At 37.2% G+C, this 61,925-nt stretch overlaps 4 protein-coding genes, 3 long non-coding RNA genes and 2 pseudogenes across 10 annotated transcripts; 5 read left to right on the forward strand and 4 right to left on the reverse strand.

The window, feature by feature from the left end:
* The first annotated feature begins 579 nt into the window (after positions 1-579).
* Positions 580-2,445, forward strand: LOC147477122 (uncharacterized). 2 transcript variants are annotated; one of them, XM_086584061.1, is made up of 5 exons: positions 590-838; positions 948-1,035; positions 1,446-1,511; positions 2,081-2,190; positions 2,356-2,432. In XM_086584061.1, exons 1-5 carry the CDS (start codon positions 658-660, stop codon positions 2,358-2,360), a joined length of 450 nt encoding a protein of 149 aa, XP_086440187.1. In that variant the 5' UTR covers positions 590-657; the 3' UTR covers positions 2,361-2,432. The 2 variants fall into 2 exon arrangements, 1 of the variants encoding a protein (XP_086440187.1); XR_015208737.1 differs by having other exon boundaries at positions 580-838; positions 948-1,511; positions 2,116-2,190; positions 2,356-2,445.
* Positions 2,446-9,844: 7,399 nt separating this feature from the next.
* On the reverse strand, positions 9,845-13,125 carry LOC147477123 (uncharacterized). Of its 2 annotated transcripts, none has more exons than XR_015209478.1 (5): positions 13,070-13,125; positions 11,173-11,649; positions 10,942-11,041; positions 10,534-10,837; positions 9,845-10,442 (listed from the first exon to the last, which is right to left on the reverse strand). It is a non-coding gene; the product is annotated as an uncharacterized LOC147477123 (long non-coding RNA). The 2 variants fall into 2 exon arrangements; XR_015209479.1 differs by lacking the exon at positions 13,070-13,125 and adding an exon at positions 12,517-13,013.
* A 1,307-nt stretch (positions 13,126-14,432) lies between these two features.
* Positions 14,433-16,957, reverse strand: LOC147477124 (uncharacterized). Its single transcript, XR_015209480.1, has 3 exons — positions 16,824-16,957; positions 16,355-16,397; positions 14,433-15,452 (listed from the first exon to the last, which is right to left on the reverse strand). It is a non-coding gene; the product is annotated as an uncharacterized LOC147477124 (long non-coding RNA).
* Positions 16,958-19,149: 2,192 nt separating this feature from the next.
* On the forward strand, positions 19,150-27,242 carry LOC147477125 (Transducin/WD40 repeat-like superfamily protein). 2 transcript variants are annotated; one of them, XM_086582694.1, is made up of 14 exons: positions 19,150-19,493; positions 19,572-19,634; positions 19,719-19,756; positions 19,852-19,932; positions 20,038-20,111; positions 20,507-20,589; positions 21,051-21,157; positions 22,121-22,263; positions 22,350-22,397; positions 23,089-23,141; positions 25,268-25,352; positions 25,518-25,584; positions 25,723-25,833; positions 26,792-27,242. In XM_086582694.1, exons 1-14 carry the CDS (start codon positions 19,303-19,305, stop codon positions 26,914-26,916), a joined length of 1,269 nt encoding a protein of 422 aa, XP_086438820.1. In that variant the 5' UTR covers positions 19,150-19,302; the 3' UTR covers positions 26,917-27,242. The 2 variants fall into 2 exon arrangements, with proteins under 2 accessions (XP_086438820.1, XP_086438819.1); XM_086582693.1 differs by having other exon boundaries at positions 19,164-19,493; positions 25,268-25,367.
* Positions 27,243-28,966: 1,724 nt separating this feature from the next.
* On the forward strand, positions 28,967-30,679 carry LOC147477126 (protein FAR1-RELATED SEQUENCE 5-like; annotated as a pseudogene).
* Positions 30,680-32,643: 1,964 nt separating this feature from the next.
* Positions 32,644-34,510, reverse strand: LOC147477127 (uncharacterized). The gene is made up of 2 exons (XR_015208309.1): positions 34,222-34,510; positions 32,644-33,053 (listed from the first exon to the last, which is right to left on the reverse strand). It is a non-coding gene; the product is annotated as an uncharacterized LOC147477127 (long non-coding RNA).
* A 2,668-nt stretch (positions 34,511-37,178) lies between these two features.
* Positions 37,179-39,305, forward strand: LOC147477128 (putative FBD-associated F-box protein At1g61330). Its single transcript, XM_086585054.1, has 3 exons — positions 37,179-38,161; positions 38,350-38,487; positions 38,564-39,305. The coding sequence occupies exons 1-3, from the start codon at positions 37,481-37,483 to the stop codon at positions 38,951-38,953; spliced, it is 1,209 nt and encodes a 402-aa protein (XP_086441180.1). The 5' UTR covers positions 37,179-37,480; the 3' UTR covers positions 38,954-39,305.
* A 10,599-nt stretch (positions 39,306-49,904) lies between these two features.
* On the forward strand, positions 49,905-50,694 carry LOC147477129 (putative inorganic phosphate transporter 1-7; annotated as a pseudogene).
* A 5,361-nt stretch (positions 50,695-56,055) lies between these two features.
* On the reverse strand, positions 56,056-57,000 carry LOC147477130 (uncharacterized). The gene has a single exon (XM_086585925.1). The coding sequence runs from the start codon at positions 56,998-57,000 to the stop codon at positions 56,056-56,058; it is 945 nt and encodes a 314-aa protein (XP_086442051.1).
* Between the last annotated feature and the right edge of the window lie 4,925 nt (positions 57,001-61,925).

Below are 61,925 nucleotides of genomic sequence, written 5' to 3' on the forward strand. Positions count from 1 at the left end.
TGCTACTTCTGATTATGCGCAACATACTGGTACATACTATCCTTCTATCTGTTTTTCTTTTTATTATTATTTTGGCTTTTCTAGTATATGAAACTAATGAAAGCAGTATGTAACTAGTACATACCCTCCTGCTGGTTTCGGTATCGCGAGATCAAGACCACGCAATCAGCCTGAAGTTTGATGAACCGTAATTAGGAACGATAGTAAGTGATGCATTAGTGACTTAGTGAATAGTGAGTACCAGACTACCAGTAAGGCGCAGTAACCATATCTGGAGATGATTATAATCTTTAAATGAATGGAACCACCAACTTATAGGAGACTTTCTATGTCAGTTTTGTTGTGCATGGTATATTGCTATACGATTAGTTCTCCAAATTTCCAAAGACAGCTATATACCCCTTCAATTTATGGAGAAAATGTCTTCAGAACTAGAAAATTGGTGCACACAATAAACATGGGACCCCATCACCTTTATACTTAAAGAACTCCTGTTTTTATTAACTCCTTAACCACTTCTGTGTTTATATAAATATGATCTAAAGGACTAAAGAAGTTGTATCAGAAAGAAGCCAATTACTTGTAACCTTCTTTAGCTCTTGAGCTTGTCTCTAGTTCTCTTATTAGTTATTAGTAACACAACATTGGCTTTTCGCAATGTGGGCTCTTCTCTTCAGTAGGAGAGCTTTATTTGGCTTCTCATTTACATTTACATTATTTGACCCTGGGAAATATGTTAGCGCATTGCTTCTCTCATTATCAATCATGTTACATCTTGAACTCCCTCACATAAATGTCTTGTCTAAGATCGATCTCATTGAGAGTTTTGGGAAGCTAGGTGTGGTAAAGCACTTCTAATTAGTTAAATATTAGTGACAAATTAAAGCGCCGTTCATTCTTTTAAGTACTGCATCTCTCTGTTAATTCTTTTGTTCGTTATGTTTCAGCTTTTAACCTCGACTACTATACCGATGTCCAAGATTTATCTTACCTCCAATACCACCTTGATCAAGATCCTCACTCTGCTAAATATAGGTGATGCTTAGTTAATGAGTTAATATTCACTTTATATGGAACAAATCGTTGCTTTCTGTGATAATTATACAGTTGTGAAATGCAGGAAATTATATGTTATTTGTAGATAAATCTAGTTAAGGTCTACTGTGAAAGTGTGTCATGGTCTACTGGTCGAGACTTGGGAGTTTGGGTTCCTTTCCCACCTTCACAGGGAAATGGGGAATTTAAGGGATTAGAGAATAAAGTTGAAACTATCCAAAAAAAAAGAAAAACTAGATAAGGTTTAATTTCTCTCCTAAACTTAAATCTCAATATCTAGGCCATGATGGAATGGATGTTGCCAAATGGATAGGTTTGATTCCGTTATTCAGTATATCATAAAACCTTATTGCGAAGCCGAATGTGATTCTGTAGAATTGAATATGCAGGAGGTTTTCGAGTTGCAGATTGCTGCTGAGGGAGAAGTGGTATCGTTGCTGGAACAGTTTGCAAAGGTCGTCTCATAATAGTCATAGAAATGTTCCTTCCTCGATACTTAATACATTGATCTATCAAAGGTATCTATGTTTTTGTGGTTTGATTGATTTTGTTTAGTTTTTATTTGTTGCAATTAGACACGGAAAAAATATATAATGTTGATACATAAGGCAAAATTCTTTGTTAGTTCATGCACTATGACATCGAAGAAACAAACTTTTCAACCTTACAACTATATACTTGCATTGAAATTTAAACAAGTTAATGAGGAGAATGGAATCAAAAGCGAACATGTTTGTTGTGGAGGGTTTTCTTAGAAAGAGCGATGGAAGGAGCCGGGAGGTTCGTGCATTTGCAAGACAGGGGATATCCTTAACCACGTAAGTATAGTACAAAATGCCAAGATATATCGTGATACCGGTTAAAAGAAATCTGGCATTCATTGGTTGAATGAAGGAATGGTGGATAGTGTTTATTTAATGGGAGACCTAGTTTTGTTTTCATCAAGGAACCCAAAAGCCGAGGAAAATCTAGTGTGGCAATTGTTTACTTATTCCCTGAAGTATCTTTGTTATTTTCTTTGAAGGCAGTATGGTACTCAAGGTGCTCTTACTGGTGTAGGGTTGTCCATGGGCTTGTTGTTATATCTTCTTCTCCTGGAACCCCTGCAAGTAGGGCTGGCATTGCAAAGATCTGGTAAGCTTAATGATATATTCCTTAGAAACAAATCTTAGCTTCCATGCATGTGTTGTGTATGTATACATGAACTTTAACAGACAGTGTCTTAGAACCATAGTTTTTTTTTTTTTCATATTCATATTCATTTTCTTGTACTTTTCCATTTTTGTTTTACAAATTCAGGTTAAAGAAAGGAGTCATTGTGTATATCTGTGATAGTCGTGGTGTTCGAGATATATATGAAGCAGATGGCAGTGATGCAATTGCAACATCCCCGAACCTCTAGCGCCTGGTATGTTTTCTTATAGAGATCTTGCTATTGCATTCTCCAATATTAGGAAGTTCATCTTGCTTGGGAATTGCTTTGTCTCGATCCTCCTCCAAACCGACTCCCCCCCCAAGCTTCACATGGTCCGATCCCTTGCCCGTTTTAAGTAGTTCATGCTTCTTTCCAGTTCATGGTAAGAGTTGGACATCTTAATTATAGATTCTTTTACTTGCTTAGAGCTCACATTTAGTCTCGACTTTATGTCTCAGTGACCATGTTGTGCCTGCATTTTAGACCCATGTGGACACGGGGATGGGAGTGTGTTAGGTTCTTGTAGGTCGGAAGATGCATGTCGGGCGTTGTAAAAGTTGGACACTTGGATCGAGGTTGTGTCATGTTTATGTTTATATTGTTTATGAGTCATTTCTCCATAGTTCAGTTTGAATTAAATCAAGTAGTTACCACCTTGTGGATATGTATGTGAGAGTTTGTCATATCCTAGTACTTGACTCTTATATGTTCTTCTAAAATCGTGCAGAAATGAACAATGCATGTAATTTATTGATCTCTAAGTGTCCAGGAACTGTTTTTCTTTGAGTAGAAATGAATAGTTCACGACTTATATTTCATATATGCAGCCTACAACTTTGTAATTAAATATAAATTGCATCTTACTCTTCAGATATACCACACATATAACTGAATACTTTTGGAATTTAAGTATGGACATTCTATTGACAATATTTGACAGATTAGGACAACTATTATCGTAAAAACTGTAGTCAAGTTGGCAGATAACAAGAGGATTCAAGAAGAGAAAAAGGAACAACAAGGGAATGATTGACTGAATATTCTTGGAGGGATTCATTATTTGAAGATGAGAAGTTGTTTGTCTCCTAAAATACTATGATGCAAGAAGTTGTATAGGATTTGCTCTATATATATACACTTCTAAGGGTTTCGTAGTTTTTTTTTTTTTTTTTTTTTTTTTTTTTTTAAATTATTAAGGTCAGGAGGTTAGGGGTGGCTATGGCCTATGGCACTAGTGACATCCAAATCAGAAATCAGAATAGTTTGGTAGAATTCCTCAACACCTAAATGGGAGATAGGTGTTAACCAACTAAATCAAAGACCAATGTGCTTTGTTCTACCTTAAAAAAAAAAGACCAATGCTTTTGTGGCTCATTATTCTTGATACTGACATAAGCTTTTGTGGTGTGACAGTTTATTGGTGCATCTCTGCAACCATATATGCTAATAGTCACGGATCTGATGAAAGGTGGTTCACTTAAAAAGTATCTGTGGGACATCGTCCAAGCCCGTCCATTTGCCCCTCTCTAAACTTTGCATTAGATATTGCTCGAAAGTGATGGAATGCTTACATTCTAATGGCATCATTCACCGTGAACTGAAGCCCCGTAAAGTTCTTTCCTCGATTTTCTTGAGGTTAACAAATTTAAAACTTTCATAGTTTATCCGTGTATTGCTCGTCTTCTATTTCGACTTGAATTTTAAATATAATAATCAAATATGGCTCAAGTTTATGCAAGTGAGTAATTCTCTTTGCTAAAATGATTGTTGTTTTTTACGTAATGTCTTTGTTAATGTAAGACCAAACAAAGGTTAAAATTTGGCCGCCCCCGAGGTATGTCTCATGAAGCAATGTCTCTTGAGATTGGTACTTTACGGATGGATGGCCCCCGAGGTATCTCCTCCTCTGCCGACTACTTGTTTGCTTTTGAAAATTGAAATAAATATCTTTGTCATAAAGCATATTATGCTCAACCTTCTCTATTTTAATCAGTTGTGTAGCACAACCCCACTTCTACGTGGAGAGAAGAAACACTATGATCATAAGGTTGACATCTACAACTTCTCCATAGTTTTGAGGGAACTGCTCACTAATCTTACACCGCTCAAGGGATGACCAAAGATTCAAGCTGCATATCTTTGTAGCTTCTAGGGTATGCACTTTTGTCTTGTTTCCGTGAGAAACTCATTGCAAGAGATATGGGAAATGATTTATTGAGTTACAGATCTGTTGTCATTGTAAGAGATCTTTATGAAAATGTGAGAGAGTAACAAGTATATGATGATGAGTATGGCTGGAAATGGAGGAATGAATGGCGCAATATTGGGAATGTTAGAAATGGAGGGCGGCTTCAATTAGTGCGCGGCCTACATCGCTATTGACCATACTAGATTTCCTCGCCGAAGAGAATGGGTAATTGTTTTATGTTTGCATTCTGTTAAATGTTTTGTGTTTACTTAGATCTAGTAGAGAATGGAGAGTAATGAGGTTGGTATTTATAATAATTTTAATAGTGAAGGTTATAATGTTAAAGGGTGAGCTGAAATTCAGATGACTTTGAGCTTTTCAGATCTATGTAGAATTCGGAAGAAGCGTCGATGGCAAAGGAGAGGGTCCAATAATCAATTTGCTTCTCCATAGTCTCCTGACTTAGTCCATTCACGTCTACCACTCTTGAAGGCTTTGGGAGCTCCTTTTTCTGCCCAGCCTTGGTGAAAATTTTGTACTCATCATATCATTGCATGTAAATATGAGAAGTCAGTCACATAGTTCTGTTTCTACTCATCTGACATTATTTGACCAAATTTGTATTGGATATTATTTGACCAAATTTGTATTTGATATTATTTGACCCAGAATTTTTTTTTTTAGTGGCTCCAATTTACTAACGGATATATCCGTTACAAACAATAGTTAGTAAACAAGTGACCACATACATTACTAACGGTTATATCCGTGACAAACAAATTATTTTCCCGCTAGAAATTGAAACGCGCCAACTTGACTAACACTTATATCCGTTACAAATGCCAAATTTATCGGACCATGGGTTGTTGGCTATCTGTTACAAATAATTTTAGTAACGGATATAACCGTTACTATATTATTATTATCGAATGGTTATATCCGTTACAAAAGTTGGCCTAACTGAGAGTGACGCCCCAGAACTAACGGATATAACCGTTAGTAAAAATATTAGTAACGGATATAACCGTTAGTAAACGTCTTTTCTGGTGTAGTGTGCCACTGTAGAGAGGGCATTTTCTGCTATGAATATCATAAAGAATCGTCTGCGCAATCGGATGGCTGATGAGTGGTTGAATGATTGTTTAATAACATACATTGAAAAAGAAGTTTTTGATAGCATTAATACTTGAATTGATCTTACAACGCCTTCCGAGATGAAGAAGGATGACCGAAAAGAAGGCCGCCGAGGACAACTATGAACAAGTATTTGTTTAGATTTGATTTTTTTTTTCTAATACATTAGTATATATAATATATGTTTTTTTATTTTATTTTTTTTGTATGCTTGGTTTTTGTTTGGCTGGCTCACCCTCACTTACTTTCTTAGCTCCGCCACTGGATATGACAATTACTACTACTATTTTTTTGAGAAACATGTTTATAGTATTTCTGCCTGACCAAGTACTACATTGAGTTCCTGTTTCCATCCAATTCCCCAAATTAGAATTGTTTGTCCTAGATGCTCTTATATCAATTAACATTAATAGTAAAGAAAATTAGGGTGGAGAAAATCAAAGGAATGAACGCATGTAAATTAGAGTAGTAAATTAAAAACTTCAATAAGAAAAAAAAATGGTGAACTAGTGTTACCCCCTACTAGATGAGCCAATTAGGATTCCCCCCCCCACTAGATGGGAAATTAGGGTCTCCCCCCTAAATACACACAAAAAAAAAAGTCAACCCACTTTGACTTTTTTTTTTGTGTGTATTTAGGGGGGAGACCCTAATTTCCCATCTAGTAATAATACTAGTTAACCCAAAAAAAAAACACTTCAATACGCTAGGTGTATTCTTTGTTCGATTTGATTTTTTATGCTCTGTCATGTTGCGAACAAATATATTTGAAGAGGTATTTAACCGCCTGTAATTTAATCAATATATAATTATTAGTGCATATGCCACAAACTAATTTAACATAAAAATAGGTACTGGGAAAAATGCTAGTGTTCTTCATAAAAAAAAATTGTTAGACTGGTATTAAAAACTCTAATATTGATTAAATTAGAATAGTAATATATTACATTTGTTTGAATCTAGTTGCATCGCTGAATTACATTTGTTTAACCCAATTGACAATTTGACACTCCCAATTGATTGTCTCCAAATAGGTTTACTTGTTGCAGTCCTAGCCATTGTGTATTGTTCATGTATAGATAGATTTATGTATAGCCTTTTGGGCAAGCTCGTTTGAACGTGAACTGGTGAGGTGGTTTTGAATAATTGCTTCTATTTGACTGAGGACGTTGGCTCTGGTATTTCGCAACATCGATCTGTTGACATGATGACATGTGATGGAGAACGTAGAGATAACAAAAAATTTGATAATTTAAACAAAATCTTCCTTGTGTATCTCAAATACATGGCAGCAAATCAAAGAAAATGGCAATCATTGTCAGTAGAAGTTCAACTTTATTGTTGATGTATTGGTGTGTATTTGCGCTAGAAAGCGAGAGAAGAGAGACAGAGCGGCATCATTGTGTTTCATTTGTACTATAAATCTTATTATAGAAAAGTAATACATACCAATTACATTAAGACATGTCTTGGATCTTGATCAATCATGAACTACTTCCATTAATAGTCGCAGTTTTTTATCCTGGATTAGGAGCATTGAAGGCAAAAGCTCCAAGTTAAATAGATACTGCTGGACTAAGGATGAGCCTGAATTAACCAGTACCACACAACACCTTCAATCAGGAAAAAAATAACTAAATTGGCACACCTATCTGATCTACCCCCCCCCCCCCCCCCGAACCTCTTGGACATACACTATCTTGAGCGATAAAAAAATACAATCGTCATTCATCGGTTACTTTCCGGATCCACCCACTACCGATAGGCCTTGCCTTTGCCTTTTCTTGTAGAACACCTATTAACCGTGGTGGAAGTGCTTGCATTATGCCTTTGAAATCCCCCGTCGGGCGATGTCCCAAGCCAAAGATGTTGTGAACTTCGTATCGGCCATCCCGACCGGCCTATAATTGCTTTGGGAACAACAGATGAGTTCTGGGAATTCGGAAGGTACACCTTGAAGATTCAAATCATTAGCAATATAAATTTTCAAACACATTACACACTTGAGAGCTTTGTTCAAAGATATCATTGTAATACTGAAATTTTATATTACACGAAGGACATCCATCGAAGGTTGGTCGGTCGGTCTTGTCCAGTGCGGGCCTATTCCATCCTCTCCGTATCCACTTCAATGTCGTCTAGATCCAAAAACTCGTCTATTTTATCAGAAGTGATGTCCAAAACCAGCACTGCAACCAAGTAGCTCAAGGGCTCCAACATCAAGTCTTTTGGACAATGCTTCACTTTGATCATTGAAGACATTAAGAGACCCACTTTCCCTTGACTTGTTTCGAGTGACCACATATTCATCATCATCCAAAACTCCCCTATAGCAATATGAGTTCGATTCTGTGAAGAATTAAGCCTTATTGCTACCTCAATTGGTGCAGATCGAGTATCAAGCTCTTCAGGTATTTTCTGCTTTGCTTATCTGAGATGGAGGGCTTTTAGCTGTTTTGGTGGTACAGGTGCTTCAGTCCCATTTGTTTGGCTGTGAGAAGAATTACACTTTGTGATAAAATCAGTTGATGGTAACCGAAAGCATCAAGTTCTTCCCGTATTTTTCTCGAGTGGCTTCTTTATGATGGAGCGTGTTCAATCTTGAGAAAGTACAAAGCGTTGCTTCATTTTAAGACGTTTCATTATGTAGAGATGCAAAGGATTTTAATAGAAATTCATTCAGTATTCTTAGCTCTAGATTCAAAATTTGTTTTTCTTACTTTGCTTGGAATCTCGGAGTGTTAAGAAGCTCCATTTCCAACGAGGAGATTCTCTTCTTCTAGCGGTTCAACTCATTGTTGAGTCCATTCTATTTCATCTCATGTTTTCCAAAGAGATGCGGGGAATGTCGAGAAATTAATCAATGGACTTCAATATAGCTTATTAGCAAAATACAAATGTACCGCTATTTTTGTTTTCGGGCCGGATTCGGGTCCTTGCGATGGTTAATAGGAGTTGCCATCATATCCTATCTAAATTGAATGTGAGTCGAACTATGCCAAACACCTGCGAATTAGTCCAACTATCGACCGACCTTGAAAGCGTAATGCTTGGGGTACTTGCAAGGTGTAGTCTAAGAGGCTCGAGATAGAGCAAAGACATGAAGATATTGCATCCTCGTCAAGAGCACGAAAGTGTCGGTCACATTTTATTCTAAGAACTCAGTAACGGTTGTAGTTGACTCCAGCTAGACTGCAAGCACACAATTTACGTGTCATGAGAATTTGACGGCCATTGGAATGCATTGTCAATAGCATAAAAAATAACCTATTCAATGGATACATTAGGAAGGCTCGCATGCACCAAATCCATTTGTTATTGCTTAAAAAGAAAAGGATAGCATGTAAAGAGGCCTTACTCTATGTTTTATCTTTGGACAACAAAGAACATAAAGGGATAATCATGTATAGAGTATATATGTAGGAGGTTAATAACACCATGCTTTAGCAAAGAAACAACAAGAAAAAATGCAACCAAACCATGGTCCCTGCTTTGCCCAGGAGAATCAAGCACTGCCTGAACAAAACAAATAATATAATGGTTAAATAGCTCTCCACATCTTAGAGGACGAAAAAAACTCAGTTCAGTAATAAAACGCAAAATGTGTTCAAATTCTCGTTGTTAACTATTTTCTCATTTCAGATTAAAGCATAAATTATAAGTAGTGCACATTAATCCCAAACGGGAAAAAAACATGAGTAGTCAGTACAGATAGCGATAAAAGAATTTGGAAATGAAGAATGTGTAGTATATCATACCTCTGCGTTTAAAACGGAAATTTGTGGGGTGCAGTAACTGAAAACAAATTCAGTTATAATTAAATTGCTCAAGCATCAAATGTAATTCTTGAAATGGAAAAAGTTTGAAACGTAAGTAAGTCACAGCTGGATAGTCAGCACTTCCTAAGAAAAGTTCAAGTGCCTGACATGCTATGTTAAAAGTCCCAACTGTAGTTATTAGGACTAAGCATTACTATGAGCACAGAACATCAAAATATTTTTATTTTCCCTCCTCCTTTATCTGGGCTAGGGACCAGCAATGCACGAGCGTAGAATGCATTGGCGGAGTTAAATTTTTTGTTGGCCAGTCGTGGATACCCTCCCCTTTAACAGTTGCTAATCTTATTATCGGGCCATTTGCTTTGTTTACAGTAAGAGTCTAAAAAAAAAAGGCACTCGTGTATTGTACAAACAAAAGACAAGCTTAACAGAACTTGTTTACGACAGAAAAAGTTTAAGCGCTGGGGAATGGTTAACTTTGCGGGTATTCCATTTTTTTTGGTTTTAGGAAGTGGGGAGGGTTGTGGAAGAGGTATCCCTAACTGCAACGATTTATTGTGGGTGGGTATCCCAAACTAACCATATTGTTTATTTGAACGGCGATAGACAACTAATCATATTATAAAGGTAATGCAGTTATACACAACAACTTATTGCATAGGCGAAAATCAGGAAGAGAGGGAAAAAAAAACAAACAAACAACGATTCATTGAATGATAGCATAATAATGACATGAAAAAAAGTTTAATGTAAATCATCCATAGCATCATCATTGTCTGAAAGCAACACGTCCCGATATACTATATTTCTAGTGTAAGTTCCACTATGTTTGGTTAAGGTTCCGTTTTTAACTAAAAGTTGTATGTTATTTCTTGAGACGCATCTCGACAATGCCACGTATAGCTGGCCATGGGTGAAAACATGATCATGAAGGTATATACCAATGACTAAATACCTATACCACATATCACGAGTCAGTTATGGCACTATGAGCATAAAAACTTTCATCAAGTAACTTGTCCAACGACAGTGGTGTGTTTGAGGAAAATCACCAGTTCTGGAGTTAACTTTGAAACCGACTTTGTTAGCGCTGAAAAGCAACATGCAATGAGTGAATAAACAGAAAGACAGCTGGTAAAAAATTCAACGGAAATTCGAATGACGTGATTAAGAAGGTATACGTGAGTGGAAGTTCCATCTGAAATTCCCATGCTCCTTGAAGAGCTGCTCAAAGTGAGGCTTGTACAGAACTCCCTACAGTGAAGAATAGTTGCTCAGTTGAAAAAAAGAAACAAATTTGTATTAGTATATCTCGTAGTATGATATAATTACTAACATTCAAGTTTCCAGTATTGCTGAACTTTAATACTTAAATAACTTTATTTTCTCTGGTTGGTTGACAGCGCCACCTTCTGCTCCACGCATTTAAGCCATGATAATTGTTTTGGTGAGTCCTTGTCACCTAATGCCACTGTCCCTCAAACACTGTCATAAACACTGATGTTTACTGGTTTCCACTCAAACGCAAAAGTTCAGGATATAAAAAAATTCTAAAAATAATGGTTGCCCTTGGGGATGATCGAGTGTACCTAGAAAGGAAAATGATCTGGCCCACGAGCGGGTGCAGAGTTTATCTGAACTGTTTCGGTCACCATTGCATCACTGATTAAGATAGCTTTATTGAAACCTCTTGTAAAAACACAGCCATGCATGTTTTATAATCAGCTTAGAATAGAGGAAATAAGATTTTCTGACCTTCCTATTAAATGTCATAGATTAACACCTTACGTTTAGGGGAATGAATTTGTAGAAAATAATACCTCTTATTTTGCTCTGCGAAGAATAAACCATTCCCATCTGTTTCGTGCCTACACGCAGGTTCCCATCTTTTTTCATTCTGCGAAGAATTACACCTTGTGATAACATCAGTTGATGGTAACTGAGGATGAAGTTCTTCTCGTATTTTCTGAGTTGCTTCTTTATGATGGAATATGTTCTGCTCTTGAGAAAGTACAGGCGTCGCTTCAGTTTAATCTGTTTCATTCTTCCCGTAGATTCAAAATTTATTTTGCTCACTTTGTTTGGAATCTCGAAGTGTTCAGAAGGTCCATTTGAAGAAATAAATTTTTGAGGAATGCTTGTTGGCGGAGATTGATCATAAATCCCCTTCACAATTTGATGTGGTGGTTCTGAAAGATGGACGGTCTTATGCGGTTTCAATGATTTTGCTATACCACCGAGGAACTTTTCTTCTTCTGGCGGGTCAACTGCTGTTGGAGTCCCTTCTCTTCCATCTGCTGTTTTCAAAAAAATGCAGTGTATGTTAGAGTAATAAATCAATGCAATTGAATATAGCGTATTAGCAAAATACAAATGCAATGCTCTTTTGTTTTCAGGCCCGGATTCTGGCTCCTAGCAGTGATTAATACCAGTTGTCATCAGATCCTTTCTAAAGTGAAAGCAAATCAGAACAATGTTAAACGCCAGCTGAATTTAGTGGACATCTACAATGAGTAAGTTCCCCTTGGAGCTAAACCGGGCTGTCTTGCGATGAACCGAGGGGCGCAACTATCTGACCAACCTGGAACAAAAAGCTTTGTGTATTTGGAGATCAACTTTAGTGACGTCCATATTTGATCGTTTATAAAACTTACTTCCATTCTATAACCATCGAATTTATAAAATTCTAGATCAGGGACGTCACCAGGCTAAAAAATTTGGGTCTTCTTGTGATCAAGCGGGGATTTTTCAACACTGTGTTCCAAGTTTGTTTTTTCTTTGAAACTTTTCTTAAATATCTCCTCTCTATCATTTATTTTCACCGACGGTGTGTTTTTCATTATGCTAAACCAGCTGGCTAAGGATGTGCACTACATTAATCTTGGCAGTCCTTTAATTGGTGAATATCATTTCAAGGGATTAGGCTAGTGCCAAACCTCCAAGAGCAAGGTCTATTGGAACCTAAACCACATCAATACCTTGTATTTTGCTTTCATTGTATACTCACACTTCATAGCTCGTTTGCGCCTGATTTCCTGCCCTAAAGTCATAATATTGAGATCTTTTCTATACCAAAATGACTTTTCAAAGCTCCTAACTTTTCTTTTCTTAAAACACTATGTATCCCATTTCTATCTTTCTTGATTTCTTGCCACATAACTCACCCTCTATTGATTTCTTGCCCTCAATTCATAGATACTGAGTTTTGCCCTGTAGTAAAATGACCTTCTGAAGCTTCTAACTTTTCCTTTTCTTCTCGGAAAAATTCGAAACCTCTTCATATGGCTAAACATGCGCACCAGTTAGATATATCAGAGGGTTGCTAAATGGTAAACATTAGATATATCAAGCGCAAGTCATAACTGCGTAGCTTGCTCCTGGTGTGAGGCGCTAACCTGGCAAGAGAAAGCACCGAGGTATCTTTCTTTACACACCAAAGTCGAGAAATTTTTAAACCGTCTCTCGTAATGAACATTTTGATAGAAATAAAAGTATGCTGGATGAAATGAGGCCACAAAAGACCACAAATGACTATAAGAGAAACAATATAGTGATACACTACTACCAAGTAAGAGTGCAAACAGAAATTATCTCCATTCTCCACAATATAAATATATATATTCCACTGCAGATAATTAGATCATTTTTGAGTTATGGAGCTCCGCAATGAAAATATTATTAAGACAACAGCTGTAAGAAAATGCAAGAAGTCTATACCGGATTTTTTGCGCTTTCAAAATCACAAAGCTTTACGTCATGGGTATGAGGATCAAGCTGCTCGAAAAGAAGAAAACTTAAACAATACATCTCATAACACTTTAATTGAATATTAAACATAGAGAGTAATTACCAGTAGATTTTGTGGCTTCACATCCCGATGGCAAACTCGAGGTACAATGTGAATATATGCTAGCCCTCTAAAGATCTGAAAAAAATTCATCAATTACATAGTGTCCTATCAAAGTGCTATGATAAAAAAAAACATATATGAAAAAGAAGAGAACAACATACTTGGTATGTATAGAGTTTCACATAGAGGAGTGGCATCCTCTGATTCATGTTCGAGTAGTGCTTAAGAACTCGGTAGACAGTTTCAGGGACATATTCCATTACCAAGTTGAGATAAAGTTCATTTCTATTGGTGGTAGAAAAAAAAACAGTGCTTTATGAAACAACGTTTGGGTGATCCATTGAACACATCAACTGAAGCTCACGATTCTTATATCGTCTGTCCTGTCAAAACCTTCTTTATAGCCACAGTCTCTCCAGATTATAAGTGTTTAACCCGGCATGAAAGAGGGCGGAAAGCATGATATCAAAGAGAACGGTCTATAAATCAAAATATTAACAGAATTCCCATGTTACTCATGCTATGTGTACCTGAAAGACAACTCCAAAAGATCCATTTCCAACAACCCGCTCTGCCATGTAGCTAATGGTGAGCAAGATGAAGGACAAACAACAGTAAAATCCAAATCGCTAGAGAATAGTTAATCGCCAGAGGATAGAGGCCCCCCAGGTTACTTATGCAACTTTGATATTGTTCCCTTCATAGCTTTAATTAACGGCAAAACCTGTAAGTCTTTAAAATAAATATGTAGAGATATTTTTAGCGAAAGGCAGCCTTGACAGAGTTCCCCAAGCATTAGAAGCAAAATCAAAGAGCTGGTCCAACATCGATATAGGCAAACAACGACATATTATGGTTTTGGAGACCCCAACATATTAATTTCCCCTTCCTCTTCTGCGAACCAAAACTGGTTAAATTGCCTAAAGAAGATTCCATCTATTATTCTGCAATTTATTCTAAAACATTTAAAGAAAATCTAGTACCTTGCATTTATATATGTTAGCATTGCTTGCAGTGATCACATAGTCGTGGAACTCTAAAGGAATTATCGACTTTAACCTTTTGAGTTCATCGGGGAGTGGCACAATGATCTGTTCCAATTGAGAAGGTTCCATGGATTCATATAAGATATAACAAAGACGACAAAATATTGTGAGAAATTATTCATAGAAAGAAGTAATAAGTGCACCAACCTGACATCCTCTTACGCGATTGCTAAAAAGCTACATAACATGTTTTGGTAATATGCCCAGCCATGAAAACTTGTGTGGCTTCTTCACGAATAGTATTTGACATAACTATTTTCAATATTCAGTTTATTTAGAAACACCTTGTCCTCAAGGTTGAAAGAGTGGAAATCGGTCTTTAAGCTTTTCCCAAACCTCCCATGTTGCATCTTCAACTGGAGCATTTTCCCATTGAACTAAAACCTCTGTAACAGCACGAGTACCCTTATTTACCATCCTCCATTAAAGTACAACATGTGGCTAAATTTGCCAAACACCGTCATTGGTAATGTTTGGGAGTTCAGATACTTTGAACCACATGAGTTCCCAACTTCTTCTTTAGTAGGGAAACATGAAAGGCAGGGTAAATTTTGGCTGAAGCAGGTAAGGACAGCCGGTAAGCAACCTTTCCAATCTTGTCGAGAACTTGAAATGGTCCATAAAATCGGGGAGAGAGTTTCATTGAAGCTCGCACCACAACTGAACTTTGTCTAATGAAACAGTACTGTAACTACCTTCCATTTCAAAGGGAGGAAACCATTAATGAGTTCTATCAAGCCCACAATTTGCCTTAAGCACCTCAGGCCAACTGGTATGCATTTCCCACAACAAAAACAACCAGCTAATCAAAGGTTCCATGGAGTGCTCACATGAAATCAAATAATTTGGAAAACTCCAAGTAAAAAGAAACTTAATAAATGCCTATCTACTTAAAAAAAAAAATGTTTTAGCACATTGTGTAAATTGGAGTTTCCAACCATCAGCAAGGCGTTCCTTCTTTACGCTAGGTAACAAAAATATATAGAGGTTTACACCCAATCATAGTTAGAGAGTAGATACATTCCATTAACCTATTAGAGAAAGTGCATGTTCATTAGACCTCAAGCCCGCAGAATATTCATGTGTGTGATATTTCGTGTATATGTAGGAGATTAAGAATAACACACTGCTCTAGCAGCATCCTCAAGAGTATAAAATGAAACAAAACAATAGGCACTGCTCTACCCATGATATCAAGCATCACCTGAACAAAAATAAAGAATAAAGTGGTTTAATACTGCATTCTCTACATCTAAGAAACAAAGGGACCATCTAATTTAAAAAGGTTTTAGCTATACGTATATGATTAAAAATATTGACTATAGCGTGCAAATTTAATATTATTTTCCGATAAATGTATTTAATCTAATTTAAAAAACTGGTCTAGATCTAAATGTCTCCCACAGTCATTTTCGCATTGAGCATCAATCCAAACTTTTTTCATTAGAATAATCATTGATGTTGCAACTTGAATTTACACGACAAAGGAGGAGAACTTGCACACACGGAGAGAGGAATATTTGAGAGCGGTGGATCCTTGGTTAACCCACATTCTTCAATTCATCCCTTGTGTAATCCCTTTGGCCAACAACGGAAAAACCAAATGAGGCATGGTGGCCATCTCGAAGTAACTTGTTTAGATTATATACATGAGCAAATTGGAATTAAGTACAAAGAAACACAATTCAATCCAAAGGCAGAGTTATCCCAAAAACTAATGTCCCACAATCTACTTGATGCAATCTATGAAGTGAAACAATGAAAAATTTAATATAATGACCAAAATCATAACATTTTTTTTTTGCTAACTGGTTTTGTGTTTACTACAACACTACCATCCTAGTTCAGTTTCCACACGCATTCTAAACCCCTATCCATGGCACTTTGAAATTCAATTCTGCGATATTGTTTTTTTTTTTTTTTTTTTTGTTAATTTCCTCTTCTTACTTGTGCAGAAATAAAATGATGACCAACTCAAGTTACAATAATGACAAATAATAAAATGCCACTTTTGCATGATTATTTGTACTGAGGTCTAAACTCGAAAAACAATGAATTGAAATAATTATGTTTTTAACAGAATCGAAACGAAGGGGAAAAACATACCTCTCCAAGTTTGCAGGATGGAGTCCATATATATGTCTAATGCCTACTCGAAAGAAAATACAGAAAGTGCTTATTAAAAACAAAGCGTAAAACATACCAGTAAATTCAGTAATAGGAAAAAAATTGTTCAGATATAGGAACTCCAATCAGAAAATACAAAGGGAAGGTAGTACGTAATGGGAACTTCAATTCGTTGCTATATGGTATTGACAAACTTCTGATCGAGATATGGTATTGAATCATAAAAAAAAAATGAATTTGTCTTCTCAGAGTTAGAAAGTAGAGAAATGATGGAGCGTGGGTGTTTGACGCAACGAAATGATGGATAAATGAGAGTAGTTCGATATAGAAAGAGATTAGTTATTTTGGTAGAGAATATTGTGGTTAAAGTGCTCGAAGCGGTGCCGAAGGGTAAAGTGCAGACTTATATTACAGGATTAAAGAAAACGAAAATGAAGGAAAGTATTACCTTTGATTCTTAAAATGGAAAACAGGATAAGTGGATGGACATTGTGATTTGGAAAATGAAAACAGGGTTTAAATTTATGTTTCATTGGTTGGCAAAGTGTTTGGGAATATCAAAAACGGAGAAGGCGAACCAACGAACCAACGGTTTACTTTATTTGGGAAACCGCGAAAATGTTTCTTGTTTTCTGAATACGTTGAGTTTTATAGTTTTGGAAATATTTTAAATTACCGATTTAATCTTCGAACGTGAAACTTTTGGGTACCTTCGTGATTTAAAAGTTTGGGTTAAAACCAAGAATACGGAACTAATAAACGGTGGCAAGTTTTCCCATTAAGATAAGATAACGAAGCAAAGATAGTCAACTTCTCCAACAACTCTAACTGAACGTCCTCTAAGATTAGTGATTCAAGAACTGAACAACTTGCAAGAAACCATTTTAAATTGTTATCACCAAATATAATTGAACTGAAATGCAAACTTTTAAGAGCAGGTAAATAAGTTTCAGTTGGTAGTTTAAATGTCATCCTACATGCCAGCTTCAATACTCTCACAGACTTCGATATAAATAGAGAATCCTGTAAGTCAACCCAGTGCTTCATAAAAATTTACAGATCAAGTTCTTGAACATTGTGGTTTATAGAATACGATATCCATGAACGAACATCTTTTGGTTCCAGTTCATCATTCCCGTTGTAGAACACGCGAAACTTCAGTACATTAGTCTTGCGGCGACAAATGAGTACTTTATCCACAAACTTTGCAAAGCGAACACTGCTTGCTAAACTCTCAGTAGACTTATCAAAAGTGTTGTGTTGAACTCGAAGTCGAGATTACGAAGAGAGCCCCAATGATGCCTTCATTTTTTAGACAAAAGTACAAAACGCTAGTTTTTACCGTGCTTTTTGTATCGAGTAAGGATAATATTTGTTGGAGAGTTTTCTGCTGTCCCTACTTGCTTAAAAGTTTTTACTGGTGTTCCTTGAATTAGAACTGCGCCGTTGGATATGGAATAGGGATCTCACAATTGACAATTTAATTGTGCTTGGGTGAAAGAGCCGAGTCTAGTGGTCCACTATCAAAATTCACAACTTCTTACACATACGATAGTTGCTACTTGCTACTACGATACTTGGCGAGTTGGGGGCTTGGACGGTTCATGCATATAAGGTGTTTTGTTTGTATGGTTCATGAAAATTTTGAAGTTCCTTTACAACATACACAAACGATGATTAAGTTGTTATCAAATTTATAGATGTTAGTATCCGCATATATGGTTATTTATGAAGTGGAGTTGAGAACACTATTAAGTTGTTATCAAATTTATAGATGTTAGTATCCGCATATATGGTTATTTATGAAGTGGAGTTGAGAACACTAGTGACTAAAGTTCTGAAGTTACGGAGACTATGGGTATTGAAAGATTATCAGATTGTTATATTGAAATGGGTGGTATGGAAAATTTTCGCTTTTGTATTGTGTAGTTCGCAACAAGAAATTGTTCGCATGTAGAATACTTCACTGATCTCACATAATTTCCTTGAACACAACCAATTATTCTCTATTCCAAATGTCTACAAATGGATTCAATCTTCAAATATTCAAAGAAAAAGAAAATAAATGTTTTTCTTGTATTTGAATCACGGACGACGCTAATGTAGTAATCAAGTTTTTCTTCTAAGACTAGTTATGAATTGAATATGTTTGGATTAGTAAAGTTAAACTTTTGTATTAATCAGTAATGACGGTTATAAAGTCGTTCAAACTCTCTCTATATTGCTTTGGTTTTACAAATTTTTCTAGAATGAATTGAATGAATCTTCTTTCTCCTGATCCTCGCTTTATAGTCATTCCTATAGTTGTGTCCAATCCTGTCCTGATGCGTGTCCATTCCCATTCTTCTTCTCATTCACTCGTGCCACGTTAAACACTAACCATAGATATTTTGTATTAGTTATGGCATTACAGGCTGAAATATCAGCTTGACGATATTTTCACATCCCACGGAAACAAAACAACGTTGTGGACACTGGACAATTAACTTGTTTTCGTTGAGTAGATCTATGTATCTCTAATGACTATATTGGAAAAATATAATCCAATGTTGCAAGTATTATAAATAATTTCTCTATAATAACGTTCCAGTAATTTGATTAATTTATTTTAAATCTATTAACTCTAGCTTTTTCGAAATTACTGGAATGAAAACAACAAATTATCTCTAGTCTCATTTCTTTTCTCAAACCAGTCGTCAACTGACTACCACTGACCGGGCCCGTGGTATTGACTAATTGGGCCCTAAACACGGTCGATTATGGGCCAAACGTCTGACCTTATTCATTTTGGCGGCAAGTATAGAAAAATTTGTTCCCCCACTTGAAAACAAGGGTTTCACACTTCCACTCTCCACTCTTCAAAAACAAGCTCAATCAATCCTCTTTCCACTTTCCAATTTTACCCTCAAACTTTGACACTCTACCCAATGGGAGAAGAAGAAGAAGAAGAGCCTATTTTAGTCAACAACGAAGAAAACATCCAAACAAATTTAGACGAACAAAATATCTACACATATCCACAGATTAAATTCGACATACCTCCTTATAAAACTTACCATTTTTACCAACAGTTTAGAAACACCTCTAACCCTAATAACTTTCTCAAGGCAGTAAAATGGTAAAACATTTTCATCTTTCCCTTTTCTTTATTACTAATTTACTTTATCACGTCATTAATTATTTTTCTGCATTGCAGGTCACCAGATGGTTCCTGTTTTCTTACTAGCTCTGACGATAACACTCTTCGAAAATTCAATCTGTAAGTCTTTTATTTATTATTTTATGTTTTTATAGTGCTTGTATGTAGTGTGACACGAATATAATTATTGTATTGTTTAATCAGACCAGATAATGAGGATACGTGTCCTTCTGCCCCTGGAGGTAATTTTTTTTTCATACGGGCGGTGGGGTGTAACTGACTTTGAATGCATTTTTTTTTTTTACAATGTTAAAATATATATATATTTTTTATTCAGATTCATATGTGGCGGACCTCGTCGTGAGTGAGGGAGAGTCTGTATATGACTATTGTTGGTATCCATACATGTCTGCTTCAGGTGCGTCTCTGATTTTTTTTGTGATAAACATTCATATGTTGTCCTTATGGTGATTATAGTTTGTTTAGAATGGGAGGTGAACCTGTTTTAATGGTTTAATTTCAGACCCAGCTACCTGTGTATTTGCAAGTACAACTCGTGACCATCCACTTCACCTTTGGGATGCCGTTTCTGGTCAGGTATATAGTAATTTTACACGAGAACTGCTTCCTTAAAGACTATATAGATAGTTTCATCAGTTCCATACTAGTTTTGACACATGAGAGATAGTATGGGCCAGTGATGGAATGCACTAAAACAATGGAGGATAGTCTGGAACAGAACTTGAGTGGACGATTACAATCAACTAACTTTGTCAACCTTGGGGCATGAAGTGTCTTGGGAGGATTTTGTTACCTGTGTTATATGTCCTCTTTTTACTCCTCACATGAGTACCACATGTATGTTAAAGCTGCAGTTTGTAAGGTCTACATTGCATATATTTTAACCTAAATAACCTTAGATTAATTAAACTTTGTGCATTGAGATGATCTCTGCTTCGACTAAGATATTATTATATTTCTCTATAATACAGCTGCGTGGTACCTACCGTGCCTATGACGCCATGGACGAAATAAGTGCTGCATTCTCAGCTGCTTTCAACCCCTCTGGCACTAAGTAAGTAGATCTCCAACTTCTTAAGCCTTTCATCTTCGTATCTTATTTTCTGTGAGGAGGAATCCAGAAGAACACACCGTATTCCTTTATATTTGTCAAAAGAGCATCTGCAGAATTTTTCTTCTTTTCAAAATTCTTCCAAGCTAATATGCTTGTCATCTTTTGTCCTTCTTTATATACTGGATTTGTATCTTACTGTACCATGAAGCAAGGGTATAAGTTTATCAACTTTGAATAAAAATGGTGTTATAGACGCCTCCAGTATTCTGCTACTGACAAAAAAGTTATGAAATGATTGCTCGTATTACAAACTCTAAGGCAATGTGTGAGACGACAGTACTTGTTCTCTTTGTTCATCTCATCCTTTTCCTCACGTTGATATATTTATTTACTACTGCGAGTCCTGCTCTGATTTATCGTCTAGTAATTTGTTTGTCATAATTCATAATAATGTTTTGTAGGCTGTTTGCCGGATACAACAAATCTGTCAGAATATTTGACATACACCGCCCTGGTCGAGATTTTGAACAGTATTCAACTCTTCAAGGCAACAAAGAGGGGCAGTCAGGTACTTAGGCTCAGATTGACTCCTCAGGATTAAATTTTATTTATTTTGTTACTTTTTTGGTAAAGGTTATTAATTAGCGAAAATAGAACAAAAATGATGTAGTAGGACTTAAACTTGTTGAGACAGCAGGGGCATCATGAGCAATTCATCTTTGGTTGTCACCTCATCTTCGTATACCCAACTGCTCGAACTGTGTTGCATTACTGGCATCCTGTTTCACCTGTTAACTTTATCGAGCTATGGGTGATTGAGTGATTCAGGTCCTCTAGGATTAAAGAAAGCTTTTTTAGCTTTTTGTGCACTGTCAACTCAGACTACATTGCTGTCATAATCACAAGATCTTCAATCTTTAATTGCAAGAATTTATGCTTGTTTAATACCACAAAGTGTAGAAGTTTAAAATGTGGAAAGCTGATTATCCATGAAGAATCAAACAAATAAGAAGATTACTTCGTGAGGACTTATTGCTACAAACTTTAGTTTTTAGTTGAAAATTGTTTGTGTTTTTTTTAAAAAAAATCTGATGTTACACATACGCTTCCAGATGTCTCTTAGTACGCACACATCAGATAAAAACAACAGTATTAGATAGATTCAGGCTTACCAAATAAAAAAAATATGGATTCAGAAGTAAGAAATGAAAATGGGAGAAAAAAAAATTATAAAGAAGTAAAGATTTCTTTGCTGGAATAAGTTAATGCCAAATACGGCAAGACTCCAGAGCACTGTACTATTTAGTTTTCATGCACCATGTGATGAGGTGGATATCATTCTCACCTCTGTAATATAGACAGGAAGAAATATGTAGTCTGTTGGTGTCTGAGGGAGGTACTAAGTGGGATATTCTGACCCTACGACAGATTTGTTTTCCTTCCTTTAACTTTTATAGATACAATTGTTTTCTTACACATGTTTCTAAGATGAATTACATGAAATCACGATGAGTATTTATTCTTGTTCCAGGTATCATATCTACAATTGCCTTTTGTCCGTCAAATACTGGAATGCTTGCTGCTGGTTCTTATGGTCAGACAACTGCAATATATTCTGAGGGCAATATGGAGCTTTTATATGTTTTGCATGGACAAGAAGGTGGAGTTACACATGTAAGTGAATACTATCATCTTTTCCCCCTGATATTCATCATTGTGGTCATTTTGAATGAGACTTGCCTCTCAAAATTTATTTGCAGGTACAATTCTCAAGAGATGGAAATTATTTATACACGGGAGGTCGAAAGGTAATTTCTATTACACCGCTCTCTTTTTTCGTTTCTTAACGTGAAATCATTAATTTTATTACATGACAAATAAGAACAAATGCCTAAGGAAAAAGAAGAAACAGAAAAGGAAAAATTGAACAATTGATGAGCTTCATGGAGTAACATTTGAGTCATACTGAGTGTAGGACTAAATAGTCCTATGAGCATATTAACATTAAAAATCTGTATTCTCGAAATTTTCTTCGAGATCTATTTTTATGTTGGTTCTCGATAACAGGTATTTTGAGATATGAATGAATTAAACAAAAATTCAACATGTACATGAACACTTCTATATGTCAATTCTTTTATGTACCTTCTGTATTATCAGTGAAGGTGGATAAGTCATTTCTCAGAAAATAGAAACTGGGGACTTTTGTGATGATTATTTCATATATGAAGAGTAAACCATGTCACTCACCAAAGAAATCCCAATTTAAACATTTTATTCCTAGCTGAATTCTGAAATGAATTTTTTTGTTTTGGATGCAACCATGAATTGTAGTCAGGATTTTTTATTGGGAGATTTATAATGTTGTTTTTTTACCTTTCAATGTGGCTGTGTGCTATTCATGTAGTGACATTTTGAATGGTTCTTTCTTTTGGGTGTAAATCAGCATAAATGCATTGGATTTTACCTATTTTACCTTGTTTCTTTAATATCTTGAAGGATCCTTTTATACTTTGTTGGGACATACGCAATACCGTCAGCATTGTTTACAAGTAAGCAAATTTCCTTGTTGGCATGAATATCATTTATCTTAGATCTCTTTAATGGAAACGGAAAAAAGTTTAATATTTGTTAACAGCTTAGTGTTGCTCTCCAGATTGCTTTTAACGAAGTAATTATTATCTTATATATGTCCAGAAAATGTTTTTGTTCATGAGTTTGATTTGACATCTTATCTTTTACTACTTTAAAAATTGCGGCTCTAAGCTACAATCCCGCAATAGTGATTTAGTATTTCTTTATGTAACTCTTCAACCATTTTTTTGACGGTTGTCCTTACTCTATTAATTAAATTACAAAGACCCAACCCACAAAGTTCAAGTAAACTTGATTTAATAAGGGAAAATATGTCATTTAGTTTCAACGTACTTTTCCCACAAAACACATGGGCCCCAACGTGTAGGAAAAGTAAAATAAAAAATCTCTTTTCCAATATGTTCTTTTCCAATTTTACCCTCACTATAATATCAAAATTACATACCCAAAACATGTAAACTAAGTAAATTTGAATTAACAATAAGGCAAACATGTCATTTAGTTCAACCTACTTTTTAAACAAATAAATAAATTTACTTTTTAACTAAGTAAATTTGCCCCTATACCTTTTGTGTATATATGAATTAGCTTGGCAAAAAACACATGCAGACGCATGTGCATCATACTAGTCTAATAGAAGGTGATAAAATTTTGTATTTATGTTGTATTTCAAGTGTATAATCTGGGATTGGAAAATATAGTAGTACAATTTGCAATATGTATCCTAGCTTATTTTCCCTAGATAAACATCTATGTTGTATTCTTGCTATGATGCACGGATACGGGTACAAGTACTGATATGGCGACAACGGTACGGGATACGATACGGCTTTTTTGAAATATTAGGATACGGGTGGGTACGGCTAATTAATATGAATATTTTAAAATGTATGTGTATTCTGAAAATTATGTTAGTAGTTCTTTGAGTAAAGTTAGTCAGGAACATGTGAAAAACTATTATAACACATGTCAAAGTCAATACAGCTTGAAGCCTCAAGAACAATTTACATTTCAATGGAGTAGAACTATCGGATCAAGTCTATTTTAGGGATTCCAGTACCCGTATCGGTATCGTACCCAACCGATATGGGTGCAATGACATTTTAGGAGTATCCGTGCATCATAGTATTCTTGTATCCATCACACGAGTAGATCAATGTCAAGGCGTTTCCAAGCCCTCTTGATTTGGGGGTCATAGGGTCAAGTCAGCATTAGAGTCACAGGAACATAATTTGTACGAGACTGTCCATCCAGAGAAGTTCAGAAAGTACACTAGAATATATTTACTATATATGATTGGATTAAGCTGGTTCAAAACTGCAAAAGCTTGCTCTTTGGAAGGTAATCACAGGACTATCTTGGTTCTACTTCTGGATAAAACCCACTCTTGGCGTAGGCTGGATCCATCAAGGGTTGATCAATGAACAGTTTAACACTATTCTTGAATGGGCAGTTTGCACCCTGATTCGATTGTGATCAAGTTATCCCAATTTCAGAATACAGCCATTGGAATCGAACTTCTACTTTTTTAACTCCTTAATTAAGGTCTCTACGGATCTATAACATTGTAAAACATGTCTATATTGACATTAGGAACTAAGATGAAGTGAATTTGCCTCTGGTAACCCACCTTTTTAAAGGTCCAAATTTGCAGATTAGTTTTTTATTTTCTAATAGTTCTGAACCCGCTGGAAATCTTTATGTAAAATTGTGCAGTACGTGAATGACTCACAAGACTCAACATTTTGTTTAACCAGAAAGTTTGTGAGATGGAAAATCCAAAATACATTTAAGATTTTTCAAACATTAGTGCCCATTGTGTTCAAGATTAATGATGAGGATTCTCAGGTGACTAGCCATGTCCCAATTCCCATGATGGAAGAAGGTGGAGGACATTTGATAACTACAGATACTCAGCTGTTCTTGATGAAAGCATTTCCAGTTTTGAATAAGAGTTCATTTTTCCAACCTGCTTTATTTCACAGGGTTGTGGTTTGTTTGTTTAATAGTTGGTTGAAACAAGTTCACTTTTAGGAAGCAAAACTTTAAAGCGTGTGCGCTTTCTGTTTGAACTTTCAATTAGGTTATACAGATCGTCAGAATCTACTAATCAGCGGATATTGTTTGATATTGAGCCTTCCGGTCGACATCTTGGTACTGGAGGACAGGTATCATGTACTGATGTAAATTTTGATGATCTATATTGTTTATTTTCTTTTCGTTTTTCCTTAATTTTTTTAGTGATTGGGAATGCATCATCTTTACAACCCCTTGGGTTTTGTATTGGTTATGATGGAGCGAAATGTCGAGTAATTAGGGTCTTTTGTTCCCAGGATGGTCAAATCCACATTTATGACCTTCAAACTGGACAATGGGTAACAAGCTTCCAGGCAGCATCAGGTACCTTTCTGTCAAATCTTCTCTTCTAGAAAAGGTGTTAATGTTTCTAGTTTATGCTTCTTTTGTAATATGGACAAATCAAGATGTATTCCCATTCCTAGTTCTCTTTCTAATTTTTTTCATTTGCCTTTTACGTAGATACCGTGAACGGTTTCTGTTTCCATCCGTTTCTGCCAATTGCTGCTTCATCATCAGGGCACCGAAGATTTGGCATGCCTGATGATTTGGATGAGGGTTTCAGCTTAAGTGGTATCTTGCGTACAGAACCCTCTTTCTATAGTAATTTAATATATCATCTTACACTTCATTTCAAGTCACATTATTACACACGTTCTGTTACTGCAATCTTGTTGTTCATTTGACCTGCTATATATGCACACTAGCATATGTCGAAGTACTGCTATCGATAGGGTAGGTGGTGTATGTTTCAGTAGATATTTCATCAGTCTGTACTTGGGAATGCAGAGATACAATAATTTCAGCTTAAATTCCAAATACAGATACTGGAACCATAGGATTTCATATCTTTTGTTACTTGATTCAAGTTTCATTGTCGTAACATGTTTTGGCTCCAAATGGTTATCATCATGGGGTTAGTGCTTTCCCCTTTTTGTCATCGATGAAAAATTCTTTAACATCCCTTTACCTGCTCCGCACTGTAAGAAACCACCTTGAACCTTGGAAAAATGTGCGGCTATCCTATTCTCATCAACTTTAGAGTCACCACAATGATCTTCTTCGTAGCTTGCAACTTGGATATATTTGTATTTATTACAAAATAAATTGGAGAAATAGTAAACTTCAGTCCACTTGTTTCATGGATGCGACTGTGGTTTAAATTTCAGGTCGAGCAAATCATGTTTCATTGAACCTGATTGATAGTGAATTGAATTGACTTGTATCATACAAGTTTGTCTTTATAAGAACTTTTGAAGTGCTTATGTGTCATTAAGAAACATAATTCTGGTAAGGAACTTTATTAATGCTGTTGTAGTTAGTCATTTTAGTTCTGGGTTAGTTAGGGATGACCCCCCACTACTAGTTGTAAGTAGGGATACCCCCCCCAGCTGCAAGATCCAATGGCTGCGAGTTGAAGCTTTTTTATTTATTTTATATATTTTTTTGTTTGTTTGTTTTAGTTAGTTTTATTTTATGTATACCATTACTATAGAATCATACCAATGTAGTTTTCTTCTGCTCTATGTAGATGAAGAAAACTGCGCTTCTGTTTGGAGTTTCTTCTATTCGCCAATTGCAGATAATGAAGGTAATATTGATTGCCACGACTCAAACACTCCAATTGAATCTGAAGACATTCGAAAGGACTCTTGAGTTGCTAGGAACCCATTCGATAACCACCATTGTGTATATATTGTTCTCTATTTATTGTGATGGGTTTCCATTGTTCTATAGTGTATTACCGAAATGCAAAATATACTGTGCTCCCCTTGAGTCAAAAATCTTCCGTCACTTTTACACTAAACGGCTATTGTGGTAAACGGAGAATGGTATATTCTTGTTAAAGCTTATATGCATGTGGTGAGCTACTTAACAGTACCATTCTGGCTATGGCATCCACTAACTTTTCGGCAATGGCTACGATTCAGAAGTGTACTGTGTATAAAAAATTTCAGTCAACAAAGTGATATTTTGCATCATTGCATGGCATCGATAGGAGTATAGTACTACATGTTTCCGATATGTAGGACATATTGAATGAAACTGATATAGCTTTTAAATGTGAAAATTATAACCTTTAAGATATTCTTGGACTATACCGTATAGTGATTTTGTGTCACATATATTGCGTGTGCCTTCGGAAGATTTGTTTTTCATATTAAACCACCCTTCTCTTTTGGGGAAATATATTAAGTGACTAGCTTGTAGGTCTGTGTATACGCATTGACTCTTTTAAAAATATTTAGATTTTTTTTAGAAAATTGGGACTACTGTTTTAGTCGCTAATCTGTTTTAATTTTCTAACAAATTGTTTTAATTAAGTTTTAAAAATCCGTTTTAATTTTCCAACAAATTATTTTAATTAAGTTTTAAAAACCCGTTTTTTTAATTGGGAGAGAGATTATGTTTTAATAGGAGAATAATTTCCGTTTTAATTAGATATGTTAGATTTTCTATCTGTTTTAATTTTTTAACAAATTGTTTTAATTAAGTTTTAAAAATCCGTTTTAATTTTCCAACAAATTATTTTAAATAAGTTTTAAAAACCCGTTTTTTTAATTGGGAGAGAGATCATGTTTTAATATGAAAATAATTCCCGTTTTAATTAGATATGTTAGATTTTCTCTTTTCAATAGAGAAGGAATTTTCATTTTAATAGGAGAATAATTTTCATTTTAATTAGAAGTGTTAGAATTTCTTTTAATAGGAGAGAAATTTCCGTTATAATAGGAGAAATGATGTGAAATTTTAATAGAACTCGAAAAATATTCTTTGTGAGAGCTTTAATATTAAGATATATATAGATCTATTAACCTCCACTTTAAATGCAAAATTTATCTGTTTTCTCCCTTGACAAATAATATAATTTTATTTGGAAGTTTAGAAGTAAGGCCCGTGTAAGCCAGTTTAATACATGATATATGCAACTCACAACAGTGAAAGAGCAGTCACATGGCATGAATAGATGGCCCTAGAGAGGCATTCCTATCAGACCGATTGGAGCATAAGATCAAGTTAGTCACTTTTAGTTTGAAAATCTAATAGAGTCCCGATCTTAAAAGATCGATCTCTTGGCATTATGGTATATATGTTGCCATCTACACCGTTAGATAGCATGGTGATGTTCACCAGGTGCCCTTTTAAGTCGGAGAAAAACGTCATATCCTTTGCTTTCGTCATTTAACTTTTTTTTTTCCTAAACAAAGAAAAAAGATAAATAAAAGCAAAAGAAAAAAAAATGATATTAGGTCAGTTAATTGATGATGTGTCTGTTAAATGATGATGTGTCAATCACTTACTAACAGACACATCATCACTTAACTGACGGGTGCTAACATATTGCTATTTTTGTGAAATCGAACATAGTACATTGATACGTTTGTTAAAAAACATTGTATATTGATACAAGTGTTAAGAGGACCTACGTACATTGTATATTTTTGTAATTAAACCTATGTTAAATAGCATATGACCCTGTGTTGGCATGGAATTCGATTCTCTAGAAGAAACCTATGATTTTTATGCAAGGAGGATAGGATTTAGCGTTAGAAAATACGTAACTGGTAAATCTCAACGTAACAATGAAATCATAGCTCGGTTATACTGTTGTTCCCTACAAAGTTTTTGCAACGCTATTAGATCAAAATCGATTGAGCAGAGGCAGAGAAAAAGATCTGATATAAGAATTGGGTGCAAGGCTGTCATGTCGATAAGAAGAAACGAAAAGAAAAACTGGGTTGTCACTCGAGTTATTGAGGAGCATAATCACAACCTTGCAACTCCAAGCTATCACAAACTTCGATCTTCGAGAAAGGTACCAAAAGAACAAGAACAAATGCTGGGGAACATGCAATTAGTTGGGGTTAAAGTCAATCTTATGTTGTGTTATATGGGTGTTGAAGCTAAAGAAATTCGTAATATTAGCTACACTGAAAGAGATGTAGAAACGTTCTTGATAAGGTTCAAAGACATGAGCTTTGACTTGGAGATGCAGAGAATCTGTCCTTGAATTTTTTAGGCATCAACAAATGGACAGCCCATCATTTTTCTACTCAATCCAAATGGATCCGGAAGGCCAAACCAAGAATTTCTTCTGGGCTGATGCACGGTTAAGGATGGATTATCATTATTTTGGAGATGTTGTTTGCTTTGATCTTAATTATGGGACAAACCGGTATGGTATGTCTTTCATCCCAATTGTAGGTGTCAACCACCATTACCAAACAACAATCTTTGGTGGTGCATTGCTTTATAATGAATGTATGGAGTTTTTTGAATGGGTCATCAAGGCATGAATGAAGGCAATGAACGGTAAGCAACCAAAAGTGATTCTAACAGATCAAGAGTCTGCAATTGGGGGAGCTATTGAGAAAGTGTTACCTGGTACGCGCCATCGTTTTTGTCTGTGACATATTACAAAAAATGCAATCGGGAATATACGTCACGTGATTAACTTAAATCCAGATTTTTGGGATGGTTTTGTTAAATGTTTGTATGGGTATGAGACTGTCGAAACATTTGAGCTTGGTTGGAACGGGATGATTGGAAGGTATTGGCTAGAAAAAAAATAAGTGGCTAGCAAAACCTATTTGAAAAACGAAAGAAATGGGCTTCAGTTTATACGCTTGATATATTTTGTGCATCTATGTACACGACCCAACGGAGTGAGAGTATTAATACGTACTTTGATGGCTACTTGAAGAGATCTTTGCCTTTGATAACATTTATGAAACAGTTTGAAATGGCTGTAGTATGTAGGCGAGATGCTAAAAATGATGAAGACTATGAAAGCAATTATACCAATCGTGCTTTGAAAGTTTTTATGGTAATTGAGAAGGAAGCTGCTGAAGTTTACACGAAAGAAATTTTTGCAAGGTTTCAGCAACAACTCCAAGAAGGTTTTTCTTATCGCCAAAGAAAGATTAAGGAAACCGGTACAAAGTCCACGTTTCATGTGTGGAGGGATGGTCATGATCATACATTTCGAACCGTGACATATGATTCTTGTGGTAATACTGTCACATGCAGTTGTTTGTTGTTTGAATTTGCTGGATACTTGTGCAGACACATTATGAAGATATTTGTAGTTATGGATGTTTTGAACCTTCAAGAAAAATACGTGCTTAAAAGATGGACAAAGGATGGAGAAGAAATGGTAGATGATTGTCATGCGTCTGTTACAGTAAGGTTTAGCCAACTTTATCGTGAAGCCGTTAATATAACAACTAAAAGTGCTTCATCAGTCAAAGTATTCAAGGTTGCAATGAACGGTTTCTATAATCTTTTAAATGAAGTTGAAACGACATTCAAAAATATGGAAATCATCTTCGTGAAGCAAATTGGAAGTGTACCAAGTGAAAAGTTGAGCCAAACGAAGTCTGGAATATGTATGCGCAAAGTGGTACCATATCATTGAAAGATCCACCCATTATGAAGCATAGGGGTGACCAGGAAGGCACAAATCATGGACCGACAATAATGGCAAGAAACAAACAAGAACCAATCCCGGACAAGCTAAGGATGTTAAGAAACTTGCCAGGTTTGAGTTATAGATTATGATCATTATTTGCTCGTGTTTGTTAACTTGTAATTGTAGTTTATAGTGATATGCATTCTTAGTTTAATTTGTGCAGTCAACAATTTTCAAGTTTAGGAGCTAATGACTTGTCTCATGGTAGCATGAACATTAACCTTAATGATCCTAGTGAGGTGATAATCTTTCAGCCTTGTTACAATTATTTATACATGTTTGAATGTTTGCAAAAAAAAAATTCGTTGAGTACTCAGCTCATTTTATTCTTAGAGTACTCTTATTCTTATATTAATATTTTCATGAAATTCTATAGGTTTTGCATGAGTTAGAATGGATAGAAATCATGCATGCATTTTAGCTATGTGAAAGTGGGAAATGACTAATGACATTAGATATTCTTCATCACTTGCTTATTATATTTTATAAAATTGGAAATTGGAGGTGTTATGTAACTCCCGACCCTTTTGGTACTTCATGTTAATTTGTGATATTTTTTTTGTACTAAGCCTCACTATTTTGAATGAATAGAAAGATTGTGAAATACATATTTGTGGTTGTTCAAGCACGTTCTCTTCTGTTGTTATGTATGCTGGTAAATGATAAATAATGAAGTGTGAAATCCAACTGCTTAGATAACAACATCTATCACACTGAAATGTACCAGCAAGTTTTTTTTTTGGTAAATATGTATTCACAGGTTGCAACACGGTAATATTCAATTACAACAACATAAATGTACATGTTTATCTAAGATTAAATTATATTGATTATTGGTCATATTGAATAGCATAGTTCCAACATCTTATTACCACGACCATGCTGCATAAATCTTCAAAGCTAACAACAAACGATATACTACTACCTTTTATTTACTTCATTTTTTCCCCTTAAGTTAGTAAGTTGTGCTCAAATGAAAAAGATATTACGAGAAGGTTGGCTTAGTTAGGAGTACATTTCCTAACTAACCAGATTCAATCAATAAATTCCATTGCTAAGACTTGAACTCGGTTCTATCGGGTGAGAGCCGATTATCCTAACCAACTAGACAGATTGATTACGTTTTTTTACTTCTTCACGTAAAAATTGTTCATGATTTATCTCATTCCTATAAATCCCGCCCTTTACTGAATTAAACACACACATTTTAACATTCCACTATATAATAATCTATTTATTTTTTTCTTTTGAGTCTCTCTGTTTTTCCTTTGCTTGACTTTTAACTTACATTACATGTTCATATTATATCAAAACAGTACTGGCAGCCTATGATTACATTTACAATTGCAAAGTGTGAAAACGATTGTCGAAATAGTTGAACAAGTTATAGTTGCAAAGAATATATATTGCAAATAAATTGTCGAAAGTTCATACTGCAATACAGGCTTTCTCTAAAACAGACATGTACGTTAATAGACATGCATGTTTGTGGCAGCTTATATAGTGTTTTGCACAGCTAATACAGTGTCGTAAAAAACACAGTTTATACGGACGGCACCGTATAAGTTGTGCAAGACACGATATATATAAGCTGCCCACGAACATGTCCGTTTTAGAGAAAGCCTGCCATACTATATTGTCGAAATACTGTAAAAAGTTACAATTGCAAACAAATATTTCATTATTCGATAAGATAGGGTACTCGGTATATTTTTGTATAATGGTTTCTGTGATTGTTTTCAACGACAATCATCAGTACATTGTCATTTTTCATTAACAGATTGCCGTTTACTATGTATGTATTTGATGTCAATATTCAGAACTACTAAACGCAATCCGACAATGGAATAGTGCAAAACTGCAATGTACTCATGTACAAATGCTTAAAATTGGGGATAATGGTAATGGTGTTAGAACTTAGAACACACGAATTTTTTTTTATTGATGATGGAAATCCAACTGTGCTAGATAACAATGTCTATGTCTATCACACAAAATGTCGTTACTGCAACACTAAAATATTTAATTACGACAACATAAATGTACATGTTCATAACATATAATACAAAATTACATTGTTCACTGATGATGCTATAAAAAGCTATGTGCTTGAGCGATCTTCTTCAAAGGCGGATACATCAAACAAACTTTAATTTATAGGTTGGATGTGAAGTGATTTCTCACAAGTCCACCTAATCTAGAGCTTGCTGCCATTGTGGTCCAAATTATTAAACCTGCTCATGACATAATCAGAGATCGGGGTTGAAAAACATTGATTGGGGGTGCTAATTCTTCTTAAGCTATCAAAAGCCGGAAACCACTGCACATTTGAACAAAGTTAACTTTAGATATAGAGACACCAACTACATGCATTAAAAACCTATGGATAACGACTTAAAAGAGTATGAAAATAGCTAGAAACGAGAGATCTGCATAAAGACATGGTAGGTAAAGACATGGTAGGTGCATGAAGTGAATGTGTCAAAGGCCACTCGAGGGTTTCATCTCCTATGCAAGCCCATATCTACATAACACTTAGGACATGTCTACAATTAATTCCACATACAAAACTGATACATATCAAGGTCATAACAAAACAATTTAAGTACACTACTTATCAACTTTAAAGAAACTCCATGAGACAATATCAATCACAAAATTCAGTTTTATTACTTACTACTCTCATAAACTCCAAGAGTTCTCCCAAACATATGCAAGACAAAGGAAGACAAGTAAAAGAAACAACACTTGTAAATGCACCTAAAAACTACTTCTAAGACATTGATTTTATTATTCATTACTAGTAACTACATCAAGTTCATTTGATCTTGACCAGGAGCACACTACCCTGCTCTTGATCAATTGATTAAAATTGACTTTATCTTCCATTCTCTTATTAATCTTCTCTTATAAGTAACTACGCCAAGTTAAATCAGGTATAGAAATGGAGTGGGCATAATAAACTCAGAACCACTCAGTATACTTTAGTCTACGTATTGTGTCGATACAAAATATCAATATAGTGAGAGCAAGCAATTAATTCTGAAATTTGAAAATGGATTCATAACTAGCTCTTCCTATTAACTTAATCTACACAATTTTCTCAAAAACCCACTAAAGAACAAGCTTCATTCTTCAAACATGACCAAAACTTAACCACCTAATTAGATACAAAAACACCATACTGAGAATACATAAGCTTAACTTTAAGAATAATCATAAAATTGAGAATACATAAGCTTCATTCTTCAAACCCAAATCACATACTCAATAACATCAACAGGTCATGTTCGGTTCAGTTCAAAAATAGCGTTCCATTTCATATAAACAATGAAATTACAGTCCAAGTAATTAAGCTGTTAGTTACAAAAAATGAAAATGTTTACCATCTTATGCTTAATTTGAACATGTATTTCATGCTATTCTATCTACTATAGTCTCAAGGCACACCACCACACCAAAACTGAGAAGTGTTCAGAGACAATTACCTGACAAAGCACCTCAAACGATGAACCAATTAGTCAATTCAAACACAATGGAGCAACAACAACACAAAAGAGATTTGAAGGTGGTACAATTATTAAAATTTGGAGAGAGATTTAGGAGGGTGAGAAAAGCCCTTGATGGAGGGAGACAAAGGGAGAGACATTCACTGTTCATCGTCTTCCTCGCACTGCCCTTTTTGTAGTTCTTTCAGTCTTCCCCACCCTAGCTTTTTTTGTTTTGTTTTTGGTTTAATTTCTTGGTTAATTTTATTTTTCTTTTGGTTTTTGGTTTATTTCATTTTTTATTTGGAAAAGAAGAAAAATAGTGATGAAAGCAGGCCGAATGACGTTTTTCTCCAAGCTAAAGCACGTGTTGGGTTTAACATCACTATGCAATCTAACGGTTTAGATGTAGCAGTTACCATAATGCTAAGAGATCGATCTCAATCTAATATACAGTACACCAAGTACAGTGTAAGGAATTATCAAAAAAAAAGTACAGTGTAAGGACTAGCGACCTCATAAACAGAAGTCCCTAAATCTAGTAATGCTATCATGCTAGCATAAATATATAAGATTATTTCCATTCAATAAAATCTTAAATGACAAATATTAAACATTGATTTCTTTTTCCATAACCACACCAAATTTCTTCTTAATATATGTGATATAGTTGTGTTGGATTTAATCGTCTTATTCTCCAACATCTCTATGAGTACACCAGGAATTGGACTTGAGGAGTGGAATTAATTAGAATCCTTGGTGGACTACACACTTTTGACTTGTTTGGGAGGCTTGGAATCCAGTAGAATTGGATTCTAAACGAACTCAACTCCTTTTATTAAGTCTAATTCAACGGAATCCTAGTGTATGGGAATCGGTTTCTTATTTCTAATCCAAAACTGGATAAAATAACATAAAATGAAATAAAAAAAAAATATTTTTTTGTTCCTTTTCAATCTAAGGCTATTTGGGATTCTATTGTTGAGCGGTTCGGTAAAAAGCTTAGCGGTTGGAAGACTAAAAATTTGTCTAAAGGGAGGCGCTTTGTACTCATTAAGAGTTCTTTATTCAACCTACATGTCTATTTTTTGTCCCTTTTTATGCGCCCTTGAGTGTTGTCCATAGGATAGAGTTGATCATTATAAATTTTTTGTGGGACAGACGAGCACCATAGGTATCACCTTGTCAATTGGAATTTAATTTGTTTGCCTAAGACGGATGGGGGATTGGGTGTTCGGACTTCAGAGTATACATAATTTCAATTTGGCGCTTTTAGGGAAGTGGCTTTAGAGGTTTGGTATGTATAGAGAGGAATAGTCTATGGAGAAGAGTTATTGTGTCTAGGTTTGGTGAAGCTCATTTTGGTTGGGAGAGTAGTCTTGTTTGCATTCCTTATGGGTGTGGTGTTTGGAGGGGAATTATGAAAGTGTTGCCCATGTTTAAAAGAGGTATCAGGTATAATTTTAGTTCAGGAGATAAAATACTATTTTGGGAAGACACATGGCTGGGAGATAGACCTTTAAAAGAGGTGTTTAATACTTTGTTCAACATGTCTAAGCATAAAGGGCGCACAATTAGCGAATGCATGGTTAGATTTGATGGAGACATTTCTTGGAACCTCGGTTTTCATAGGGTTTTCAATGATTGGGTTATCGATGAGTTAGCCTCTCTTATGGATCGGCTTGGAGAGGTAAATCTCAACCAACGAGACTCCGATTCGATGGTTTGGTGCCCCGACAAGAAAGGGATGGATCTACTCTACCAAGTCATTCTATCTCGTTCTTCGTTCATGGTATCCCCAAAATAATGGGGTGGTTTCTATTCCCCATTTTCCAGGTTCAAGAATTTGGGGTTCTAAAGTCCCTACGAGAATTGCTTTCTTTGTTTGTTCTGCAACTTTACAACATATTCTTACTGTTGATAATCTCAGGAATAAAAATTTTAGGGGTCAAACTCTAGATTTTTGTCTCTTATGCTCGATGGTTGAGGAATCGGTTAATCATGTGCTTTTGCAGTATCCTTTTTCTTTGACGGTTTGGTCTTGCTTTCATTGGGAGTCCAGTATAGCTTGGGTCAGTCCTAGTCGGGTGGAACATGTTACATTTTGCAATTATGTGGGGTATTTGGTTGGAACGGAATAGACGCATTTTTTAGGGCAAAGCTATGGTGATCCAGAAAGTCGTACTAGATATCAAAGGGCTCCTTTAATTTGTTATTGGAGTAAAGTTTTTGTGGACCTAAGAAACATTCATTTTGAACAATTTGTAGCCAGCTGGAAAAATATTATGTATAGAGAGTCTTGAGTAGGGTGGTTGGTTGACTTATTGGAGTTATTGGGTTGTTTTTATATGTCCTTTGTAATGGTAGGTTATCTTGACCTACGGTTCCTTTGATATAATACAATTTAATTTTTACCGAGCCAAAAAAAAAAACCCTAAGAGTTAGAGGATTCTAAACAACAACCAAACACAAAAATTTAAGTAGGGATTGAATTCCGATGATTTCTGAACGTTTGTCAAACACACATTTTGTAAGTTGGAATCGAATTCTATTCTAGTGGATTCTATTCCAATGGTTTCAACTCCATTCTATTCCTAATTAGTTTCCAGTTTTAGTTGCCAAACGTGAGCACTCTATATATCGTCTAAAAAGGTGAATTATTAATTTGTTGATCATTGTTCTCGAAATATCGACTTTTCCAAATATTAAAAAGAATTACAACCACAAAACTTAGACTTTTTTCCTTTTTAAAATTTGAAATTTGATGTCTATATAAACTGTTAAAATTGCCTAATAGGCGGGCGTTTAGTATGATATGAAGCCACAAACGCTGAACACTTCTCAAGCAAATAAGGAAGGCCTAAAAAAAGGCTAGAAAAAAAAAAAATCTTAGTTGGATTCTGATTCTGTGGCTTTTTGTTGCTTATAAACACCTTTGTTTTCGGCAACACATTCATACAATATTTTCTTTTCTATGAAAAACATCTGAATACGTTGTTGTAGAAGAAGTTATAGTCTTTTCCTCAAGGAAAACAAAGATGTTACCTCAACCACCCAAGAAGAAAATGAAGAGAGATCAAATTACTAGTCATGGAAGCATGACTAAAACAGCATCAAGCTTGACGAAGATGTTATTGAAAACATATTGTCTTTCTTGCCTCTCAGGGCCACTGTCAAAATCGGAGCTAGATCTAAGCGTTTTCGTAAAGCATGGAGATTGAGCCGCCATCTCGAATTCAATAAGGAGTTTGCAAGAGGTATGAAACATGAAGATTATGTCAGGACAGTCTACCAAATTTTAAAACAACATGTTGGTTCTGAGGTGCGTAGTTTTGGCCTCTATTCTGATCCATGCATTGAGACTTCTATTTTAGAGGAATGGTTAGATATTGTGAAGATGAAAGGTGTCAAAGAAGTGGATTTAGACTTCTCATCAACTTTCAACTTTCCTCATAATCTTTTAGACGGTGAGACATCAATAACTACTGTGAAGCTAACTCGTTGTGTTTTGAGTTTCCCAGACAATTTCAATGGTTTGCGCTCCTTGACTAGCCTAACTCTTGAAGGCGTCCATGTGAACTCTAGACTTATTGATTCTGTGACTCGCAATTGTCTGTTTCTCGAGAATTTGGCTTTGATTCAATGTCGCGGAGGAGATTTTTCTCTATGCATTGAAGCTCACGGCCAAAAGAAATTTAAGAAGTTAACCGTGGCAAATTCCTCCAATCTCTGGAAAATAGAGATATTAGTGCCTACTCTTTCCGCATTCCATTACCGTGGCTCTGGTCGTGACATTAGTACTGCTTTCTTTGGGAGTTTTTTAAGGCTAGAAGATGTTGTACTTGATTTTATAAATTCAAAGGACTTCCCGGACTTGCCAACTTGCCGATTGGATCTTGGTCGTGTCACTGTACTCACTATAAGCAGTACATTTCTTGAGGTATTTTCAATACATCCGTCGCTCTTATTAGAAAACCATATATATTAGAGACAACATTGTAACTTGTGATCAACATGCCTTGAACCATGCCACGCTTATGAGAATTATATTGATGGGGGGTTTTATCTTTGTTGCTAAAGATGTAGTACAAAATTGAAATGTTAATTATATACTCATGTTGTGTGCAGGGTAATGGGCGAAAATCCATCTTTATACCAATTTTAAAGGAAGTTCAGTTCTTGATGGAGGAGACGAGCTACTGCAATCCTTACGACATTGCTTCCTTCCTCACAAACTGCTCACACATTGAGAGAATTTTCATAGATGTAAGTTTCGGTTTACGGTTTAGTCTCTTTCCTCCCCCCTCATACGGCTACTCATGTATAGCAATGACTTTTGCAGCTAAACGGTTTCTCGTTCAACTGTGGACACTATTGGGAGTTTCATAATAAGGTACTTCTTGAGAATCTTCAGTTCACACTCTCCCACCTTAAATCAGTTAAAGTGAAAGGTTTCAAGCTCCAAATTGCTGAATTGAGTTTGGTGAAGTTCTTTCTAGAGAAATCGCCCGTCTTGGAGACTATGGTTCTGGTCACCCCGAAAAACCAAAATCGAAAGGTCAATGTCAAGGACATAGACATGTGTCGTCAGAAGTTTTTTTCTTGGCAATTGTCTCCAAGGGCTAAAGTAGATGTGTTTCTGCACTCGAGGGATCGGAGTTCATTGCATCCAACACACTCTAAGCTATGTTGTTTATCTACTAAAAGGAAACTTACAACATTGAGTTCATAGAGTGATAGTCAGTTTCCCATGGTTATACCAGGACAGGTTTTCTCTTAAACGGACTGTTCGTTTACGGAAATGTTATGTAGTGTCTTAAGAAGCTTATATAGTGTCTTGACATATATAAGCTTCCCACAAACAAGGTAATAAGCGTAAACTAAAAAGTTACTTAAGACACTATATAAGTTGTTAACGACACTATACAAACTGCCTCACAGACACCTCCGGCCGTTTAAGAGAAAGCCTGATGGTTATACACCAATGAGAAACAGCGTACTGTAAGTCTGTAACGTACTTAAGTTACAAATGTCATAGCAAATGATAGACGACATCCAAATGATAATACAAAATTCTTTGATCACTACTAGCCTTCATTAAATAATAATTCCATTTCCAATTGCAACTTAGAGCGTGTTTGATTTAAGAAATGCTAGCGAGATACTTTTTTATATTTAATTAAGTTTAAGGATTGCGTGACAAGGATAAAGGAAGGTGACAAGCATGAAGGAACGCCAAAAGGACATTATCATTCAGGTTGCGTTTGATTTAAGGAGAATGAGACTCCAAGAAATTCAAGGCCACCAAGTTTAACAAATTCAACGACCCTTAAGAGTGTTCATTTAACTTAAACAAGTGTGCTAGCTAGGTGAGTAACTTTGTACTCTCCCCCTTTCACTCTTCTTCCCTCTTCTGCTTGCTCATTTTCCAGTCCTGGAATCAAACACAAGCTGAGAGTGGTCACATTACTACCCCCTTTAGTGAAGTATTCATGGCTTATTAGGAAGCTTCAACAAACAAGGATATGAGCGAGATTCTTTGTATTTGTTGAACTTAGGGCAGTAGACCTCGTAGTCGTTGAATTTGTTATTTCTTAGACTTGGTATATGTCTTTTGGATATTAGAATGAGATTCTTCCAGTAATCCGATTGTTGAAGAAACTGGATTCCGTACCTTTTTATTTTTCAAATCTTTTTTGGTACTTGAATTAATATGTGTTATACTTAAGTTATTTAATTAATGTTTAAATTCAGTTATTATGTGTGTACAATGTGCGAGCGTATATAATGGAACTGGTGCTATACCAAGTGAAGTTATTTACGCTTGAATGTTGTCATACATGTGTGGTGCTATATGAGTGTGTATATTACAATTATTATGTGGTGTGGGGTGCGGTGGTGCTGGTGGGATGTGTGTGTTGTAGGTGTGTGTGGTGCAAGTGGTGCTGGTGTGTGGCATAAGTGGTGGTGTGTGCGGTGCTGTTGGTGTTATCCCTCACATGAGGAGAAAACAGAGCTGGAGAGAAACGGAGCTGATTTGGCATTGGATATGTCAGAGCGCGCCTGCGCTCAGATGAGGCGCGACCTGCGCTCATGGTTTCAGATTTTGAAGCGACCAGCCGGATGAGGCGACCCTCGCTCATGGCTCCGGTGTTTAGACGCCGACCAGCCAAAGGGGCGACTCGCTCCGTGTCTAATTTCGTGGGCTTCGCTACAGTAACCGCGAAATTTGGTTTTTGGATAAAAACTAAAATCAAGGTTTTGGAAAACCTAACCAAGTCAAAAGGATTGGAATCCAGACTAAAACGAAAGAGAGAGAAACCCAATCTTGAAAGCTATCAAGATTAAGAGATAACCTTTACAGAGATACAACCCTGTAAAGAGATAAGAGTGATCTAGTAAGGTGAGAGACTGAAAGGAGAGATTGTAATCTTCCTTCCCACTTTATAAAGAACTAGCTTTTGTGGAAGTAGGCACCATTGGCCGAACCACGGTAAATCTTTGTTTTGTGGTTTGCCTTTACTGCTTTACATTATTATTTGTTGTTGATAGTTGTTTAGCGAGTTGGGCATATTAGTATAGGTAGTTTGTGATATTTAGAATTTGTCTGGAGTTGAAGTGTGTTCATACAAGTTATCTGTGTAGTGGGGGAATTGATTGGTATTGGTATAATCCCCAACAAGTGGTATCAGAGCCTTAGTTAGAATAGCCTAGGGTGTTATCCGAATCTTGGTCAAAAGGTGTTTGACGAAATTCCTGAGAGAAGATTTGAGGTTAAATAACTTGTAGAGATAGACCATTCCGTGAACACTCGCATGATGAGTCTGAATAGGAAGAACTACACCATCTGGAAAGCCAAGATGGAAGACTTGCTATACTGCAAGGACTTGGCACTTCCCATTGAGAATGAGGGAGTAAAACCGAAAAAATCGATGAGGCCGAAAGTGGAAAAAAGCTTGACGTAAAAGCGATTGGATACATTCGACATGGATTGACGGCGTGTCTTTCACCATGTGTCCCAAGAGACTACGACCTTCGATGCGGGAAGAAACTTCGAAGACCTTTATGAGAGGAAGTCGGGTGGAAACAAAGTGCTAGTCGTTAAGAAGTTTGCGCAACCACGGCACCACCAAGAAGGTTCTTCAATGTCCGAGCATCTTAATGAAGTACGTAATATCATCAATCGGATGCATTTGATGAAGATCAATTTGGGAGACGGTTGAGGCTTTGTTTCTATTAGGCTCTCTACCCGAAAGTTGGGAGACATTAGCGGTTTCACTACACGGAGCGACCAAGGATGGAATTGTTACCATGGAGATGGCTACCACGTCTTTGTTGAATGAGGAGACTAGAAGGAGTGCAAAGAAGCAACTCCTCTCACTCGAGATCCTTTTCACGAGAAACGGGGAGAGGTCGAAACGTAAAACCATCTCGTTCTAGAGGTGATGGCCACGAAGTAAATCTAGGGGTGAAGCTAGAACTCCCCAAGGCAGAGGCAATGTTACTATTGTGCCACCAAAGGCCACTTCGGATATGAGTCGCGAACACCGAAGAGGGATGAGAAGAATAACTATGTACATGAAGACATGGTGCGAGGAACGGAAACACAAACACGAGATACTACCGCACTAGTTGACGACCTAGTGGGAATTGTGTCGATTGTGGTATGTCTTTGTCTTAGTACCTCATGTCGAGGATCTGAGTGGGTGATAGATACAGGAGCATCCTATCACGCCACACCGCATTGGGATTCTTCACTACCTACTACGGTGTGGTGAATATGGTGAAGTAAGGATGGGTAAATGATGGAGTCTCAAGATTATAGGCATTGGAGATGTTCATGTAGAAACCAATGTCGGCTACACCTTGACACTCAAGGATGTAAGACATGTCCCTGACATACGGTTAAGCCTAATTTCGGCTGGGAAATTAGATGACGATGGCTTTGTAAACTCGTTTGGTAATGGGGTATAGAAACCGAAAGAGGTTCCATTGTAGCGGCCGGAGGAAAGAAAACTTGCTCTCTTTACAAAACACGTGCTAGTTTGTGTAAAGCGTAGCGAAACGCGCGCGAAGAAGCTTCATCCGAACCGGGCACAAGAGACCGTGTCACATGGGCATAAAAGGGATGGAAGTTCTTGCTAAGCAAAAGGCCGTGCGCACATTAAAGGTACACATTTAAATACATGTACTCATCGTTTGGTAGGAAAGCAACACGGTGTCTTTCCAAAGATTCCCGTCTCCACGAAAGGACACCGTCCTTGAACTAGTGCACACGCACTTATGTGGTCCTATGAGAGTAAAGTCCCACCGGGGGAGCTTCGTACTTCTTGACATTCATTGATGATGCGTTAAGAAACATATGGGCCTATAGTCCGAAGACCAAGGATGAAGTACTTGGCGTGTTTGAGAAATTCCACAAAGATGTGGAAAGAGAGACTGGGAAGTTGTTGAAGTGTATTCGCCGGATAATGGGGGTGAGTACATTGGGCCATTTGAAGAGTATTGCGAGTCATGGGATTCGTCATGAGCGCATCGTTCCCAAGACACCGCAAATGAGAATGGAATAGCGAGAGAATGAACCATACCATTGTAGAGGGATGAGATGCATGCTATCTCACTCTAAGCTACCTAGAAGCTACCCTGGGTAGAAGCAATGCGCATAACCGTGCATGTGATCAACCTATCGCCGGCAAAGCCTCGAATAGTGATTATCCGAGAGAGTATGGTCGGCGAAAATGTTGATTATGGATACTTGAGTATTTTGGGTGCGGGGCATTTGTGCATATTCGAAGGATGAGAGATCCAAGCTTGATGACAAAGCCAAAGCAAAGGTGCATTTTTCCGGGTTATGGAGATGAAAAGTTTGGTTACAAACTCTATGATCCGATTAACAAGAAGGTAATCCGAAGTCGAGATGTTGTGTTCTTAGAAGACCAAACCATAGCAGACTTTGAGGAGGGTGAGAAGCTACGGGCTTTCACCAATGATCTTGTTGATTGAACCCGAAGTTCCCTACCGTGGAACGTGCGAGAAAGGCATTGAGAATGCAGAGAACCATGAGTTTGAAGCTCATGATGAGAATCCTATTGCTCATGATGGGATAGAACCTATTGGTATAGACGATGCAGATGAGATGCATGAACCACCACCGAGCAAGCGAAGTGCATCCTCCCGAGGCACCGGCCAGATGGGGCAAGGAGGTCCGGAGAGGAGACTAGCTTCAACCGGTATCCACCACATAATGCGTGCTTACTATAGGATGGTGGAGAACCTATGTACTATCAAGAGGCACTTGAAGGTACAGACAAAGAAAAGTGGTTGAAGGCCATGCATGACGAGATGGATTCTTTGCATAAGAATCACACTTATGAGTTAGTTGAGAAACCCACAGAGAGAAAATTTCTTAAGAATAAGTGGATGTACAAAGTCAAGCATGAGGAGAACAATCCTCACCCCAAGGCACAAAGCTCGCCTTGTTGTGAAGGGATTCGGTCAAAGGAAAGGGATTGACTTTGATGAGATTTTCTCTCCTGTAGTGAAGATGACTTCTATCCGGGTGGCATTGGGTATGGCCGCAAGTATGAACCTAGAGGTTGAGCAGCTAGATGTTAAGACAACTTTTCTTCATGGAGACCTTGAAGAAGATGTCTACATGGAACAGCCAGAGGGGTTTGAGGTCAAAGGCAAGGAGCACCTAGTATGCAAGCTGATAAAGAGCTTGTATGGGTTGAAGCAAGTACCGAGACAGTGGTACATAAAGTTTGACTCCTTTATGGCGAAGCAAGGATACAAGAAGTCTGCTTCCGATCATTGTGCGTTTGTTCAGAGATTTCCAGATGGGGATTTCATAGTGCTATTGCTGTATGTGGATGATATGTTGATAGTTGGCCTAAACATCAACAAGATATCCAAGCTGAAGAAAGACTTGAATAAGTCCTTTGAGATAAAGGATTTGGGTCAAGCAAAGCAGATACTTGGGATGCGGATCACTCGTGACAGAAAGAGTGGGAAGTTTTGGCTTTCTCAAGAAAGCTACATTGAGAAGGTGTTAAAGAGATTCAACATGGATCAAACTAAGCCAGTCAGTTATCCACTTGGTGGCCAGTTCCGCATGACCAAAGAGATGTGTCCTAAGGGTGAGCATGAGCAGAGTCAGATGGAAAAGATTCCTTATGCATCCACAATGGGCAGTTTGATGTATGCCATGGTATGTACTAGATCGGATATTGCTTTCGCCGTTGGTGTTGTAAGCAGATTTCTATCAAATCCGGGTCAGGAGCATTGGGAAGGTGTTAAGTGGATATTGAGATATTTCAAAGGCACTTCCAAATCGTGTTTGTGCTTTGGTGGAAGTAAGCCCTTACTTGAAGGCTACACTGATGCAGACATGGCAGGTGATGTTGACTCGATGAAGTCCACCTCCGGTTATCTGGGTTACTTTTGCAGGGGGAGCAGTTTCTTGGCAATCTAAGTTGCAAAAGTGTGTTGCCCTCTCCACTACAGAAGCCGAGTATATTGCAGCCACTGAGTGTTGCAAAGAAATGCTATAGGTGAAGAGGTTCTTCGACGAACTAGGGCTAAAGCAGAAACAGTTTGTAGTTCTATGTGACAGTTAGAGCGCCATCCACTTGAGCAAGAATCCGAGTTTTCATTCTAGATCCAAGCACATACACGTGCGTTATCATTGGATTAGAGAAGTACTCGAAGACAAGCATTTGTGTATCGAGAAGATCCATACCGACAAGAACGGGTCGGATATGATGACCAAAGTCTTATCGAAAGGTAAGTTTGATATTTGTTGTGCTACCGCCAGAATGGTAGCAGACTCCTCCTGTTGATTTGGAAATTGCATGGAGGTATTCCCCTCACTGTTCGGGAGGGGGAGATTGTTGGTGTTATCCCTCACATGAGGAGAGAAACAGAGTCGGAAAACGGAGTCGATTCGGCATTGATATGTCGAGCCGCGCTTTCGGATGAAAGCGACCCGCACTCATGGCTTTAGTGTTTGGGCGCGACCCAAGCTTAGATGAGGCGCGACCAGCCATGGCTCCGATGTTTAGAAGCGACCAGCCAAAGGGGCGCTGAAACTAAGCCGTGTCTAATTTCGTGGGCTTCGCTACAGTAACCACGAAATTTGGTTTTTGGATAAAAACTAAAATCAAGGTTTTGGAAAACCTAACCAAGTCAGAAGGATTGGAATCCAGACTAAAACAAAGAGAGAAAACCTAATCTTGAAAGCTATCAAGATTGAGAGATAACCTTTACAGAGATACAACCCTGTAAAGAGATAAGAGTGATCTAGTAAGGTGAGAGACTGAAAGGAGAGATTGTAATCTTCCTTCCCACTTTATAAAGAACTAGCTCTTGTGGAACTAGGCACCATTGGCCGAACCACGATAAATATTTGTTTTGTGGTTTGCCTTTACTGCTTTACATTATTATTTGTTGTTGATAGTTGTTTAGCGAGTTGGGCATGTTAGTATAGGTAGTTTGTGATATTTAGAATTTGTCTGGAGTTGAAGTGTGTTCATACAAGTTATCTGTATAGTGGGGGAATCGATTGGTATTGGTATAATCCCCAACAGGTGCAAGTCGTGTGTGAGTGTTGCAGGTGGTGTGATTGTTTGGGTAGGAATTCACCCAGACACACTATTGAATCTGCAAGGGGAGATGTTGTATAAAGAATGAGACTGTGCCTTAATGGCTGCCTATGTATCCAGAATTAAGTCTCTAAAAACCTAGTTCTTTGTTAAGTGAAGAGTCCTATTTATAGAAATAGAAAATAAGAGTCCTGACATCACAAGGACTCTGACTAGATAGGACTGGTTAACTGAACATGTGACCAGCTCAGGTGACTGACTGGGCCGTCCCGATGTCTACTTCATACGTGAGCCGTTTAAGTGGCTAACTAGAACTGTGAGCCGTCCAGGTGGCTAAGTGGACATGTGAACCATCCAGGTAGCCGAGGATCGGTCACTTAGACGTAATATAAAGACTAAGTCCCTAATGAGTTCGTTAGCCAGGGTACGAATGTGGAGGTACGTACATTGCCCCCTCTTTGCCATATGGAATTGATTGGATGTGGCAAAGAAAAAATGGGGAAAAGAAACGGAACCATAATAACTGGTATAGTGTTTAGACCATGTACAATATATGGCATGATTAAGATAAAAAGGATGAAATCAACTACTTTTAAGCAAAATTAGGAATATTTGATATAGAATTAGAGGCCTAAGCCTAAGGATTATAGCTTAATCTCTAGCAACAGAACTTTAAACCCAGAACTTGCACGCAGTTTCATATATCCATTTAGGAAAAATACTAATTAGCACCAGTTTCTGTTCCATGCATTGGGATACTTGCGTGCAATTTCTTGCACACAAATGCTTTCAATGGACTGGTCTTTCGCAATGTGATACCAACTTCTCTCTCCTGTCCATATTTTCTGGTGCAATACCATTTATAAGACTCCATTCACAACATGAATTAATGTACCTATCGCAAGGGGGAGTATGCATTCCGCAATTATTATGCCCATGTACATCCGGCGTCTTGTTCCAAACCGAATAAATTTAAAATCTAGCTTGCCCCTTAAAATCAATATCAAATCTTATATTTTGATAATTAAATAGATAAGGATTAATTTAGATCAAAGTGAAATTGGTGTTTTGATTAATAGGGACTGTGAAAAACTAGATTACTTCAAGGCTTGAATTAAGAGCACTTATCCCATTTTACCAGGAGGCAGCTTTATAAAAGGATTAATCCTTATCTATTTAATAAGGATTTATATAGTATTTTATAAAGGTTACACACACTTTGGTTAAGTAAGAGTACGTATCTCACTTGTGTTTAAGGAACATATCGTTTCTAAGTGTAACATACATACCCGATCATTATATATGGTAATTATGAGTGGAAATAAATATGACGTGAAAGTCCGAAGTAGCCATGAAGATGCGAGAATGACGATGGTAACATGTACTGGTGAAACTATTCGATGGCGATGGTTAGAGCGTTCGCCTGTGCCAAGATCTATTATTCGTGTAACTGGTACGGAAGGAATTAAGGGTCTTTGCCAGCTGAAGAACTTTGATGTCAAGCAACTTGAAAATTTCAGCACAAATCATCCCGTGGAAGAGGGAGAAATGGTCGTAACGTGTGCGCAAATGGACCAAGGTTTAACAATCCCGCTAGATTATGACGCTGCACGATTATTGTCTTTATAGCAGATTGCACCAATACAAATCGGGATGCCGCTATGGTTGGTATTTGCACGAGCTAAAGCTTTGGCAAAAAGCTACAAGCATCCCTTTGGTTTTGAAGAATTGTTTCTTTTGCTGCGACCGCAACGTCGCATTGAGGCAGATGGGTCATCATATTTTACCGTGGACTGGAAGACTGAGAAGAAGTTTAAAGGCTTACCGAAAGGTTACAAAGACTGGGATAAATATTGTTTTCTCCTCCGAGGACCATGGAATCCCCATGGAATCGTGTTCCAAATAAAATACAGGTACGAAAAGCATTAAATTCTCACATTGAATTTTACTGATTTGATTGTTGTATATTTGTATGTTTAAATGACGTTATTTTTTGTGATGCTCTATAGATGAAAGCCCTATTATTCCAAATATTGAGATTGGAAAACGAGCTGCAGAGAACTTACAATTTTATTTTAGTAGTGACCGTGAGAAACACATTCTTGATTTAACTTGGCCTAATGAGGTTGCTTATTGGGTTGGCGTAGCGAGAGACAAAATGATCGTGAGAAAATTTCTGGGCCAAAAACGCATCAAGAACAATATGTTGCATCCAAAGATCAATTGACAGATAAGCGCCGAAGTAATGGAACGAATCTTAGAAGTGATTGCTTGCCAAGGAAATTATCGCTCAATTCTGGAGAGGGCTTAAATCAAAAGAAGCGAAAACTAACCAATGAAGTGCAAGATGATGGTTGGGAAGATTGGAAAACGCTTGAAGTGTCAACTAAGGCATCCGAAGAGGAAGATAGAAGGAACAAACAAAAAGTTGACGAAAACTTTATTAGTGGTAGCGTTGAGTCCACAATCTCACAAAGCCGTTCTATTGATGTTGTGGAGCCCAAAGCATGTGAAGATAATGCTCCTCAAAGTGCTGCTAAAGCATTCCTCGTCGCAACTAACAAAGATGCAGCAACTACTATTTCACCTGTTATAGAAATTAGTTTAGAAACTGAAGATACCCAACTGCAGCCTTCAAGGAGTGGACCTTCCCAGGCTAATGAGGTTCATGCTATTGTTGATAGCTCTACGCAAGATGTTGTTGCCTCTTCACAAGCTGTAAACGCCACAATAATGGAAGCTACTGCACCCACTTCAATTGGTTTTCTGGAAGAAGACATGATAGATGCGTTAAGAACTACTGAAGTTCTTGATTTTGATCTGCTCGATGATTATGTTAACAAACATTTGATGCAACCAACTTCTGGAGAGAACCCTCTATCTGGTAACTTGATGTGTATAGGTGATACTTCAGATTTTTGCAATATGGGGATGCAAAAGTTGCAAGAGGTTAGTATTCCATTGCACTTTAAATTATAGGATTTATCATAGTTTATTGTAGTAATAAATTTATTTTTGTAGGCTAAAGAGAGTTTTGCTAAAGCAATGATAATGCTTGGTAAAGAAAAAGAACGGGGTCTATCACCACTGATGATAGAGAAGCTTTAGAACGATAAAGATGAGGCTACAGCTGAGGTTGCCAAAGTCATTAATGAGTCGTCGGTTTTAAAAGAACGAGTGGCTGTTTTAGAGCATGAAAAAGGTTGTTTGGTGCAGCAAAAAATGGCTATGGAGAAAGCATTAAAAGTGAAAGAGACAGATTATAAGAAAATTGTGCGAGAATTGAGCGTTGAAAAAGGTACGCTAGCTGCATTGAATCCAAAGCTCTCCGCAGCGTTGCTTGAAAATGCTCAGCTGGAGTCTTCAGCAAAGAAGAATGTCGACTTGCTGAATGGAACGCATGATGTGCTAAAAAACGCTCTGGAACATTATACTTTGCTATATGATTCTCGTTCATTAAAAGAAAATGATGGTATACTTCTTCCTAGTGCTATAGAAGACGCCATTGAAGATCTTGGCTTAGAAGATGATTTAGGAGGAGATTCTACCCCTTCTAAAGAAGAAGACGAACAGTCGACTTAAATTGTTATCTATTTGTCGTAGACTTAGTAGTTACGTTATAGTCATCTACTCATCTACCTGTTACTAGCTGATTTCCCTCTCAATAATATATAATTATTTGCCACAATTTGATCGTATATGTTTGTATCGTTTTGGATTTATTCCCTTTTAGAGTAAGTCGACACTTTGACACCCTTGCAATGAGCTGAATAAGTATTTAAGTTCTGTTTGTAATTATGAGTGTTGCCCTATGATGATTTTGCAAACTAGTCATCATTACTTGTTGGGAAATGCTAATTGACAATTGCCGAAAATTGACTTGAGACCATATCAGTGGGATTCAATTTCTTTTCCTTTTTGTCAATGTACATTTGGAATGAAACTAAGACAAGAGAACAGGTTCATTTGATTTTTAACTGACAGATCTCAGTGGTTTTTTATGGTGGTGCATGGATACTATTCTTTGTGTTAGAGGGATTTACTCTATTGGCTAATCCTGTGTAGTGGTATATCTGATCAATTGCTTCTGGACTTTACTTGGGCAAGGATCCCCAAGGTGTCATAGCTACTCTTTGCTTCTTTCGGTTTTGGCTTGGATTTGGCATTGGTGGTGACTATTCCCTTTCAGCTACAATCATGTCTGAGTATGCCAACAAGAAAACTCGCGGTGCATTCCTTCTTTTCTTTGTCTTTGCAATGCAAGGTTTTGGAATTTTAGCCGGTAGGATCGTTGGAATTAGAGTATCATCAACATTTAACTCAGATTTGGAGCTCCCTCTTACTTGATCGATCCAAAAGGCTCAAACCCAGAACAGTGATTACGTTTGGCGTATTATTCTAATGGTTGGAGCTATTTCGGCCGCTCGACGTACTATTGGCATATGAAAATGCACGAGACCGCGTTACAACTCCCTTGTGGCAAAAGACGCAAAACAAGCTGCTGCCGACATGTCGAAGGTATTGCAAGTTGAAATTGCAGCATTGCCATGGGGTTCACTTATTTGGGACAACAACTACCTGGTTTTTGTTTGACATTGCTTTTAATAGTCAGAATTTATTCCAAAAGGATATCTTTAGTGCAATTGGGTGGATTCCCAAGGCAAATGCTATGAATGCACTTGACGAGGTCTTCAAAATTGCAAGAGCACAAACACTTATTGCTCTATGCAGTACTGTGCCTGGATACTGGTTTACAGTGGCTTTCATTGATCATCTTGGGAGGTTTTTTATTCAATTTGTTTGGTGGTCAGAAGATTCAAGGGGAATTGTGATGGGAAGATTTGACCTTCAATTCTTCATTTTAGAATAGCTATTTGACAGAGTGAATAGAATTTTAATTGGGAGGTTACGCTGCCAAGAACTTGTGATGGAAGCTTACTGTAGTGCATATGTGCATAGTGTACCCATGCCAGCAATAATATTAGAAAGCTCCATTGGTACTATTAGATCTAGAAGCTACTTGACATATCATTCTCTAATTACAGAGGTTTGATCATCTTTCGCTTAACAGAACAATAGTTGCAAGTTTTGTATAGAATGACATTGACTATGTCTTAAAAAATTTGTAGTTCTAGTCACACCAGCTTATTCTCAACTGAAGTGACAATTTTATTCTGCCATTCTTCGGAGAATATTAGATGGAGATAGAAGGTTTTCCATGCTCTCATAGGTTTCAGTTTTTCAGGACAGAAAAATCAAATCAAGGGACAATTAGTGGAAACTCTACCATCTGAAATCTGGATGAAAATATTAGAAATGGGAATGTCCCACTCACATACGGCCATCAACAAATCCCATTGTATAGCTTTAGCTTTGTTATGTAAGTACTACGTGATTGACTGATTGTTGCCAAAGCAAGGGTAATACAAAAAAATGGAGGCGAACTTACAGTAGTTTTACATTTCCAAACCAGTGATATTAGCTTATGACTGAAGATTTTTCATTTTGAGATTTTTGAATGACAGAATAACCTCTTTCTAGTTTCAAGGTAACAAATTAAGGTGAACTGTCCATTAAATTTCGACGAGAACCTACAAAAAAAAAAAAAAAAAAAAAATCGTTTCTCCTGTTGTTGATATTGTTTGAGAGATTGATATGAATAAGCCAATTATCTGGATATTCCACTAATCATGTATTGAAAAAGTCTAAGACGTCATTTAGCGTATATCCAATTGAACGTATGCTGAGATGGAATCTTATCACTGATTTGTTTGAATCAGTAAATAAAATACGTAATGCTCATATAACTTTTATAATTGACTCAAGCATAAACATTGAAATGTTAACCTGTTTATGGCGTTAATTGTATATCTTTTGGTATCATAGACCAAATTTCATGGCTTGAATGTATACAGTCTGTTACTGCATTACTTATTCCATGATATGAATGTATAAAGTTTGGTATTGTAATCTCAAAATTCATGACTTTGAATGTACAGAATTTGGTATCGCAAACGTAAATTCCATGTCTTGGAATGCACAGAGTTTGGTATTGCGAACGCAAACTCCATGACTTTGAATGCACAGAGTTTGGTATTGCAAACGCAAACTCCATGACTTTGAATGCACAGAGTTTGGTATTGCAAACGCAAACTCCATGTCTTGGAATGCACAGAGTTTGGTATTGCAAACGCAAACTCCATGACTTTGAATGCACAAAGTTTGGTATTGCAAACGCAAACTCCATGTCTTGGAATGCACAGAGTTTGGTATCGCGAACGCAAACTCCATGACTTTGAATGCACAGAGTTTGGTATTATAAACGCAAACTCCATGACTTTGAATGCACAGAGTTTGATATTGCAAACGCAAATTCTGATAATAACAAAAATAGTAATAATATATACCCCGAAATGTAAGCGGTGATTGAAATAAATGCTAACAAATGAACTTTTATTAATCATTGATATGTTGAGCAAACATGAAAAGATGTACGACGTCATTTTCCAATGAACTATGAAAACTAGAAAACGAAACAATTAATTTATTGATATGGTAAGTACCAAACAAAACCTAACGATAAAAACGCCTAAGATGGAGTGCATTCCATGGTTTTGGGAAAGGTGTTCCCGAAATGGTGCGAAGGAAATATGATCCTTTCGAGGCAGGATGATCAACCACAAACGGTCCTTCTCAATTTTCACATAGCTTCCCCATGTTGATGATTTTAGGTTTTCTGCATAACACCCAATCTCCTTCCTGGAAAACTTTTAGGCAAAGTTTCTTGTCATACTGTCTTTTCATTGAAGCCTGGTAGTGGAGTAGACGAGCTATACTTTCTTCGCGAATTTCATCTAAATTGGCTCTAGAGTGAGCCACCATTTCGTCATTACAACCAGCTTTAATTGTAGCGGTGCGAGTCGTTTCAGCAAATATTTCAGTAGGTAAGACTGCGTCCGCACCATAAGCCAAGTTAAATGGGGACAAACCGGTTGAGCGTTTTGGAGTGGTTCTGTATGCCCAAAGCACGGTTGGTAGTTCTCTTGTCCACTTCCCCTTAGCTTGTTCTAGACGACGTTTAAGGATAGCTAGGATAGACTTGTTTGTTGCTTCAGCTTGTCCGTTAGCTTGAGGGTGATATGGAGCAGAAAAATTATGCTGGATATGGAGATTGGCACAGAAATTGTGTATTTCGGTTGCATCGAATTGCTTGCCATTATCAGATATTAACTCAGCAGGGATGCCAAAACGACAAACTATATCTTTCCACAAAAAGCGCTTGACATCGGAAGCTTGAATATGCACTAAAGGTTGTACTTCTGCCCACTTAGTAAAGTAATCTGTAGCAACCAGCAAGAAACGCATATTTCCTGGAGCTCTAGGAAAAGGGCCGATGATGTCTAAACCCCACTTTGCAAATGGCCATGGAGAAAAAATTGGATGTAATTATGTGGCAAGTAGGACGCCTATATTGTAGTGCTTTTGACAAGGAATGCATGTCTGAGAAATATGTTTGGGATCTAGCTGCATATGAGGCCACCAATATCCCTGTGTCATTGCTTTATGAGCTAAATTTCGACCAGCGGTGTGATTGCCACAAATGCCTGCATGAATTTCTTGCAACACAAGTAGACCTTCGGTTTTTGTGAGGCATCTGAGCATGGGAGACAAGGGATGTCCTTTTCTGTACAATTGTAGAACACCATTTGACGAAGATACTATTACAAATTTCCAAGCGTCTCGCTTGACCATTGCAGCGAGTTTGGGGTTTGAAGGGATGATGCCGTTGCTCAGAAAGGTAATTAATGGGGTTCGCCAGTCTTCAGTTGGTGCTTCTAACATAGGTAGATTAAAGACGTGTGGCTCCTCTATTGATTTGTCGACATTCTGGTCACCTTGAACAATTTCTGTATCGTTTCCTTCAGTACATATTCCTCCATCTGGCAAGGAGTCAATGTTTACTTTGTTAGGCAACAAAACGTCATCATTGTCATACTTTCTTTTTCTGGTGTTCACAACATGAATACTTGAAGGTGATGGCTCTGAAGAAGCAGTGAAAAAACAGCACGCGTTAATGTATATGTCAGTGAGCTGCTCAACTGACAAGTCAATACTTGGGTCTTGCTGGAAGTCAATGCTGACGTTTCTTGGTCCATCAATAGCGACTGCTGCAGAGAGATATCCTAAGGCGTCTGCATGTCTTATGTCGTTTCGAGGTCTTTGAATGATTGAAATGTCATCAAATTGACGAGCAAGCCTATGGATTAAGTCTAGATATACTGCCATCTTATCATCTCGTGCTTCAAAAGAGCCTTCAAATTGACTTGCTACTAATCGAGAGTCTGTAAAAATCTGAAGCTTTCGAACGTTAAATTCTAAAGAGGTACGCATGGCATAAAGGACTGCTTCATATTCTACTACATTGTTAGATGCTTTGAAACCGAAACGAATTGACCGCTCAATTACTAAATCATCAGGATTAATAAAAACACACCCGGGCCCGGATCCAAACTTGTTATGTGAACCGTCTGTGTAGACTATCCAGACGTCTGAAGATGGGGTAATAGATGTGGATGATACCTGCTTGCCCCCAATTGTTGCCTCATCAACGGATGGGATTTCATCTTGATTATTTTCAGGGACCATATCATCGATTGGAAAATCCGACATCAAAGATGCGAGAACATGACCTTTTTTCTGAAGTGCGCGGTTCGAAAGTAATGCTATATGCACTCAAGTAACTTTCCCATTCAGCCAGTCTACTCGACTCTTGTGCGTTATGGAGCACTTTGCGAATAGGGTACTCAGTGTATACCTTGACCAATCGTCCTTGAAAGTACGGCTTAAGGCGTCTTGCAGAGTGAACCAAAGCGAGAGCAATTTTCTCAATTCTTGAATATCTAGTTTCTGCCCCCGTTAGAGTTTTGCTAATGAAAAAAATTGGACGCCCATCTTCACCATCAACAAATAAAACGGCACTTACCACTGTGTCTGTGGCAGCCAAGTAAATTTCTACAGGTTCCCAGAATGGCGGACTAGCGAAATGGGAGGTGAAACCAGATATTTTTAATTGGTCGAAAGGCATTTTCACACTCATCATTCCATACTCCCCGAGTCTTTTAACGTCCCGAAAGAAAGGGCGACATTTATCGAAATATTTGGAGATGAAACGATTTATTGCTGCTAGGCGCCCCGTGAGTTGTTGTATCTCCTTCTTTTTGTTTGGTGATGGCATATCGAGGATTGCTCTAATTTGTTCAGGGTTTGCTTCAATGCCTTTGCGAGTCATCAAGTAACCCAATAACTTCCCTGAGATCAAGCCAAAAGAGCATTTTGAAGGATTGAGCCGCATATTAAACTTTTCCACTCTTGTGAATACTTCTTGTAAATCTACCAGATGATCACTACTGATTTTGGATTTAACAACCATGTCGTCAATGTATGCTTCCATAATCTTGCCTAGCATGTCTCCAAATATAGTATTGATCATTTGTTGGTAAGTGGCGCCAGCATTCTTCAACTCGAAAGGCATCACTTGATAGCAAAAAATACCTTGATCATTTATGAATGATGTTAATTCCTGATCTTCACCAGACAACGGGATCTGATAGTATCCTGAAGAAGCGTCCATAAATGATAAGCGTGGAAATCTGGATGTTGCATCAGCAAGTTCTGATATCCGCGGAAGAGGGAATGGATGTATAGGGCATGCTTTGTTAAGATTGGTGAAGTCGATGCATACTTTCATCTTGCCATTCTTCTTCGACACTGCTACCACGTTGGACAACCATCTAGGGTATGAAACTGGGCGAATAAAATTGACAGAGAGTAAACGATCAATCTCTTCTTTAACCTTTAGCTTTCTATCAGGAGCCATATGTCTGGGCTTTTGTCGTACAGGCTTAACACTTGTATCAATGTCAAACTTGTGACAGGCAACATTTGGGTGTATACCTGGCATTTGCTCCAAAGACCAAGCAAAAATGCTCTTGTTCTTTTTGAGTAGAGTAACCATCTCCCTTTGTTCATTTTCTGATAGCTCGGATGATATGAAGGTTGTTTCTTTGCTAGATTCTCCAATTTGAACTTCTAAGAGGCGGTCTATAGTCGGTGGTCCTTCACTTGATGATATGGTGGAACAATTTATTTGTGGTGCGGATTATGCTTGAATGACTTCTTGTGAATTGCTTAAAATTGTTTTTCCATGCATATCAGATTGACGGTAATCATCTTATATTCTTTCGTGACAACGGCTAGAAGCCATCTGATCTCCTCGTATTTTGCAAATTTTGTCTAGAGATGGAAATTTCACTGCTTGGTGGAGGGTAGAGACAACATCACCCATACAGTGGAGCCAATCCCTACCTAAAATTGCATTGTAGGAAGATTTGCAGTTCATTAAAAGAAAATCAATGTTGACCGCCTTATCCATGAGTTTGACTGGTAAAGAAACTCTTCCGATTGGAGTTGCTGCTGTTCCATCAAAACCGATTATTGGGTTGTTATCTGTGACAATCAAATTTTCTGAAAGTTTCATGTCATTATAATAACCTGCAAAAATTACACTAGCAGAACTTCCAGTGTCTATCATGACATGCTGTACTCGCCATAGACCAATGTAAGCTGTGATAACGACGACATCGTAATGAGGGTGATGGATGCCAATTAAGTCTCTGTTAGTAAAACATAGTGGGCTTGGTTCGATGGTTTCTATGCGAGTTCCTTCAATAAAATCGAAGCTATTTATGTGATATAACTCACGTAAAAATCCCAACTTTTCTCTGTGCTCACATTTTTGTTTTGTGCGTGACACGTCATTGATTCTGGTGTGACCAGCTTTGATGACGTTGTAACTTGAGATTGACAAATTCTGTTGAGCACTTTTAGTGCTTAAGAATTCCTCTAGCTGTCCCTTCTCTACTAGCTTTTGTATCTTACCTCGTAAGGATCTGCATTGTTGGTTTAAGTGACCAAAGTCATTGTGGAAAAGACACCATAGATTTTTATCAAGCGTAGACTTTGTACCTTCGGGTAAAGGCATTGGAGGGAAAAGCAGATTGCGACTTTTAATCTTCTCATAGATTGAGGCATATTTGGCATTCAGTGGAGTGAGCTTCATCTCTTCTCGAAAATTGTTAGTCTTTTTAAGATCCTGCTTCGGTTGTTGAGTTTCCATTGTGCTTTGTTTCTACTTGCTTTTGGTAACTGTAGATTCTTTTCCTATAAAATCTTTGTCCCTTGAAGTTCGTGCTGCCGCATCTATTTCAACATTGATGAACTGTAGCGTTTTTGTGAACAAGTCAGATTTCGTCTGGGGAGGATCTCTTACTAGTGAGTTATATATTCCGTTAGTATCAAAACGGAGAGCTTCTTTGAATGCGTGAATGATCATCATAGCTGGCACATCTGTGACCCCTGCTTGGATTTGGCGAAATCGGACAACGAATTTTGCAAGTGTTTCATCTTTCTGTTGTTTTGTGTTTAGCAAGATATTGACATCTTTAGGCCGAGTCCAATTATGTTGAAATCGATCTGTGAACTGATCCGCTAACTCCTGGAAAGATTCGATAGATCTAGCTGGAATTTTCGATAGCCATAGCAAAGCTTCCCCTTTTAGGGTTGCCGGAAAAAGTTTGCATAAGAGAGCGTCATCCTTACGCCAAAGAACTAGCCTGCTTTTGAACTCCATAACATGGTTGTTTGGATCGCCTTCTGCTTCATCGTACTTAGGCAACTCTGGCTGTTTGAAACCTTCTTGATGTTCAGCATTTTGTATACGCCAGGAAAAACGTCCAACGATGTCTTCATTTACGGCTAAGTCTTTCCAATGTTTTTCCTTTAGATCAGTATTATTCATTGCCTTTTTAACGATGTCTTTAATCTGCTGTTCAGTATATGTTATTCCTTCATTTGTTTGGCGACGGACGATTTGTGGTTGAACTTCTTGACCTTGTGTCATATCGCTGCCCCGGTTGTTGCCCATATCCGAAACCTTGGGTGCTCACGAATTGCTTGAGACCTATGACGGAAGTTTGAAATGTCTCGGTACACTGGAGAGTAATCTATATGATGAGTGCTATCTCTATGTCGGTCTTCCAATTGTCTTCTGCACCGATTCCTTTCGTTCAAGTCGAGTCTTAGGTCGTGATTCAGATCTTACCTGAGGTCATAGCTCGATTGCCCCAAGTGAGTTCTAATGTTGGGTGGTATCATCCGATCTGACCACCGTAATGTGCTGCTATCCTGTCTTACGAGGTTTGTATTACCTCGGTAGTATGGCTGGTGGCTTGTTCGGTGTGAATCAGACTCACTTGGGGAGATACGACGACTAGTATGTGACCTGTGATGTTGTCTATCACGCCTGCTATTACGACCATTAACATCAGGAGTCCTCAATCGCCTTAATAAATTGGTTGAAATATGTCGTGGCCTGGATTGATTTGGACGATTTTCAGGGACATCATCAGTGGTTCGGAATCTTTCGCTATTGCTTTGCAAGCGGTGGAATACACTGCGGTTTTCTCCCGATCTTGGGATTCTTGATGGAATAGATGAAGCGATATCATTGTTGTCTATCGTACTTGCTTCCCTTCATTTATTTGCTTACGCAAGTCCGCATTATGCTCCTTTTCCTTCTAAGTTTGTTCTTGAGCTTCCAGTCATTTCTTCATCACATTATGCGTTATCATTTGGATCTGCAACCATATTTGCATCCGCATTTGGATCGTATCGGATCTCGCATCGGCGAATTAGTATCATTAGGAGGAGAAGATACTGGAGCCTGTGACCTTGGAAATTTAGATCTGTGTTGTCTTGGTACTGGAAGCAACAAAGGTGGAGCTTGTTGGTTTGATGCAACTTGATCGACACAAACTTCAGCATTTTGTTGATTGTTTCCCTCTGATGGTTGTGCTCTTGCCTGCTTGTTCGCTAGAGATCTTGTTATAGTAGCCATTAACAAAGATTGAGAGAGATACGTGGAAAAGAGATCGTTAACAAGAACCGCAGACGGCGCCAATTATGTTTGGGTAGGAATTCACCCAGACACACTATTGAATCTGCAAGGGGAGATGTTGTATAAAGAATGAGACTGTGCCTTAATGGCTGCCTATGTATCCAGAATTAAGTCTCTAAAAACCTAGTTCTTTGTTAAGTGAAGAGTCCTATTTATAGAAATAGAAAATAAGAGTCCTGACAGCACAAGGACTCTTACTAGATAGGACTGGTTAACTAAACATGTGACCGGCTCAGGTGACTGACTGGGCCGTCCTGATGTCTACTTCATACGTGAGCCGTCAAAGTGGCTAACTAGAACTGTGAGCCGTCCAGGTGGCTAAGTGGACATGTGAGCCGTCCAGGTGGCTAACTAGAACTGTGAGCCGTCCAGGTGGCTAAGTGGACATGTGAGCCGTCCAGGTAGCCGAGGATCGGTCACTTAGACGTAATATAAAGACTAAGTCCCTAATAAGTTCGTTAGCCAGGGTACGAATGCGGAGGTATGTACGTACAATGATGCCTGCTAGTGTGTGCTGGTGTGGGTGTGGTGCAGGTGGAGAGATTTTCTAGAGTTGGGGGAAGTGAGGAGAATGAAAGGAGAGAGCATAGAGTGAAGTAGAGTGGGTAGCATTTGAGTGACATTCCTTTCTTCTTGCTCTACTCAACTCGAATTTGGCAGAAAACAAGTTGGACTTGGGTCATTGGTTTATGAGGATATGTGTAGTCATTTTACATTGTCGAAATTTATATATCATTTTAAAAAAAAAAAAGAAGAAATGGTGAAAAATAAAATTTCAATGCTTGTGCTTTTCATCTTCTCGTTATAAACAAAGCTCATTTGTAATCAGAAGACGTCCTTCCAAGAGAAATAAGGAAGTCGGATTTATGGATAACAAGTTAACAACTAGTACGATCCTAGATATCAAGACATATGATATAGTTGGTGGGCAATAATGCTCTAGTCAATCCTTTCTATTTAGCTTTTGTCTCCTGCATTTTCGTCAATGTTGTCGTTGGTGTTCTTGATATATTTCATACTTCTTTACTCCAATCAAGACACTCCTTTGTAATTAATATGAATTGACTTTTTAATATGTACGAACCATTTTAAATACAAAATAAATTTTAAAAATTATTTGTTGGTGGAAAATTTTGTGTTATCAAGCACCGACTAAAATTGCATGTAACAAACTCACCTCTCTGTAACTCTATTTCTGGTTCTAATAAAATCCTTACTTGTGTGCAAAAAAATAGGCAAATTTGACAAGTGTAGTTTGCCAGTTGATGCAAATTGTGCGAACAAGCAGTGGCAAAATAAAATTTTCCCACTAGATAAATTCTTGACAAATTTTTAAATGGAAAATTATTTTCCTACTATATATTGGCCTAGCAAGTGGGAATTTTTATCCAGCAGGCTCTTGTCTCGGCTCTTTTGTTAGACTAGCATGAATATACGTTCGGACTTGCCTCATATAGTTACACAAACAAACTTGACCGAGAAATAAACAAGTCAAGCCCAAATCGTGCGCCAATTAGGTTTATATGTTCCCTTGTATTTTAACTCCCGGAAAGAATATTCACCTCATTATTCTTTTTTTCACACACAAAATCCGACTTAATTAGTATACAACACAACCAAATTATGAATATAACAAAAGCTCATAATTGATTCACTTGCCATGAATTTAGCCCCTCATCTTCGTACTATATTTTTGTTTAGTCAGCGAAATTAGGAAACTAGTTGAGTAAAGTTATGGAAATATGTTTGTGGACAAGCAACTGTTTGCTGTCCACAAAACAACAGCTGGTGATTGGTGGATTGCTGCCCGAAAAAACTGTTAAATTACCCAAAAATACTGTTAGCCAATAAGAAACTGCTGTTTGTGGACAGACTTGTCCACAAATTCGGACTCTAAAGTTATAGTAAAACTAAACTAGGCAAGTTAACCAAAGGGTGTAAAAAAGGCTCTCAAGCCCTCGACCCGCTTGGCCCGGTCCATAGGTTGAAAAAACCTTCAAATTTAAGTCCTCATATAATTTGAGGGCTAGGCTGGGCCGGCCCTTACATTTTGATGGGAGGGTAAGGGCCTAGATGTGAAAGCATGAGGGCGGCCCTCAGCCCGACACTCAAAGGCCCTCACAAGGCCCGCATGCATTAAGGCCCGCACAACTTTTCTATGCAATTTTATTTATATTTTGTTAAAAAGTGCATAATTGTATAAATAGCAAATGAAAAATATGTTTTACATAAGTTAGTGCTTTATGTAGGCTCCTCCAACGTTTCATAAAAAATCTAGTTCAAAATAACAAATTGTTCTATTGTCGGGATATAAATCTAGGTAACTTCTCCATGTATAAACAAGAATAAAATATAAATAAGAGTGATGTGATATGATCCTTGGTATATGGTAATGAAGTTTTTAATCAACTTCAACTAATCAAACACAAATTATTCTACAACCTACAACACCACATCATATTTTTTGTCTCATATACATTTCTTATTGATTTATGGAATACATCGGCACATAAAACCTAATAACGAAACTTTTGAATTTTATTATCTTACAAATTTTAGCCAAATTATTAATTAAGTATATTAACCAAAGTCAAGATTGAGAAAACATATTATTTAAACGTGATAATTAATTTATTGCGTATTAATTTAGCAATATTATACTATAAATAAAGAGTTTAAGAGAGTAATCAAACCCGACCATCTAGCCATCAATTCTCTAAAGAGAGGTTGAGGTGAGGGTTAGGGCATCACAATTTTAACATTGGCCCTCATAGGCCCACCCCTTACTACATGAGAGGACCGGGCTGACCCTCAAGTCATACGAGCTTCATGGTTTGAGAGCTAGCCTGGCCCGTTTTACACCCCTACGTTAATCCATCTGTTTCCTTTTTCTTCATTTTCATTGATATAATAAGATATACCCAAATACCCAATGTAGAAATGATAAAAAAGGCTCAAACGGCTATAAAAGGAGGTTGCTTCGTGGATGGAAGTCGAATTCAAAGTCGCCCATGAGAATGAGAGGACTGCAAAATTAGTTCAAGTCTAAAAAGTTGACCACTGCCGGCTACCAACAACTCACATTC

The sequence above is a fragment of the Coptis chinensis genome, chromosome 9 (genome assembly GCF_015680905.1).
Source record: "Coptis chinensis isolate HL-2020 chromosome 9, ASM1568090v1, whole genome shotgun sequence".
NCBI lineage: Eukaryota > Viridiplantae > Streptophyta > Magnoliopsida > Ranunculales > Ranunculaceae > Coptis > Coptis chinensis.

Bases quoted from the DNA above. Each gene is read 5' to 3' on its own strand.
- LOC147477122 (XM_086584061.1), top strand. From the start codon at position 658: ATGTGGGCTCTTCTCTTCAGTAGGAGAGCTTTATTTGGCTTCTCATTT. The intron at 839-947 runs GTGTGGTAAAGC...GTTATGTTTCAG, and splicing joins TGAGAGTTTTGGGAAGCTAG to CTTTTAACCTCGACTACTAT. The intron at 1,512-2,080 runs GTCGTCTCATAA...TTTTCTTTGAAG, and splicing joins TGCTGGAACAGTTTGCAAAG to GCAGTATGGTACTCAAGGTG.
- LOC147477125 (XM_086582693.1), top strand. From the start codon at position 19,303: ATGGGAGAAGAAGAAGAAGAAGAGCCTATTTTAGTCAACAACGAAGAA. The intron at 19,494-19,571 runs GTAAAACATTTT...TCTGCATTGCAG, and splicing joins TTTCTCAAGGCAGTAAAATG to GTCACCAGATGGTTCCTGTT. The intron at 20,590-21,050 runs GTAAGTAGATCT...AATGTTTTGTAG, and splicing joins TTCAACCCCTCTGGCACTAA to GCTGTTTGCCGGATACAACA.
- LOC147477128 (XM_086585054.1), top strand. From the start codon at position 37,481: ATGAAACATGAAGATTATGTCAGGACAGTCTACCAAATTTTAAAACAA. The intron at 38,162-38,349 runs GTATTTTCAATA...TGTTGTGTGCAG, and splicing joins TAAGCAGTACATTTCTTGAG to GGTAATGGGCGAAAATCCAT. The intron at 38,488-38,563 runs GTAAGTTTCGGT...TGACTTTTGCAG, and splicing joins TTGAGAGAATTTTCATAGAT to CTAAACGGTTTCTCGTTCAA.
- LOC147477130 (XM_086585925.1), bottom strand. From the start codon at position 57,000: ATGGAAACTCAACAACCGAAGCAGGATCTTAAAAAGACTAACAATTTT.